Source organism: Battus philenor, unplaced genomic scaffold, assembly GCF_028537555.1.
Source record: "Battus philenor isolate CCGP_79_NKW_IND1 unplaced genomic scaffold, ilBatPhil1.0.hap1 SCAF_3, whole genome shotgun sequence".
Taxonomy (NCBI): domain Eukaryota; kingdom Metazoa; phylum Arthropoda; class Insecta; order Lepidoptera; family Papilionidae; genus Battus; species Battus philenor.
The window spans coordinates 10,109,667-10,181,755 of NW_027181693.1; the positions used below are offsets into that span (position 1 = coordinate 10,109,667).

Here is a 72,089-nt window from a genome sequence, read left to right on the forward strand (position 1 = left end):
TATAATCAGCATTGTTTGGTGTATAAATAGTCGAGCGGGTAGAAAAGTACGCCTTTTCAGTATTTTGTTCGCAGACGAGTAGTTTTGAGTTACATCCTGAAGCCGTAGAAGGTGACACTTGTACGCGGTAGGGGCAATATTGACTCAAGTGCAAGGTTTCTATCCCTGTCTGGTACTTGTTTGCAGAATAAAGCGCTATTAGGGTTCTGCGCAAAGAATGGAAAATTAAAGTTCTTTTATTTACGAATTATACTTTCCGAATATATCATTGATCTTCATTTTGAAGAAGTACTATAAAAATTTAAAATGTTTTAACATTTGTTTTATACATTAATAATATATTTCTTAACATCACCAGACAAATAAAATAGGCAAAAATATAAGAGATATTTTTTTTGTATATATTAATCAATTGAAACTTAATGTAATGATATTTAGTATAATTTAAAAATGTATCAAATATTCCCGGACTACGACGCGAACATTTGGACTAGCTTAATTAAAAATGGTAAGGAAGTTTAAAATATGATGATTAAATATCTTAAATTGTTGTGTGCAATGTGCAAATGCACATCTAACGTAAAAAGTTAACTGTCCCAAATTCTAAAGAATATAGAAAAATAATAAAGTTTTTGACATATATATCGATACGAGATGGAAGTGTATATGGGGTGTAAGCCCCTGATGGATCTCGAACTGTGCTTTCAATACTCCTAGATAGTAACATGAAAGAGAAATGTAAAGAAACTTTTTCAATAGCGACTCGTATTTGATTACTAGTCTCATTCAATAGTCTTGTTAGATCTAATTAAAACGAATCAATGAATTTAACCACTTAACGAGCAGTGGTAGCCCAGCGGTGGACGACTAAGCCTTTCGATCTCGGGTCGTGAGTTCGGTTTCCCAAAGAGAATATTATATAATTCATACTTTGTGCATTGATTATGTAGAATTGCAACCGCTTACAAAAAAATTTCCAGATGATGAACAGCAGCGTCGTGATTGTGGTATATCTCTCCATGGATATCTTTGAGAGAGAACTATGCCTTGCAGTGAGTGGCTATAGGCTGAAACGACGACGACGACTGAATAGGGTGCCAGGTAAAATTGAAATACTTGCCTTTATAAATCTATTTAATTATTTAATCCTAACTGCCCCAACAGACTTCGTATTGCCAAAGGTCCTGTCGCAGTAAAACACAAAAAAAATGTGTGAAAGTGTTATTATTCTATTCATCGTGTCTCAATAATAAAATACAACTACAATCATAAGATTTCTATTTTGTACATTGCAAGACCAATAACATTGTGTTTATAATTTGATCGTAATACTTTAATAAACACAAAATATTGCATGCCATACCTAATATTATTTATTCAATTGTGTTCTTCTGTTTCTCGTCAGTTTTTTCATTGCTAAGGACTTGTTTTTTAATTTACTAATACGTTAATGTTTAAAAAACGTTTTCCTTGCAATTTTGCCACTTTTATAACCATCGTCCTATAAAAAATGTTATTATGTATTGAGCGGGACATTCTCAAGTTTTACACAGTGCAAAAATAGTAGCTGTTCGTTTTTTATAAACAGGTTTATCGATAAATATATGTGGTAAAATTATGATTTATTGCCAATTTAAATTTATATATTCAGAGAGAGATTAGAACCGTAACCAGCTTATTTATTGCTTCTTGTTTTCTAGTGAAAATTTACTTTCCTGACAAGTACTTATAAGGCTTTACGTAATCATATTTTATGAGTAATTTAAAATTTGATTTTTTATTTTAAAACTTGATATTATTGAAAACATTTATTTTCCTGTTTAACCCCTTTTTTATTACAAAATGGTAAATGCAAATTACCCTTGATCAAAGGCTATCCATATCTGTCACCGTGCTATTTGAAATAGATTAGATTTACAGAGTTTTCGGTCTACAATATAAGTCTTACGTGTGATTCAAACTGAATGCAAATATTTTTACTAAATCTGTAATCACACAGTAAATCACATAAAAATTTTTTTTAATGACTTGCATATTGTATTTGAGCCAAAGTGATTATTCTTGTTACAATTTGAAAAAAGTAATTGAATTAGCTTTGAAAAACTTTATTAATATATATGTTGATCGGGTGTCTGTGTATTTGTTTCGCATAGCTTAAAGGATGGTGACGAAATTCATTTGAAATGTGGAGACGAGATTCTTTAAATAATATGTTTATTCAATTCCCATTTTGCTTTGTTTTATTTGCTTAACAAATATTTATATATGTTTGCAGAGTTTACTTAAAATTTTATCGTAAAAAATTATGCAGTGCTACTTTTTACACAATTTATTTCTTGTTTTATACGCAATCGTTTTCTTTATTCGTGTATGTATACTTAAGACACCATTATGAACAGGTTCATTACAATTGTCCGAATGTCTGTAATCGAACCTATGTATTTCAAGGTTCAATCGCATTGATATTGTAATCGGACTATGATTGACTGTTAAGTGTGATCAATCGTTAAGTTGTAGCCTGAACGGTCGTTGTGCGTTGTGACGCATCCTAAGCATTTATATACAATTTTTGTGTTCCTGGTTGTTAAAGGATAAATAATACATATAAAGACTTTTTAGAATTGCTTAGATCATTTTATTAAAATTTTAAGAGTTAACTGTATCATACGATTTGCAAACTTAATAATTGTTTCCAAAAAAATATTGAAATTAATTTATAAAATGTCATCGCTATACGCATTTTGCGGTACACGTAACTTCTTACATAATTTATACAATGCCCAAGTCAATGGCATCCTTAAAACCCACATATGTATCTAAATATTGTTACATAATATTTATGCCGTCAAAACATCACTTTCTCTTTGTTAATATTGTATGTTTGGTTTTATTTAGGTCGTGGTCTGCGTTCATTTGACTCACACCTTTGTTTTATGTATTCTAATTGAATACGTTAAGCAATGTAATAGCACCGTATAAATTACGTCTGTATATACATATTTATTTGAATATTATTTTTCTTCATATTATCTGTCACGGTTCCGCGTATAAACATTAAATAATGTATAAGTAAACGGAAATAATTTAATTAATCAATAATTATTTATTAATGTCTAAATATTTTAGTATAACTTAAATTGACTTTAGAGGGTTGACTAGAACTTACTGTGTGTAACAGCTATCGAACCAGTTGGTGAGAATGAAAAAACGGATCTTGTTTAAAATTGTCGCTTGATTTTTATATTTTTGTAGTATTTAATTTTTGAAAAAATAATATTTAACGTTTGAAACGGAAATGCTGCTATGATTTCATGCTTACATTTAAATTATTTAAAAAAAATGTGCTTTAAAAATAAATTGCTGTGATAGTTATTAAAATAAATGCTATAAACACTGATACAATAATTGAAGGTTGCACGAAACGTACAAAGTATAAAGGTCGACTTACAGCGTTGAAAATCGAACACTGCATTCAATGTCACTTAAAATTATTAGGCCAATGTCCTCACGTACCTCAAGCTCTAAGTTCTGATGTACGAAATATTTTTATTGCACATATGTACGTAATATTTTTGTTCTTATTTTTGATGGCTATTTTGTGTAGTATTTATGCGACCATCATTGTGCAACTTCTTAAAATGTATTAATATATAAAGTCAGATTAATTTTTTAACGGGACAAACTGCTGTCCAAATAGCATTTACATAGTTTTTGAGGGTGAAAGGGGGCAATTGCAAACGCCTGTCAGCCTAAACCTCTTTTAGGTAGCAAAGCACAAGGGCTGTCTGAGCTCGGGCTGTTATATTCTACTATACTACCGAATAGCCACCCAGACTGTGGAACTCGCAGTTCGCTTGTACCGGCTCTCTAGTGACCTGGCGCAAGTGCCCTCTTGAGAAGTCCTCGGTTTAGGCGGTTACTCAAAACGCTTTTAGCATTTTGACTTAAAGACACTTGAGAGAGCTAAACCACGACTAAGTTCAGATTTATATGAAGGTGTACTTTATACAGACATATCATTTATTGTTGAACTACATACCAGAATAAGTAAAAAGGTGACACAATTAACATATTAATTTAATTAACATAATATTAGAAAAGACTAATCCAAAATTTATAATCAATCAATTTATAATCCAAAATATATAATTAAAATTTTGACTAATAATTTTACACGAAAAACAAATCTCCTAATTAGCGATAATCAATGTTAATAACAGACATCTTTACTATATTTTCAATTCCGACTTAAATTTCAAACTTAAAAATAAATAATGTGAAAGTTACGCTTGAGTTTAATGGATTGCAGAAAAGCTATTAATTACGAACCAATTAACTCTTGTTTCCGACAACTTTGTAATTGTTATATCGAGAATAGCTTATAGTTTTATAATTAATGAGTTCCATTACCCACAGAGTAGTCAGAAAATGTCTAAAGTTATGTCTAAAATTAATAGGCTTTACTTACAATTAAAGGAAAAGTGACTCAAATAATGGTATTAACTAAAATTAATCTTTTTACTTTTAATATAAAACTGTTTATGTTTTTTTTGTAATCTAGGATACCATTGTTGTTTTTTATACATGTTAGACGTTACTCATCCGCACAGCGCGAGTATGGAACAATCAGTCGGCTTCCTTATTTCCTGAGAAATATAACCAAAATACTTACAACGTCAAAGAGAACAGGTAATTAGGCTGCGTGCTTCATCTTCGACCACATCGTCGCTTTCCAACAGGCGAGTTGGTGGCTAAAACCGACTAATAATCAATAAAAAAAAATCGATAACAAGATCACAAACGTGCCACGGATTCTAAAGTCTGAAGTGTTGCGTCAAACCTGCCCAGGATTCATAAAGGTTATTTAAACAGTAAAACCAGTTGAAAGCGGAGCCTGCATCATACTTATTTCGGCGACCTTATAAAGATCATCTTTTCATCTTGTGGGTGGATGTGTTACGCTGCGTTTATCGATTCATGATCTTTACCCTAGAACCCAGAGTGTCCTTCCGTTCCATTTTATGTGGCATTTTGGTGGTGGATTTCGATTACTTTAGACAATGGATTTTCCATTTAAAATTTATGAATTTTTATTCACAATTGCACGTTTATTCACAATTAAGTTTAATAATTTATTTATTTAATCACTCGTTTAAATATTTTTATAAAATATTTACTTATTTACCTATTTACCTATTTACCTTTTTCACAAAGTGTGCAATAGCGGAATTAATGTTTTACAGGCATTCTCTACCAGTCAATCCAAGTTAAGTATACAATTAAGTTAAGAAAATTTCTTGTTATAAAATAAATTGTGTTATTATATATTAACACTTAAAGTTATGTCTAAGACAAAGTTACACCCCGCAATCAATACTTCATCAATAATCACAATTGCCTTTTGCACATAGCAATAGTAAACGCAGAATTCATTTCGTATTCTCTACTTCAATCACAGGACTGTAGGATGGCTTTAACTAGTCACTAATTTAATTTCATAAGCCCAAGAGTGTACAATAAAAAAAGTATTTTAAGTTGCAAATTCCATTCGTCACGTAAACGTAAATCTGTAATAAAAAAATGTATTTATTAAACCGTGTACAAACATATTAGCCGTATAGGTTATGTGACACAAACATAACACTTCTTTTTTAAATTAAGTTCAATAATATTTTTTCTTTCTGTTAAACCTTTTTATAATTAAGGAATTAAAGCTGTCAATATCTGTGACACAAACTAATGAGGACATAGTTAACGAACATTAGCTTTGTATTGAATAAATTTGTTTTGAATCGTATTTGGAATATTAATTTCAATGTCTAAAAGTAAGGATTTTAATTCGTTATAGCGAAAATTAAATAATTAATTAAGTATATAATAACTAGGGCTTAAAAGGCAAAAATATTCACATTGTTCTGTTTCCAGTTAATGATTATTTGATTAGCCGTTAAACACCTGATATTCATTTGTTTTATAATAAATGATGGTTCCCGGGCTATACTATGATAAATTCTTAACAGAAACATAGTAATAAAATTTAAAAGGCAGAGTAATTAAAACTACAAGTCTACTAATTATTAGTAAATATAATGAATTTGTTTATTACACCCCACTATGTTAAAAACCATTTCCTCGAACAGAAGGAATGTGACCTGCACTCGAACTTATATTGAAACATGATAGAGAGTTACGTCTAACTAGTTTACGGGCGTGTGAATGTGCGAAGATATTAAGTAACTTTTACATTAGCAGCTTGAGGAACCTTAATTGTTCACTAGATGAATACATAATTATCTATTTATGCTCGTCGCATCTTCCGCTCGGCATCCGTGTTTTTGTTCGCCATTCTTAGCACAAACTATAGCCCATTGTCCTTTGCTAGACACAGTGTGATTAACGAGCGCACTGGCATTATATTTTTTAGATATTCCAATTCGTAAAGAAATAAAAAGTTATCGATTTCTATATCAGCAGAAAAAAAAATTACTAAAAAATTTTCATTGCATATTTCAATAATTGCTATTTAAACATATAAAACTATAGTTATATCCACATTATTTCCAGAGACAACGAAATAAACTGCGAATTATTTTCTCGAACTCGGTCACGAGTTTACACTGTCATTACACATTAATTTGAAATAACAGCATTTACGAATAGCCTGACAAAAATTAAAACCGTACTTAATTATATCGGGTACAGCTTATTTGGCATGAAATACATTGTATTGAAAAAACTTGTTATTTGACTAATAAGATAAGTCTAAGTTTAATTTAATATTTTTATTTCATTTTATATGGAAGTTTTTTAAGCAAATTTATTAATGATTTAGTTATTAGCTAATTTTTTGTACATTTTGATGTCTTTGTTTGTCTTACACATTCAGTCAACTTATGGTTGATAAAAGACGACCTCAGTTCTTGCTTATACACAAGCATCTAAAGGTCGCCCATTTTTAGTCTTGTGGGAAATCCTACCTGGGACACCTTTTCCTTGCAAGAGCAGAGAAAGAGTTATGCCTGATTCTTATCAGCTAAAACCCCACAAACTGTTTTATCGCCTTTTGTTAAAACTACGAGTACGCTTTCACATACTACCGCAGTTTTAACAGCAGTAGCCTAGTCTTAATGCCCTAGGGTAGAGCTGCAGCCCGTTACGTCATCACAAAGTCGCGCGTCACCTCGGGACCAGGACATATATGCAATAAACCGCCTAAAATCCTTCGGCAAGTCGTTGTTATGGGAGCTGGAGAAGTGTAAGTACAATCACCTCCAGCGTTCAGGCTCCGGCTATGGGTGAGAAGCTCAGATGTCCTTTCTCTCTTTCTCTCTCTCCGTAGCCTCCTTCTGAAACATTAAATTTTAACAAAAAGTTATACGGGCAATTAGTGACCTCACCTTTACACTATCGACCTAACGTAAGCAACCAAAAAGAGGTCGGTCTTCACAAAATCAGCGAGTTCTTGATGCGTTTCAACTCAAGCTGTGTACCCCTCAAACGTTTGGGAATCCGTGTCCGCGTTGCAGCAAACGCCGCTAGGCCGGCCTAAGTCAACGTACTAAATACATTAGCGGTATACCTTAGCAAGTGAATTATTTTCCAAGGCCATTTATTTCTATACTCACCGTTCAAACTACACTTGTACGAAATACATTAATGACAAATTTACTACCATTAAAATAAATTATGATTAATATTGATCATTGTAACGCATGTCATCATTACTACACCATATGTTAATATTAAATAATTTAGTCGTAGAATAGAAAATAAAAGAAAAGTTGGCAGTAACTTTCCGTCATCCGTCATTGGGGAATGCTGAATGACAGCACATCCATTAGAGATTTCCTTTTCATTGCTTTCTGAGCCTGGCTGCGGATATCGGAATGCCATATTGGATTTCATTGAACTATCAGTGGCTTTTACTTTGTTTTCAATAAAGTAATTTTCTTCTTAATAGAAATTTATAGCGACTAGAAAAAGCTTAAATTGAATTAAAATTGAAAGTCATATGTAATGATTTATATTTCACATTGCATAATTTATTTAAATATACATTATGGAACAATATTTTTATACGATTTTTTTTATTAAGCTCAATGTAATCCAATATTCAAATTCTTTGTATATCCATGGCTTATAAAGCTACCAATTATTTATCTATAATTACTTTATGACAAATGACTCGATTCTGATCACCTGGACTCTGGTAGACATAGTCGATATCTATTATGTACATGACAATTTAATCTATATCCATAAGAAGATTGGCAAATATAAAAATAATACTATGCACACAAGATAGTACTTGTAATAAATATATTTTTATATTACCTATCTCTTAGCTGCATAAAATTAGTAATCAGTTTGTGTACAACTTTGTACGATATTACAATACTTTCTAATGTAATTACTTTTTTTGTGTTATAAAATTAACAAGCGCATTAAACAAAAAGTTTTAAAAATCTATTTACAGTGTGTAGGATTTACAAAGACATTGTAAAAATTACTACAAAAAAACTCATCTGAGTTTGTTGTTAACTCTTCTCTAATCAAGACGCGATTGGAATTCCCATAACTTTAAGTGAAAGGGCGCCATTATAGAGGATGACAATCTTCTAAATTATATTTTTATTAAATTATGCTCTTCAGGCTTTCTTCTCATAGCGTACACAAGCGGTCAATAAGCGGATAGTAACAAAAACAAATGAATAACCTTAACAACAAGTAGCGCAGAGCTTCCTCTCTCTTTCTCTCTCTCTCTGTTTATGCAATGAATTGGTCCATAATAGCCACCCGAAAGTAAAGCCTTTGAAACTCTCCTTTGGATTTGATCAGTGACTTGTCTTAATAATGACGTATTAATTTGGAACAGCTCTATAGCTCTTGGCTAAAACGGCGATCGAAGCTCTTACATTAACAAAACTTTGTGTCTTATTACACTTTAGGACTTAAAGGAATAAATACTCATACGCTAATGTGTATGTTTGCTTTGTTAAGGTTAATTATTAAAATAATTAGAAAGTAGCTTAAACAGGCATTTACTGAATGTATACGGTGTAGTACCATTGTAGTAATTAATGATAAATAATTGTTCAGCAAATAAGTTATATATTCCCCTTTTAAAACTTTTACTACCTTTTTCAAATCACACTTCTTAAAGTGATTACTACGAAACTTCCGGCAAGACAAAGTCTGCAGGAACATATAGTAAAGAGTAATTAATTTTAACGTCTAGTAATTTTAATTTTTAGACGGTTTTTATTACCTTATCATTACCTTAATTATTTCTGTAATCATTAAATTTTTGGGAGGTTATGAAATACATTAATTGAATGCAAATGAGCTCTTACGATATTACACCTAATTTCAATGAACCGGAGTTGAAAATAATAATTTGGCAAGCCTTATCGAAATTGCACCTAACATTACTCCAAACATAAGCCGTTAATATTAATGCAATTAGCGATTCTCAGGGACTTAAATGCCTAATCATGTGTGCGGCAATAGAGTTAAAACGCGCAATTATAATTATGTACGCATACGCCAAACTAATCCATAACTTATTGTAAACAGTCATGACCTATCTAATGCAGCGTTTGACATAGTGAGATACTCGATAACTAATCTGTCTACGAAGTAGATACTATTACATAACGATAAACAGAGTTATGCGTATATCTAATCTCTGTTTACATTGCCTTTATATTTTATCTGCAGTGTTTCGCAACCTTAGAGACTTTTAAAAAATAATAGCACACGCTTAAAAAAATTCAATTGTTTTTTAAGTAAAACATTTCGAAACTTATTTTATTTATATTTTAACTAATATTTAACAATTAATAATTATGTTTACAAAATGTTTTATTGTTAAAAGTAAAATATTTAATGAAAAACCCTAAATTATTTTGGATTTTTTATTACCGGTACTCCCTTGAAACTATGTACATTTTATAATATAACAAGGTATCTTTAAATTTGTCTTTTAAACATTATGTATTAATTTAATACACAAGTGTTTTAACTTGTTTCTGTAGTAACAAACACAACCGGTGGTGTTCCACAAAAATAATCATATTTACAAATAGCCATTATGAATACATGGCAAAAAAAATCCAACTCCGAATGTGCGTCTCACAATTGAGTTGCATCCAAGCGCACGTGCAAGTTAAGAAAAATACAAGCACCACACGCAACGACGTCTAAATAGTAACAGATGTTAAAAAGGGAGTTCTTAAATAAAATAATAATATGGAACTGTCAATTACATGATAAATGTTTATTTTTGTTTAAAATATCTTAATTTTAATATTTATTTAAACCTCTTAGAGGTTACTATGCTATCTCTACTGATCAACCTACAATACATGTGTATTATTAATAACGAAGATATCATTCAAGTTTAATTCATTAAATTATATTAAATACAGCGACTGCTTATACAAATAATATTACACTTAAACTACGCCCACAGTTTACCAACAATACATCAATAATAAAGAATTATTTCGAAAAAGTAAAGTGTGAAAAAGGGAACCTCGCAGTCATGATATTGTTTGATCAGTTATTATTACAAAACATCATCTATGCGTTCCTATTTTGCTTTCTCGATTGTTCACCGCAGAAATATATAATATTCACGCATATGTTTATTAACGACGAAGTTCCCGGGTGAAGATAATATAAAAATTATTTTTTTTAACCTTAAACCTTTTTTTAACCTTAAAAGTACACATACAACGTTTTAAAAGTACAGAATTCGAAAATAAATTCAATATTTTTATATTAAACTTAGTAGTTACATACCTTTTTCAACTGTTAGTTATTTTTACGATATGATTATTAAAGCTGGTGCTACTAGCTCGGAAAGCTGATCTGCTGCGAAGAGCTGGCTAGAAATTCAACACTTACTCTTATAAAAGTTAGATGATGTTTTAATGTTTGATGACTATATTAAGAGAAGACTTTATAGCTTCAACCTTATAAACGAGGGAAAAAACGGAGGTTCACACATTTCGATGAAAATAAAAATATAATAACTCGAATGTATTCTAAGATGTATTTAACGATATAATTTAAGATTTAAAACAAAAAAAAACTAACAAGAATTAATAAGTAAAGATGACATAAGCAACGATAAATTGTAAAAAAAAATATAACGTAACTGCTTTTTTATATATTATTCTTTTTATTATGAAATTGGAACACCAGTGAAATTGAATATTCATTCTTAAAATCGTTTAAGTGAATTACACAACAATAGCTTTAAAAACTATTATTATTATGGGTAAAGTAATACCATTGACACAGCAAAACCAAAAAGCCTTTACTCTGCGTCCTATAACAGTTTAGAAGCTGCGCATTTGCCGTTTGGGGCTTACACGGGCTTCGCAAACTGACACTACACGCTTGAAACCCGCACTTTACGCCGTCCCCGACATCAGTCGGACACCGACGACCGGTTAATGTTTACGTCTCGTCCGAACGCGCGAACGAAACCCGAAGTTATTCTCTTCGTCACACACTGTGACGTCAAGTGATGTGAAACTTGTGATAGAGACATAAAAATATCTAAAATTTATAACAATACTACGCACAAAAATCAATAAGTGTATACCGCACAGTGGCTGGAACCAAAAACGAGTGAAGTTTGTTTTTACTGGCCCGTTTGCGCCGGTACACTAATTGCTGTTTGCTGTAGGTAAGCAAAGTTCGTTCCTACCAATGTTTTTGCTGTCGTAAACAATTAATTCATCAGCTTTTTAATATAAGCCCACTCTTTCATAAATTATAATTACTCTCGCCTACATCTTGTAATTATTACTATAATATCAATATATTTAATCATGTTAAAAAGACAAAAAGATCTGGCTTATTACGTCTCCCGTATTTTTGCCGCATTTGATGACTCGAAACCAGTTTTCGGATTCTTATAATAGTTTGTTGGTACGTGTTTTTTTTTGTTTTTTTAATTTTATTACATTTCAGTGTTAAAAATATATAAGCATAAGAAATCTTGTGTATAGTAATTTATCAACATTATTTATTTGTGTTTCTTATTTTCAAGAAATATCCAAAATTTAGTCCCATAAGCGTCTCATAAACTACATTTATAATAAATATGTATTTCCGGATACGATCGTCCATATTTCGTTAATAAATTAGACATAAACATTATTCATAATACGAATCACTAATTTAATTTAACATGACACAACATATAAGATCAATATTATTATCATAAGGAATTTTAATTAGTTATGTATTAATAGTCACAAATATTTACTAATACTTTATACATTAAGTAGCCAAAGTTAAAGTACTATCTAAAACGTAAGATAACTTAAATTTTTCAGTGGCACTTCTTTATAACCCCAAAAATAACATAACAGTTGTTCGAAACGGTTTTTGAAATTGCTTATTTATTTATAAAAACAATTTTATTATTACTGCATATAAAGAATAAATATTTAATGCTTTACAGAAATGAACCACATTTAATGGCTTAGATATTTTATATTAAGGCTATTTTGCACCGTAATAAACTTGCGGTAACACTGGACAAAGGCTTCTTATCATCATGCCGTAACCGACAACCGATATACAACACCCGTATATTTTATAATGGGGGTCGGTTATTTTGACGCTTGACTAACTGACTTTACCGTCTAGTCGCTTTTAACGGTAATTGAAATTATGTGTTTATTTATAAGGTTTTGGTAATCATTTTTATTGGTTTATAATACCTAAACTTCATTTTATTGTGCCAAACAATTTAAAATGTCAATTACTTTCCTGTTAAATCCATTTTAAATTTAAACGTTACGTTTAATTTTTAAGACTGACAATTTTCGGCTACACGTTTTAAGTATCATCATCATTATTATAATTTCAGCCGTAGATTGTCCACTGTGGACATAGTTTCCCCCATAGATTTTCAGTAGAACCAACACTTTTCGACGACCTCACCAAGGCTTCGCTGCGCTTGCTGGTTCGTGATTTCTCCCGTGGTCGTCTCGGCTAAAGAACCTTGACGCCCCAGCGGCCATCCAGTCTACTTGCTATGTTACACTAACTTGGAAATCCTCTAGGCTATGTCTATTGCTTTCGTCCGTCTACATAAACGTCTTCACAATCGTATTTTGATCTCGTAAAACTCTCCCTTACTTTATCTTTTCTTGTATTACGGGAGGAAATTGAGTAAATAAAAAACGCTCAACAATTTTCTACAAAGAGGTAAAGTGTAAATCTAGCATTTAGCGCCAAAAGGTACCGGACTGTATATTTGTTTTATTTTTCTTATTAATGTTCAGTAAACATTCGGAAAAGGAATAAAAATACTACTATTATATTTCTAATATGAACATATGCTATAAAAAATCATAGAACTAATGTAGTAGATTTTGATTGATAAATAATTTAATGATGTTTTTCTTTGTAAATACGCAATATTGCTTTTGCTGGCAACTCTAATCTGTATAACGTATCATTATATAGTTTTGGTATTTTGTTATTTACTAGAAGCACTCAGTCAATATACACTTCTGAAGCTGTAATTCACTAGATCTCTTTTTCTTTCATATTATTTACCAAAGAACCTAACTTAGGTAAATAATATGACAATCCAATTAAAAACCGATGAATTTGTAAAAGAAAATTGATAATTTTTTTACCTTAACGTCATAGTTATGTGATTGAACATCTGCGCATTAATTGTAATACGCCATGCTAAAAGCTGGTTTAAGGTTTTGTCCAGAATGGCTAGTTTTCATTTTATATCTTAGGATCACTATGCAAGACCAGAAAAACATATGATTAATCAAAAAAGTCCACTGAAATAAATTAAACAAAAAGGCAAAAATAATGTTTTAATGTAAATACAAGTTCACGATAAAAGTTAATTGAAACCTTTATCGTAGATTTTAAGGGAGTTGTAACATAAATAAAGAATCGTATACAAAATAAATAATTTATGTTTTTAAATTACGATATCGCCCAGTAAAATTGATTTCACATTTGAACGGATGCTGTGAATTAATTAAGAGGCAAGGCGATTCTCCAGTATTAATTAAAATTTTGTCTTCGCTTCGACGGTTGCCTGTGCGATAAATAATGTTTTTCTTAATCAATTCATGAAAAACATCGTCTATGGGTATATCTATATTAATTATTAATAAATTACAATATATTTTTCTAATAAGTATTTAATACATTGAGGAAAAGTGTAAATGAAAGTTGTATAATGTTACAATATTAATGAATGTTAATAATAATCTTGTATAATTAATTTGTTTTATCGAAGCATAAGTCTAATCGTTAAACTAACATTTTAATTAGAGTGATATTTTTTGCAATTTGTCATAATATATGTTAACATAATACGTCCTACATGAATATGATTCCTCCACATTCATACAAAAGCTTATAAAATGTGGCGTAAATCAATTTCTTAATTAACGAGCTTTATAATGCTGTATAGGAAGAAATAGATGCATGAAATCATCGTTGTTGCAGCTATAGGTCCTCTGATGGATCGAATCGGAAGCCGCCCGCATTTGTGCTGTAATTAAAGTAATATCCTGTAATACTTACTAGTAGTTTTTTTTTTTAACAAAACGGGGAAAATGATAAGATACGAACTAAAGAAATGTAATTTCTACAAATATAAGGTAGCTAATAAATATTGAATTATCTCGCATAGCAAACACTGCATGCCGACATCATTCTCTCGTCGATAATGTTTACTTACGATATGTCATCCTGCCGGCCATTTACCTAGACGGCGAAGGAAATAATAAACATAACAAATTACGTACTCCTATCTCCAGAACAGTGCAGATAAGGCAGGGTAATGTCCTGAAGACATCCGCCTCGGATAGCGGGATATCGGGTGACATTAAGTATACTAAATATTAATATGACGTATTTCACACATTTTAAATCTTTTATATGCTGCGTCTACGTGTGATTTTTGTGACGGGTTGTCATTTTTCCTATTAGCGTTTACAGATTGTTCAAGTTTGAACGAACAGGGCGCAGGTGGTGTTTAGCTTAAACCTTGTTTTGTAGCATAGCAATGTCATGAGCTTGGCTTGTGTTTCATAATTATTTATTACCTTCAATAATGATTAAAGTAACAATACATTTGATAATTATTGTTAAATTTCGCAGCGCAGTGGCTAAACATTGGGAGATGAAACGGTGAAGGAAAACATCTTAAAAAATCGATATGCCATTTTTCCAAGTTCAAACATTGTTTAAAATCTGCAACATACATGAATCTCTAATATGCCCGCTTGGCAGATAATCCCAAAGAAGAGACTGAGGACAGTGATAAAATTGAAAGGGCTAAAACAATTAATAGTTTTCAGAGGAAATAAAATTATATTGTTTCTTCCTATTTTTAAGAACATTGAAATGTGTTATACTAACAAAAGTAACTATTATTCGGATAACAAATATATCTTAAGCCCACACAATTTTGATGAAACCTAGTTAGAAAAATTACTAGGACATTTGTATGCGGAAGGAGTGAAGTCTCTTTGGAAAATCATATAACCCGTCAAGAACAACTTCAATTGATTTATGGAACGTGCTTACAAAGCAACATTAGTAGGATAACTAAATATTTAGTTAGGTCTGGAGTTTGGTCGGTGATGGTGAATATAATGCATCGCTAAAGACTTTCTTAAGCTGGCAGGTTGTCAGCCTCGAGCACCATACTGCTCCCCCTACAACGCGATGAACCCAGCACTCGTACAATAAATCCATAGAATGCCGAGAAGTTACGTATCTATCTTTAATACCTTGACGCAGTTTCCGTTCAATACATTAAGGTCCATATAGTATGAATTCAAATTAATACCATGGGTAAGTGCGTTGTATTTAGTAATATTATTTGGGAAGTTGCTTGTTATAGAGTTAAACCAATAACATGTAACAGAAAATACATTTTTTTATGAACGACGGTGAATATTCATCATTTGTTTAACAGTTCATCTGTACCCCTTACTTAATAATTGACAGCGAAGTTCGCTGAATTATTACTTGAAAGAATATAAGGCGACTTAATAAATGAAATGCATTTTTATTGAAAATCGTACTTTCAATACTCAAAAGAATCACTGGGACTTTCAAGAGCGACCATTCATGTAATGTCAAAAAATGATTAGAAATTCCACACTTTTCAAATTAAGATTTTATAAAGCTGAAAGAATTTGTGCAAATTTAAAAGAAAATTTTCTTCGAAAAACAGCTTAATTGAACTAAGTTTATTGCAGCATGTGGCGCAAACCACAAGGCTCCGTTTTGAACAGTCTGTGAAAAGACACAAAGACACTCGGATCACAAACTCTTCTAAAAATGTAATCCGAATTTATATTCGATAATTTAATGTTTTTTTTTAAAACTAGGTGTCAAATGTTTCATTTTTTTGCAGGTTTGAAAACCCATCTGCCGCACAAAACTAGATAACTTCGACTAATAATTATATGTATGGAAAATAAAAGATAAAAGACCACCCATGCGATTACCTATCTGCTATTTTGATCAAAACAAATCAATAACTGGATTCTCCATTACTGGTATATATTTTAGGATGTATATTTGTATATCTTATTTAGTTAAATAATATCTCTCGGAAGTATTTCATTTAAGAATGATTTACATAATAAATTGTATATTCTCCATAATTTCCGTATGTTTCAATTTACTTGTTCGTGACATAAAATGCATTGTCAGAAACAATAATAAAATTTATGCAACTCTTAAAAAGCAGAATTGATAACGCAGCAACAATGGATTTACGATTTGCTCTAATAATATAATTTCTTACCATTTGCTTGCTGAAGTAAAAAAAACGCTTAGTAACCGAACGATACCATTAAGCGAAATATTAAAAAAAACGTGAACACTTTTTGCTGTTATATTGCTAAATACAGTACATTTATATCTTATATTTACTAAGTGAACGAAATGTTTATAAATCAGACAGATATTACTAACTAACGAAGGGGTTGGTCGTTAAAGGTACAGACCTTTTAAACCTTCTGCCATTTGCTGAACGTGTCCTAAACAGCTGCCTCGAGAAAAAACGAAAAGGTTTCGCAAATTTTACCCTAAACTCAATTCAACTAATTACTTTAGTCCTACTGTTGTCAAAAACATAATTATTTATTATATTAATTATTTATTATTAAACATAATGAAACATTTTAATAAACTTTTCAAGTTTAAATATACTATTTTTAGAACAAAAATGTAAATTATTAATACATTCAAAAGGACTCAAATTTATCAGTTATGCGATTATTTATGTCGACGATTATGAGAAATAGTTTTTCGCTTTTGATTTTATATTTTAGGATTATTTATTACATTATTTAAAGTCAGGCGCAATGATATTTGAATAAAAACCATTTAAATTTTATAAGTTGAATAAATAAAAGGTTTGATAAGTAAAGATGATCGTAAATCAATTAGTAACCATCCAATGCTCTTTGTTTCAGTTTCCTTATTAATGAAATAGATAAGAATAAAATTATGTAACTGTACAAACGTATCTTTATAATACAAGAAAGTTACGAAACCAGTTCGTTCATTTCATGGAAAGAAAGATAGCCAAATGAAATGTTATATAATAATATAATGTCGCTTAAATGCACAGCTTATTATGGGTTCTACACAAATTTTATATTAACTACAGTTTAGTAAGTAGCATTTTTAAGCTTTACGGTGCCATAATTCTGACCACTCTTCTAGTAGGAAATAATTTTTTTTATTGTGAGAATGTCCTACACGGTGTACTTCTCTGGTGCTCCGGCAACAAAAGATTTATGATGGACTCCTGGCAGAACACGCTTTCCTAAACGCCTTCAGTCGAAACTAGCAACTATTTTCCACAATATCGTATTTTCAAAGACGCTAATGTTATGTCCAATGAAATCAAGTATAGCTGAAAACCCTACATTCTCATTAAAATACGTGTAAAGGCCATGCAGCTGAGGAACTGAAACCCTGATATCATAAGAAAAAAAACCTAATAAACGTAAAGTACTTTTCTAAATTCGCTTTTCTCTCTCTTTTGCTGTTTATTTCTTAAAGTTTATACATGCACATATAAAAAATCTATACGCATGTTATGATATGTTGTTAATCTTGTAATATCACTCTTAAAACACAGATCTTTCTCAGACAGAAATATTGTGCGTAAAAGTATACATCATGTGAGACCAGTGTAAATAGTGGATATAGAAGATAGATTGTTTTGACATAACTAATGAAATAAAATAATCAGAGCTACGTTACAAATATTTAGCAAATGACCATTTAATGACGTCGTGACCTAGTGGTCAATGAACTCGACGCACACCTTTACATTGACGAACCTCTCAAACATCGCGCTCTTGAACTATATGTTTATATCACTAGGCCGTATGTTTTTAGCACTTTATTGTATAAAACGGTGCTAAATCATTAATAAACAGTTTTAACATCTTTCAAATGTACGTGATATTTAATTTCACAACAAACCTGTTTCCAAATGTTTATAAATGTTATAACAAGATACAAAATAATCAAGACACCAATCGATTCGATTTACAAACAGGTAAATATAGGGAAAAACCTGATGGAACAAGTTATACATACTAACTTGTGAACTTTAAAGGAAAATATTGCTTAAGAGAGTAGTCAAGTATCTTGCATGTACAGTTATCAATATTTAAGCATATATATATATATATATATATATATATATATATATATATATATATATATACAAAATTCTTCTGTATTATTTCTAATTGATTTTGATATTGAATGTAAATTTCTTTTTTGAAATATTGACTGTAAATTTTTATATTTTTACATAACAATCTAAATAAAAACTTGTAATTCAAATTTAGTACTATGTTAAAGGGAACACAGGTTGTCTCTTGTGTCGAGTTGACGTGTGATACCTATCTGGGCAAGAATTAGTTTGGAAAACTCCTAATACATTATAGTTTATCCGTATTTAAATAAGACATGTACTATTCTGTCCACACAAGTTCCCGGGAGGTTAAACATTATTCATGAGTTGTCGATCAACTAACACTGCAAAGATCTATTTAAAGCTTGGAATAACGCCAAACTATATCACCTTAACGCCTACTTACCAATAAAACCCATTAAAATTATCTTAATGTCTTTTCAAAATAACGTACACTGTTTTTAAATTTGAGTTTTTACAGTGTTCTGTAAATTAAAGTCAATCCAGTTATAGATCACGTATTGAATAACCCCCCAAAATTAATTATTGAAAATACATGTTCATTTATTAAAATAATTACTTTGACGTATTTAATTGTTTCAATTAAGTTAATAATATGAAAATAGTACCTATATTGTTCTTTCTATTATAATGGTTAATGATATTTACTTTATCATTTGTTTTTTCGTTTTATAACCCTTCAATAAATGAAAGAAAAAAATGTATACTTCAACTGACTAATTTTGAAATAAATTAGCATTTTTTGTTAATTCATATGACCAAGTTATTACTATATCTAACACATCAAAAAAGAGTAGAAAATGGTCTAATTTTTTTATTATATTTCAGTTAGTACTCTGTCATCCGATTTCAGATTGACGTTGACTTAGGGAACGTCTATATAAAGAATCAAACCGTAGAGATGTGTTACACGAACTATTTTAATATTTTCAATGTCTTAGATGGCACAAATTTACCGGAGATACCTTTTACACAAGACCATCTAAGTGGACGTCAAACCTTTTCACCGCTCAATATTAGAATTACTACGGTTCAGTTTGGGCACAAGCTTAATGGAAATCTTTATTTTAATTTTAGTTTAAAATTTTATAAGTAAATAAAATCATATGTATATACATATATATTTCTTCAACCAGGTGAATTCTTGATTCGTCTCTAAGGTTTGTTGGTGTACAGGTTATCCTATGTATGTTATGAGGTATCCTATGTATGCTATGTATCCTATGAGGAAGTCAGTGATCGCTAAATGAAACGTGATTTACACTCTCAGTTTTATTTATCTCACAAATTAAAAAAAAATCATGGATGATTAATTAAATGGCCGAACTAATTCGTTAATTATCACGACCGGTTCGCGGCAAAGATTGAATTCGTGACGAGTGGAGGCGCGTTGCGCGACGGTCCGTAGCGCCGGTGGACTCAAAATAGTCACTTTACTCCGTCGTAAAAGTCTTAGTAACTTGCTCGAGACGGTCCATTTGTGTAAACATTAAACGGCACTTCTAAGCAATAATGTAATGTTACAACGATACGACCAATATTGTTACTACGCCAATGTACTGCCTTACTAAATATACATTGCGATCGGAAACTCAATTATGTAGGTATCTGTCGTGCTATTACTTCAACGACACTGAACCCTGTTAAACATATATTATTACTCATCTATTACATGTACGTGTAGTGAAGAGTACGGAACAGATTTTAATATCGTCTTTATAATAATCAATTTTTTACATTCATGTAGAATATCTAAGTATATTTCGTGAAGACTTTGTTCATAAAGTATTAATAAAATTGGAAATGTGTGATTGTCATTGTAAAAATCATGTATTTTATATATGTAAAGAGGTAGATTTCGGAGCGAAATGTTTTACGAAAAATATCATTTTTTAAGTGACGCGTGACTCAAAAACACGTGTTAAAAACGTATCTTGAAACTATAAACGGTCCGAACTAATGGCTGTGTAAGTAACCTCAGGTGTGGGGAAGACAACCTCGGCTGACGGCAAAGTTCAGTGCTCCTTCATTCTATGCTCTCATACTTCCATGTTGCGAGGTAAAACACACTTTATTTCACAGCGTTTGAATAACTTTTGAAATAAAACGACCACATTCATTGCGTTCCGATTAACTTCTGAATATTACGGATAAAAATGACACTATAGCTTGTCTACAACAAAAATACAAAATACTTAAATATAATTTCCTTGGCAGAAATGTTAAAAATTGAATTGTGAAATTATGAACAACACAGATACAGAAATTTAATTTACTTTACAATCAATTTAAATGATGCAATGAAATGTCATCATTTAATAAATAGGGCGTTTCATCACACATTACGTGTGCAGTTTCACCAAGAGCTCTATAAAATCGCAAGCATGTATTCAATGTGACAAGTTTTGCAATCAATGACGTTTATTTAAAGCCTCTTATAAGGCTCTCAATACACGTCACATTTTATAATATAGTATTTTTTTACTCTAACTGCAATCTCGGTCTATTTTTAAATAATGAAATATAGCCTATTTTGATTTTTATATCTAAATTACTTATACTTATAAGTAATTTAGATATAAATTATATCAATTATATCTAAATTATATTAATTATATAAATTATATCTTATTTTATTGAAGATGTTACAGGTAACTTTAAGACATTTGAAATCGCTACCAATGTTCAATAAAATTGTAAGAGATATTTTTTTCTTATCGAATAAGTGCGCCTTCATCTAAATTTTAACCTTCACCCAAAGAATGATTGTTTCAAAATTCATTATTGTTTTTATAATTATGTATATTAATGTATATATTATTAGTATATATTCACAGTGTCTGGAGGCAAAATTTGGATTTGAAATAGATATAAAATACACTACAATAAAACATTTATCTCAATAAACATTAAAAAGAAGAATTGTGCGGATTTATTTCTTAAAAATTACGTTGTCCAAATGTAAACCATCACTTTTCCCACCCCCTTATAATCTACCCCCACAAAAACCTAGTGACATACCCATGTCACTAGTGTGTCACTGGGCACCCGCCCAGAAGTTGTCACCAAAACGACTCATAAATTTTTCAGGAAAGAAATCACGAGGAAGCGCCATGGTTTCTCTAGCTGTGAGACACCGTCTTGTCACCTGCGTACAATAGAGTGCATTGCATAAAATAAATAAGTTAAATTCTGTTTTGGTAATTTAATTAACATACTGTTGACCTAATAGTCGTTGTTATAATAGATCATGGCGACATAAAAATGTAAATAAAGCATCTATAAGTTTTGTTACATAATTTTAAGGCAGTGTTTTGATTTATGACATGCTTTTAGATAACCTACTACACACAACGACAAACTGTATTAGAATTTTTTTAAAATTTTCTCATTGTTATGCAATATGAAAGTACTATTACGAGAATGTCAATTAGTGACATGAACTCCTAAAGCGTACAAGCACACTACTAAGCCTTAAAAATTAAATAGGCGTCGTTACGAGACCAGTATCAAAGCGCCATTACTGTGAAGAGGGGACGAACTACACGAGTACATTTAGACCGAGTCCTCGGAGGGCTATTGACAGTCACCGCGACTCTCGTTAAAGGATTTTTTACACTAATTACAGAGCTTTCATTTCCCACGCCTGTACCTCGCTGCGTTAAAAATACATTTGTCATTGAAGCTTATGTGCAAATAAACAAGTTTTTGTAAAGCTTGACCCATAAAAACGCAAATTTTATTTCATAAAACGGGAATATGATTTTTGAAGGTATATAAACATTAATTGCTCCGTGAAGCTTGTGCCATTACAGCGAATCCTGCAGTTTTTGGTTAATACATTTTTTTTTCTTCTCGAATATCTATGCTAAAATATTTTAGTCTTATAAATATTATTAGTATAGCCATAAATATTCGACAAATAACATAGACAAATTTTAAAATTAGTGTTAATATTGAATGTTTAGTTTATTCTTAAAACTCTAATTTTGCATTCGATTATCTTAAAGCTGATAATAGCAACCTCCGGGTAAAATATTATATTATTATATATATATATTAAACAATAGAGGTTTTTCATTACTTTTTTTCAAAATTAATCTCTAGTTATTCACATTACGGATGTATTGAAAAAAAAATTAATATAAACTATCTATTAAAGCTAGTATTGACAATCGTGTATGATGTAAACGTAGTTAATATTAAAGTTATAATGTATTTAAAAACTTTTCGTCCAAAACCTTATTATTGCAAAAAAAGGATTGACAGTTTTTGAGAGTGAGATGTAATACACTGAAAATAACAATAAACGTATACATCTAGTCTCTTTTTATATTCATCGGAATAAAATATACATTGTTGTTTTTATTTTTAGTCAGCAACCCACGTTAAATGTCCATTGATACACCATTGTTTCCTAATTTTTCCGCTTGTTAAGCGAACCTTGAAAATGTTTTAAATACAGTAAACATGATGGTAATGTGGAACTACTTGGCAAGTTGTCACATCGAGTAGTCAAGGCAACAATTTATTAGGCATTCTTATGATGATATCACGCGTGCATTCTCAATACGTAGAATATAAAATTAAATGTTAAACGTCATTTCGTCTTTGTGTGAACAATTCAATAAGTGATATTATCGGTTCTGTATATTTCGATAGATGTTTATTAGAAAAAGGTTAAAAAGAGTAATTGTTTTATAAACAGATATAAGATATAATATGTAAAAACATATATCTCTGTTATGTATGCTGTTCGTTACCACTGGATATACAATATATACTGGTTGTTAATTGGTTATCTGGTTCTTAATTGACTCAAGAGTCAAATAAGTGAATATATAATTTCAAGATTCTAGACATTATTTACTAGTTCCAAAGTCTATTAGGCATAGAATCTTGAATATTTTACAGATAGTATATAGCAAATGTATAAAAGTAGAATACATACTGTGTAAGTTAATGTATGTAGTTATTTTTATGACATGTAATTTAAGTACTAATAGTACAAAATATTTCAATATTTATTTAAATTGAATTTTCAACTCCTTCTACCACTTGATTACCATCCAATGGATGGAATGGACTGTAACAAGTCGATGTTCGCGACAAGACTGAAGTCTCCACTTCTTCTTTCATATGACCTATTTCCTTTTCCTTTATCTTAATGTTATTAAACTGTTGAATACATAAATATATAGCCCATGACCTTTTTGGTAGTTTTATAACAAGGTACGTTTTAAGTTAAATAGGACATACAAATATGGTTTCATATCGACTGAATTCTTCGTTCTAAACATGATGATGAGTGGGTCGACACATCGTCATCATTATTTCAGCTATACCCTATATAGCTGCTGGACACAGGCCTCCCGCATACATTTCTTATAGTACTGGTTGGAAGCGACCTACATCAAGTCTTTAGATGACCTTTTCAAGCACGTCTGTCTACATTGTGGGTCCTACTCTGCGCTTTCTAGTCCGTTGTGTCTACTTCGGAACCTAAGGGTCCTAGCAGCCATCGTTTCTGCGCTCTATGCAGTTGGTTGACTGATCCATGTCGGTACCTTTCGCTCTTCTACAGATATTCTCACTCCTGATTTGATTTCATACGGAATAGGGATTTCTACAATGCTCTGTCTATGGTCGAAGGGTATAACATCAATATAAACCACAAAATCAATATTTTAATAAATTAATTATCTAAAATTCTACACGAAACAATAACATTCCTGATACCATATTGGAAACTATATTTGAATATAATGCAATGCTTTAACTAATGTGCTCACACACGACGGAATACGTTTAAATGCATTTAATATCGTAACCTTGAAAGGTCAAGGACCTCCTATTCACTTTAAAATATTCGTCATATTGACGAGCTGCGGTTTACCCGGAACGTTGCTTGAGTTCGCTTATAAACGATGTAAACCTTAAAGTTGCTGACATATACGGCTCCGTTGCCGACCATTTGTTACAAAATGTAGACAGATGTATATTTCCGTTTCGCAATTTGGCGTGAGTGAGACGTTTTGCTTCAGAATCAATTCGATAAGCATTTCGATTATATACAAAGACTAGAGGTTTTAGACAATAATGGTTCATGATAAACAAAAAGACGTTAAAAAATTCGTATGATCTTAGTTATGAATTCATAAAAAACAAAGACGCAATTGGCTTCAATGACTGGTTTTAAAAACTAATATTTTCAACGTTTGCGATATGTAGAAATAACACTAATATTTATTGAAAATTCTATCAAAGAAGATTGCAAGAGAAATGGTTAAGAAGCGGGGAAGAAGGATTTAATTAATCCTGTTGACAAACAGAAACATGTTTGGCCTTTAATTCAGATCAAGAAAAACTATTGACTTAAAAAAGTTATAAAAGAATGATGAAATGTTATGACTCGGACCATGTCGAAAGAAAGGCATATATATATATACATACAAAAATATCTATTAGACGATTTAGATGCAAAATCCGTTGATGCAGAATCTATTTGAAATAACCAGTTTTGGCGACTACTTAGCGCACCAAACAAATTTATCGAAAAATTCATAAAATCGAATTCATCACACACTTTAATGGCAATATTCTGGTTCAGAATTAAGCTAAATACAAAACATGGAAATATTAACACGAGAAAACTGTCGTTAAATCTTATCCACGTCTCCAAATAATGTCTTATAAAATAATTTTGTATTAACTTATGGAAGAGGCCTTTACATGGAATGATGAAATAAACTAGAAAATAATGGTTACTGTGCGCAAAGTTATTGTAAATATCATAATAGCTTTATTATTTAAGATCATTATAAGCAGTTATAATGGTCAGGTTAGAATTAAGTTTACATTAGTTCGTAACACGCCACCTACTCAGAAGAACTAACAAGAAACTTGTGGGGGTAGTAATTTTTTTTTAGTGATTTTGTTTGTAATTCTTAACTATCCTCTGGAATTAATAACATCTTAATCAAACTAAAATAATTTAATGAAATTTTGAAGTAATGTATATATTATTTGATTTTTTTTATTTATCTAATATCATCAAACACAAATTTTACAAGTTATTTAAAAGCTGGTTTATAGTAGAATTTACAACGCCGTTATTTGTTTTCTGCGATAGTAAATATATATACCTTTTATGTAATATATTAAGTGCCAACTGAAGCGTGGAACAGGTGTCAAAATAAAATTTAGGGCAGATGTTTCAAATTTAACGGCAGAACATTTATTTATGAGATCATTAAAAATGCATTCTGTTCGATCCTCCACGTTGAGTTAAATTAAATATTGTTACCCTATGTATGTACATGATAATGTCTCATATCCAAACTTCAAAAAAAAAACCAACAATGATTTTATGCCCATTACAGTCTTATTTTAATTGCCATGATTATACAAGTGGTTTGAGTTATATTGTTATAGCAAAGTATATATAATTTGCTGTTTGGCTATTAACAGAAACTGAAATGTAATTTACAATGATAAGTAATTTCTTATTGGTCTGTACTGAACAAATTAAATAAAAGAAAAAAGAAAAAAAAATTGTCGTCATGCTAGGTTTTAGGGGTAATTTTTTTTATTATGTAGAATGAAAAATAATGCCGTTTATAATATACAGGAATACGAGTAAAATTTATCGAAGATTATAAATATAAATTATTTTATTAAGATGCACATTTTACAACTAAATTAGTATTAAGTTATTACATGAGTTAAGATAGTGGGGCCAAAGATCCAGTCACTGGGCTATCACTGCTTAATGTACTGCGTATTTCTGTCCCTAAGTTATTATCTAGATAATATTACAAATATATTTATACGAGCTGTCCCGCCTGCTTCGGGAACGTAATAATTACGCCCACGATCTTATTACGGCTAGAATTTCGTAAAGTTTTTACCAGATCTCTTCCCGACAAAAGAGATATTTTTACCAAATTACTAGTCTCTAAGCCTTATGGTTCCAGAGTAATCGTGATATGTCAGTACATGCTATCTTCTGCACCTTTTAATATATCGAGTAATCAAAATATTACTTGATAACATTAGTTTTGAATTGTTGTCAGATTGAAGCTTATAATAAGAAAAATGTTGCACAGATAAAACCGTCACATCTGTAAAGTGGTGTTTTTCGAGTAAACTTCTTCGAAAAAATCGATTTACGTCTGATTTTCTGATAAAATGCGTCTTAGCCGTAAGTCTTTAGAAATAGTTTATATACGCGAAATGTACATTGTTAAAATTATTTGTAAGAGGCATTTCTTTTAGTTAAAAGAATCGTATGTAACAGAAAAGAAATTACCTTTCCTTTTAAAACATTATTACTAACATATAAAAAAAACATAACGGAAAATAGATATGGCCGGTGTTGTAGGTAATCTGATTCCTGGCCATTTCCCTATGTCCCGGAAGTGACCCGCTCACTCGACTAGTAAATGCAATGAACCTTCACCTCGCCTCTTCTCATTCCGTCTATTTTTCTCTCGGAAATAAATCTGAAAAACTCATCGTATGTGATTTAAAACAAAAAGTAAAACCTTATCAATATTATCGCTATTAAACTATTAAAACTAAGTTATTTGTATTTAGTTAGGTGAGTAATTAATAAATTTAAATTTCGATATAAAGGATCTATTCTCATAAAACCTATATTAAGTTAGTTTACGATGAAATAAATTATATTACATCATATTAAAAAAAACATCCCCTTCTAAATTTCTTGCTAATTCTCTTAGTAGGCGATGCGTTACGAAAGTAAACTTAATTTTAAGCTAACCATTATAACGATATAACGATACGATTATAACGATTTATAGCTTATTGTAATGAACCTCTTTAATAAAGCTATACTGGCTTTGACTTTGACTTAATCAACTATTTTAAAGAAAGTAGGATGTTCAATACATAAATTAAGCGTTATGAAGTGTTTTTGTCTACTTTTAATATTACAATAATCCTCGTATTTTTGAAATTTAAAAAAAAATATTATATTTATTACTTCAGATCATTAGTTAAGTTATTGTACAAATGTACTAATAATAAATATATAACTTTAATCTTTCTATTTAGGAGGCCGAGGCGTTTAAAATGTAAATGTAAGCATTTGAAATAATAAGTTTCATTTCATAGAAAGAAAGAGTTATTTTTTTCTATAGCGTTGTCTAAGAACTATATCAATTATCATCTGTCTAATCTAATAGACTTTTATGCCAAAGCACAGTTTACCTTAAGTTAGGGAAATTTTACGAAATCTAATCAGAAATAAAGCCATCCGGAGAAGAACGAAAGTAATCGGCATAGCCCAGCAGATTGGCTAGTTAAAGTGGCAGCTTCGCCCGCAGAACAGATAGCCGCTAGGGTCTTAACCCTTTGGAGCGAAGACCATGGAATAGCAAGCGCGGCGTAAAACCACCCACAACGTTAACAAATGACCTCATTTAGATCGTCGGGACGCTGGATGCAAGCCGCTTCCAATAGATTCTATTGGAGTTTCATGGGAAAGTCTGTGTCCAGTTGTGGACGTCCTGCAGCTGATACGTAAATGATAATGATAGTTTAATTGATCTTGGTCAATCCTTCCTTTGAAGTAATTCCTTTCCGGGCCGTTAATTCCGCGTTACAAAAATAAATACGGGTTGAACATCCGCATTATGTCCCTATAGACTTAAAATCTGAAAACTATTTCTTTTATTTTTAACAATATACCAATGTACTTGGTTAAATATTAATTACACTATTTGCTAATATTACTTATTAATTGCAATAATGAATTTAACCTGTCATATTTAACATATGAGAACAATAGTTTACCTTTGCAATAGTAAAATTATCATAATATTTATGTCAATTCGCAATAAGATGTTATCCAAGCTATTTATATTCTCACAACCTTACAATGCACCTAGGTGTTAAATAAGCCCATATTCTAATGACTTAGCAAGTATATGCGGGTATCAAATTGCAATGAGTAAAATTCAGTTGAAGTTCGATTACTACATGCACAAGCTGGTTTTAGTATCAATATTATAATCAACAGTGACTTATCGTAGATTCTTTTATAATAATATACTTATAATATTAAAATGTATGTTCAATATATAATAATTCATAAAAATGCTTCTCTGAAAATATGCAAATATTCTCACTTACGTCATTCTCAATCAGCAGCTACATGTTATTTATTTTTTAATTCTCTGGTGAATATTGATATGAAAATAATTTCCTACGGCCAACGATGTAAGTATGAGAATTTATATCTTCCACAATTTCACTTAAGTACCTCTTATAATCTCATTCTTAAATCGAATTTGTTCACGTGCGACAAATACTGCCTGACTATGTATCTTAGGCGGCAATACCTACAATATACAATATTTGTAATAACGTTGGAAGTTATATATCATTGTACATTGCTGCTTTGTTGATAATTACCTTTGCATACTACTGAACAAAAAAAGAAATGGATATAGAGGTATTTAAACTTTTCGTTTTTATTGACTCAAAAGCGTGTATCCGTCCAGACTGCTCCGACCACGATGCCGACAAAATAACTAGTTAGTATAGCGCGAGAATCGTTTTGAGGTGGACGTGCAATCGATCGTCCATGTATTTTTGTGAGAAGAACGTTTTGGTTGTGTGAGTGAACTTTGAAGAAACTTCTGAAGTGATATTACTTAAGGTGTGAATTATTAAATAGATTTTGTTTTAAAAAATATATCTTCAAGTCGTACCTATGGCAATTATCTCCATTGTAAGGTATGTGGTTGTTTATTTTTATTTTACAAGGTATTATTGGCATTAATGAACATTTACTACGTTAATGTATATTGTATATGTTTCTTCAAGATTTTATAGTAATACTAAATCGAAATAGTAGGCTCAAAGTTAAATTTTATAAATGTAACTAACATTTTGGCTTATGTAACTATCTTTACTCATATTACATATTACTTACATTTTGAAGGACAAGTTAAACCAACATTCCGTTAAATGATTCATAAATTTAATCATAATGATATTATGCCATGCGGATGTCTGCAAAATAAAACCGCGGCGAAGCTTTGACGTAGAATTTTTTTAAATGCGTTCTTGTGTACTGTTACAGATTTTAATTAATTATTTTAGAATTAAACCATTTACTTTAAAATGCCTTTTTAACGCTTACATACTATGTTCTGATAATTCCAGTAAATTATTAAGCTGATATTTATAAACGTTGCTGCCGTTAACTAAATAAATATTTAAAGTCGATTTCACAGAATAAGTAATCGGTATATACGGCATTGATTATATAAATAAAGAAACGAAATTCTGCTAAAAAATCTGCCTTTTAATAACAAAATAGTATCCTATATTCTGACTGTTATGCTATTTCGTAGCCGAATTTTAGTCCCTTTTTAGTGATGTTCCGGTCTATGCAAATATATCGGTGAATCGATAATATTTTTAACAAATTTGTATATGTGTTTAATAAACATACTACGTATTTATAGTAATATGCACATATAGAATGGTCAACAATAATATCAGTTCACAGTAGCATCTTCGTGTGCTGAGAAATATTTGCTTCTGGAACGATTAGCTCATATATAAATTGATACATACCGGACAACCTAGAAATTTATGAAAAATAACAGAACTGCTATTACTCTATTTTTACAAACTATTAATCTATTTTTATTCTAATACTATCGTAATTATTGTCGTAATAAATTAATGAAAAGTATTAAAAATATTATGTAAGGCTAAGCAAAATTTCTAATTTATTTAAAATTTAAAATGGAGCATTGAAGAATTAGGAAAACATATGGTTTATTTTCAATGAACCCTCAAGTGAGATTAAAATTGAAAGTAGGTTTTTATTTTAAGAAGTGGTTATTTTATTCTTCTTCTGCTGTTCTTTTTAGCCGATAGACGCCCACTGTAAGTGGTAGGCCCGAAAGATGGTGAAAAAAGAAAATAAGTGAAGTGATTAAATGAACAACCTTTAATAATAATTGTTATTTTAAGTAAACGCAATAACTGTGTGTTGTGTGATCTTTGCTTTGAAAAACAAATATCAGATCGTACCATTAATTAGCCTTTACATGGACGATATCGCTGTTCTTGTTATTATAACAATGTCATTGCATAAGTAATCACGAGTTCTCATCAATATTATGTCAACTCTTTGTTTATAATTTTTTTATATCGACCACGTTTTGGTATCATAAATTATTATTAGTCTTAAGGACATCAAATAATATTTATTTTGAAAAGGAAAACGCAATTTGCACAAAAATGTAACGACTGCTAGTTGAATAAAATTTTTGGTAATGGAAAGAAAAAGTTAAAAAATGTGAGGAAAATAGTAAATTGAAACAGCTGTCTGATACGCTCCTGCTGTCAAACATTAGGAGTCAAAATCAATAAAAAAACGTTTTAGAAACCTAAAATAATGTGTATAAATATCTTGAATATATTATCTTATAATTATGAAATACATTTTATTTTAATACATTAATTTAACAGTGCGAAGTTTGTAATAGTACGAGGCAGTCAGTTTTAAATATAGAAAAACATTTTTGACAGAATTTCATATAATGTACATGAATGGAAATACCCTAATTTTTGTTATCATTATCATGAAAGAGATACTCAGGATATATAGACGTCACTATAATCCGACATTTACGGTTGAGCCATAACTTTCGCTGAGTACGTTCGGATCACGACTAATGTACAGGAACTAGGCGTCCGTGTCTAATCGTCTTAGATTAATCGTGCGCAACTATTCGTAAGAAAGTAGAAATTGAAAGATTATCTCCTGAAAATTAAACCAAATAATTACCGCAAATTTCTATATACACTTCAACGCTTTATCTACTTTCTGAGAAAGAATTCAAATTGCTAAAAAAATGTATCAACACGTTTCGTACCGAATATAAAATAATCGTAGAAAAGTTATATAATGAATTTATCAATACTGACATAAAAATAAGAAACCGTTATACATGTGATGTTTATTATTTTGGTTTAAATATTAAATGAACGAATGACGTATGTAAATGTATATAGTGTGTCCGACGTTGGGGTGGAATGGAGAAATAGCTCAGGTTTTGCAGATTAAGGCAAATGGGTACACAGGTAACCGTTGTTTTATTCAAAGTGCTTTTGACACTGCTGCATTTTGTACATATGTTATATAAAAATTTGCGTAGTTCATGTTGTTTGTTAATCATTTTTTTTGTGTATTTTACGTTGCATTCTTGGGTATTTAATTTAGTACGAAAATAGTAAATAATATTATTTTCAGAGAATCCCAAAATTCAGACGGTATTGAGAATTACATACAAACTGATGCAAATAAATATGTACTGCCAAATGTAATGCTAATCGTAAACCTTGACAATGTTTTGGCTAATTCAGCTATTTTTTCATATTAATAAAACAATTTTCATATTTGAAAACGTCAAGTTTTTTTCTTAGGTATTTTCCATCTTTTATGAAAGATATGACAATTTATTCTCATAATTTTTATGCAACTTGCACATATTTGCAATAAGAAAGAAATAATTTTAATATACCGTTACAAGATTAAGATTACCGTTTTGGTCGAAGTAATGTACATCGTTTTTATGTATTGTATTTTCTTCGTAGTTGTTTGACATAATCTAACCATATAAGATTTATGTTACTTGAATTGATACGTGACCGAAGCTTCAATATGCTCCTTGTTATTTTTGCACTCCTAGTTTTTACTAAGAAACCAGTTGAGACACTATCCTATAAATAATTCTAATTTAAACGTTTTTCCAGTGGACCTTTTACAATTACAGATGTAATTATACAACTATTTAACTACGCCTGTTCCATTTATTCATTTAAAGAGCAGGTGTTGAAATATTAGTTCCCAAACTTGTTATATACGACGAATTATTTATAACTTTGAATTATTTTATTGTATTTCTGTTCTAAAAGTGTTAGAAAGATTAATTACCATCACCAAGCACATATCTGGAAACCTAAGAAATTGTTTGACTTTTTATAACTTGCACTACTCTAAAACAACTTTAATAATTTTAATAAACAAATCTGTCATTTAGTCAAGTATTATTTATGACCATAAATGAATATCTGTTTTATTTAATTTAAATTGTATGTCTTCATGTCTTGGTACGCTTTTTTAGCCCATAGATAGTGGGCAAGGCATAGGCCGCTCTCAAAGACATCTATGCGGAGATATACCATAATCACCACGCTTAGCAGGCGGATTGACGGTCGCTGTGTCGTGTTATGGTACGCAGATGATGCTGCTGCCCATCCTTTGGAAACTGTACCAAATGTGAATTATACCCAAGAATATATCACCGCGAATTGATTCCGCGATCACAAATCCCGACCCCCGCGTTACGACTACTCAATATACATACAATACATATGTAAACCATAAGATGTAATTAAATAAAAAAGGTTTTTGTATTTTTTTATCTGCGATTTGCGGCCTCCACCCTAACAACCACAGAATCTGTTAACGCCATCCGAAGCAAAAATAAATCTAGACGTAAAAAAATAATAGAAATTTTTTATAACATTAATATTTGTGTAATAAAAGATGTCTCAAGATATTATTTATAATAGCGCAAATATCCTTTAAAAATTTATAAATCAACATAATACGGTATTTTGCATAGACCTAACATTTTTGAAGCACTAGAATGCAGGTTAATATAATTACACCTGACTATACAATGTTTAAAATGTACTATTTTCTTGTTTACGAATTAATTTTCACCTTTGTGGAAGTGGCCCACACAGTTGTTCAGTTAAAATAATCTTAACAGTCTTCCTGTAAACATAGAAAACTAAATCAAATTATAAATGCAAACATAAGACGACTCTTTTCGCCCCAAGTGACCGAACGTATATCGAAAAAGTAATCTAGATTCTATAATCGACTAAATAAATTATTCTATTACATAATACCCCTCGCACACTGCATATAGGCGCATCGCATACTACTGAGAAACGACCAGACTACGTAATAAACACGTCTCGCGGATTTGCGTTCATACAATTGATTAAACAAATATAAACGTCCTTGGGTCGGGACGTTGTTAACGCATTTTGAAGTTTTTATCTTCATTTAATTATTATTAGTAATCATTAGGAAAAAAAATATCTTTGTTTGCTTGGCATATTTGCTTAAGCATTCGTCAGCGATGCATCTTGTATAAAAACGGTCTCTTGATCTATTACAATACAGATTGGCAGAAAATAGATTTACGAATTGGTACATCGCGTGGTCTTGATCTGATTCAGTGCAGTGTAAGGTTATAATAATATTCTTATAGCATGAGTTCGTTGAACTTTCTTCGATACGTAATAAAAGATAAGAGTGTAGCCTACAGTGGAATAACATACACTTATTTATTAGTATTCATTGGTCGAGTCCTTAACTATCTTCACTAAAATTTAGTGATAGTATTTTTAATGTGTGGCTACGAAAAGGCATATATCAACTAGTAAATTTTTATTGTCATATACCGACACATTTAAACAAAACTTCTAGATACTATTATTAGTAGTAAGTAACCTCACAAAAGTAGCTCATTGTTATACTTAATAAACAAATTAAAATGACTTGAAATATTTAGGCGCCATCTTTGAAGGAGTTTTGAAGTCTGTACACACGTCCTATTATCTTGTTAATGACCACGTTTCCGTAAAGTTTCACAACTAAAAGTAAAAAAGGAGTCTCGTTAATATTTCATGATTTTAGTTGTTAAGACAAAGTTTCCAAGCGGCACAGGAGTTATTTGCTAAACAAAAACCTTACGTTATAATGAATATTCAACAGCACTGAACACTTGGAGAGCGCAAACAGAAGACTATGACTAATGCCTTGCTAAGGAAACATAAGTACTGGCCGGTATAAGGCACACGTTGCAAGGCATCTAGCATCGTTTAAAAACTTTAAGAATATATATAAAAATAATTTTACCCTAAAAAGTATTTTCTAGTACGCACTACATTTTTTTCATCAATGATAATGACACTAAAAGTATTGTGATAATGACAAACAATTTTTAAAATCGAGTTTTGTTACGCTTATTATCCCTTCGAATGTTGAAAAATGTTCCCACGCTTTCTTTGTTATGTTAGAACGAACGAGTACATTCAACGCTTTTTTAATCTCTTTGATCATTACTTATTATTTTGAAATAAGAAATATATTATATTCTTAATTTAACTTCTGCATAATAATAAATATATAAATAACAGCGTCAAATTCTTCTGATAGGAAAAATTATAATATAATGAGTTTATGAAAAATAAAGAGTGGTGTACCGTATTTTTCGATTCGTCTTTATTAACTGGCAGTCCATTGAGGTTGCACAATGTGCGTTCAAAACTCAATAGAATTGCTCGCGCTTGAAACGAAAGGTAAGAAAAAGCCCTTTACTTCGCGTGAAAGCCTAAGCCGGTTTAGGTCAAAGAATGTGCAACCCACAGTTCAGCTATAAAACGCTTCGTCTGCGTTTAAACTATAATGAATAAAATGATCCTATTTTTAATACGTACTATGTGAATGAAATGCTTTATGCATGGTGAGGTTTTTTTACGTTAAAACTTCTGCGGTTGTAGTGCATTGCAATAAACGTTATTTCTTTTATATTCGACACCGTGGAATTAGTGGGATATTATGTCATTTGTGTTATGAAATGTATGCCTACGGTAGGGTTTAATGTAAATAGACGTATAGACGTATAGACGTTATAGGACAAAAATAAATATAGATTCATTTTCGAAGTAAATTGACATATTTAAACAACACTATCTGAGGACAATATTTGCGTACTAGCTATCAACGTATTATACGATCTACAAAATTATTACAATACACGCCGCATCGTATTCTGTAGTAAGCTAAAATTATCTACGATCAACTTTTTTTTCTGCATATGAAATAATTGGTTTCAAAATAAATCTTATTAATAAATTTTATTTTTGAATATTATATAAGATTAAGTTATAATCGAAGAAGTAACAAAGCATACAATAAATCCATTCTCTTTCAAATTCTAACTCAGTTGTTTTATTGGGATTGTTTGATTTTCGATATACTTTTATTATCTTCTCTTTTAATATAATCTTATATATCTTTGTTTTGCGCGTATATTAAATGAAGTCCTATTTGTTTTTGGAATTTAGAAGGAAGCAGTGGATCTTTGCATGATTTAAAGTAAATAAATAATAATGTGTCTATAGTTTAATGAAATAATGCCTAAAGTAAACAAAGTTAAATAGTATTTGTTAAACTAAATGTACATTCGTGATAAACAAAAACAATGCATTATTTACAAATGAGTACTTACGAAAATTAATACATATTTAATTTCTGCAAATACACAATATGTTTTTAAAAATTACTTCGTCAGCTATTTTTGTGTATTAACTAAACAAATTCTTATTAGCACAACCCTTAATACCAGTCCCGTAAACTTTTCGCGTGACTAAATACTTGCAGTATCTAAATTTAAAACATTTATTTTGTCTTGAAGGGCGTTTGTAAATTTCCGCGTCAATGTTGTCAGTCATATATACGTGTCGGAAAATAACCACGGCCAGATCCTAACGCTCTGGTAGTTCAAGTGACAACTCTTTTTTCGTCACGTTTTTAGTGCGTCGTATTTATACCCCAATAAGGACTTAGGAGTATTCGCACTACCTCATTACTTATTTTTTAACTACCAGGTGTTTACAAAATGCACTTATTCCACATTACAATATTCTGCGTCGTAATATTAGCAAAAAAGTAACAGTGGTGTTTCCTCTGGAACAAACGTGTTTTGATTTCAAAATGAATTATAAAATAATCAGATTTAAAATTCGTTACCATTACAGCCCTGGCACTTAATAGTATGCGGCTCTGGTAATCTTATCCAATAAGGACGATCCGCATTACGCACCCTTGACCCCTGCTAATGATTCGATTAATCTATGTTAATCAATGTTATATTAAAACTTAATTTATTGAATCACGTCGACGAGGAATCGTAATTAACATATAATTATATTAATAAATATATACTAAATGTTACATGGAAAAGTATGTATTTATGTACATTGTATATCACAGTTTGTAGTGTGAGTACACGACCTCATGAACTTCAGATAAACCTACAAGGTTTTCGATATGCGAGTTGTTTTATATTATAATTTCTCTTTTGCTATGAAATGTAAAATCAGAACGCCACTAAAAGATATCTTAAAATATAAAATAAGTATAATATATAATCTGCTAGACATAGACATTCTTCTTAGGGTATTCTCACTAACTTAACCAAGTGGTCAGTCACTTCGTTAGTGGAAGTTCAACGCTACCTTACCGCCACTGTCATCTGTTCTGATTAAGTGGTCTGCCTACTGATACTTCAACTTCCCATTCTCAAATTAAGTCATTAAAAAATTTTGAAATACTCTTAAGATTATTTCAAAATTAAAACAGTATCTTAAATACTTGTCCGAATCCCGCTACATGTACATAAACACAAAAGCATTAATTCTCCCGGGATAGTAGATAAACAGCAGAGATTCACATTGATGTAATATTTATACAGTTTTAGAACAACGCGTATATTAAACTAGTCAAGATGAACGCGTTTCAAACAGGATACTCTAGTAAGTTGTTATTCATAAAAATGTAACATAATATAAATTTAGAATGTTCAGAAATTACATACAAAATATTTTACCAACAAGAAATAATGTATTTTAATATATCCGCATGCGACCTTGTATTGTATTGTGTCTGAGATAACTATAAAAACATTTGCAACCACTATTTAATTAAATCTTCAAAAACATCCCAATACTCGTAAAGTGTGATAAGCTTCAGAATATAATAATATAGATCGTGTCCAAGTTCATGGTCAATTATGTGTAAAAATTTCAATTGACTAAGGCGAAAGTGTTTCCGCATTCCGTCGGTGCGCGAATAGACTTCGACTAAGTTTTGCTAAGAAGCTAGGATTAACCCTGCTGGTAACGGATCATGCGACCTGGTTACACAGCATGTCCTTTCTATACAGTTAACTTACTCTATTTAGATGATCGGTGAAAGCCTTCTATTTTCACGTTTTAATATTACTTTGTGACAAAGTTAATACATCAACAATCCTTTTATATTTATCTAATTTTGCAATTTAATTAAACGTTTAAAAATAATATTCCGTCAGAAAGTTTAACATATTAAATACGTTGATAATTACCACTGATCATAGTCTGAATGTGATATCACCACCTCTAACCTTATGAAATCTGAAAAAAATTGTTCGAATATTGATTTATTTGTAAATGAACTTTTTTCCAGATGCGGTCATTAATGACTGCTTTTAATTTTGTTATTAACTATGTCTCTGTGATCTGGGAATGTTAGGAAATTCTGCTCGTTGTGTTTTTGTTTATCTTTAATTAATCCTTCAAAATTTAAATATTACGCCAAAAATCATATTTATATAAATAAATGGTTATGTTAAAAAAATAATAAACACATGATTTATTCAATTTATCAAATCCACATTTCATCACATTTAAAGATTATTATAGATCACAACCTAAAGATTATTTTTTAAATGTCTCTCCACGCCGATAAATTCCTAAAAATAATTTTTCCTCTGAAGTAAAAACCTAAAAAAAACATCTTGTAATATAAGAACAAATATCTTATCAAAATCATGCTGAAGAACCCAGCTGTCTATCGCCGGTCTTTGTGATTTTGTTATTACATAAATATTAGAGATACTTGAGAGTGTTGATTATCGCATGTTACAATATTTCTACTCGTAATTTTCTCTCGTTCACATTCCTTTCGAAAGATCTTTCATACGACAGCTTTCACGTTATAAAACAATCTCGAAAATGCCTTTAGTCTGCTTATCCATGATAAATATTCATAAATGTAATATTTTATTTATAATTAAAAACCTCTCCATTTATAATATCTTACAGCAGATATAAAAGCCTCGTGCGCAAATATTTATATAATAAAAATAATATTAGGAATTTCAATTAAAATTAATTTGAAATGTTTGCTTATGAGGTGCAACGTTTATAAAAATAGCAATTATTTTGAACTAAGTTTAAAAAGAAGAGATAAAGTTTTTTTTGTATTTTTTTAAATAGTAATTCGCTATAAAAAGGTTCTATTTTTAAACCTTTAAACATGTAAATTAGCTCTTGATTGTAGCTTTACTAGCACAGGCAACGGGACCGAACGCCGAGTCACTGCCTCCGAGGCACGCCTAAGGTAATGAATAGCACTATAACAATACGTAGTTCAAATTTTATTAATTACATGTTTCGATCGTTTGTTTGAAGACGCGTCCATTTCTCGTTAAGTGCACTCACATAAAACCATTTTTCCATGTCCGTTGTTTTAAGAGAGTAACCTACAACGTCTACACATCCGTATTGTTTCAATGTTAGCATTCGAAACGTCTCCTCCGCTCGCGGCATCAATACTGATAAGTTTGATACGTGATACATGATTCCGAATATACTGATTTCACTCAAAGTGACACAACCCGCTGCATTACGTCACGAACGATCGTCAAATTTTATTTTATAGTCTATAAAAGGCGAGTATAAAAAGAACGTATTGTTGTGGATATGATTTAGTGTTAGTTTTACGTCTTGTTATTAAGTTTTTGTGTAACATACACAGACAAAAATGTTACTTTTTTTTATAACATTTGTTATTTATCACAGGATGCTTAGTTCTTTTACACGGATTAATAATGAATAAATTCATGTAACTATTATTACAGTTTTGATCATTATTACTTTTATTAATCTTATTTTTTTTCATTAAATTGACTTTAAGAATCTTCAGAGATCTTTCTTTTAGGCAGAAGGTTTACTTAGGAAGAATTTCGTTCATCAAAATAATTTCAGAAATTAATTGAATATTAATTTGTTTCATTATTAATTAAAACTGAGCTTAAGTTAATTCTATAGAATCGTGATCTATGATTAAATTAAATGACGTTAACATTTGCTTTGTAATAAGCAAATGTCCTCGTTTTCGTATACGTGTTTTAATATTTTTTATGTACACGCGTTTTATTTTCTAAGTTAGTTAATATTCCGTAGAGAAGTTTCGAGGTATTTTACCTTATTTATAATTATTAATAGCAAAAAATAAATAACACATTAATTTCTTAAAATGATTTGTCATGGTTGGGATTACGTCTCTGGTATTTAGAAAGTGAATAACATGTCTATAATTTATTTCAGAATATTTACGTAATATTTAAATATTATTATAAGCAACTGAAAAAAAACATATGATATATGTTTAACGACTGTCACGCCAATAAGAATTCCAATAATTTGTGAAATATATTTACTATATTGGATATGATTTCGGTGACAAAAGTGTTAACAATATGTAATCATATTTTAAGTAACAAATGTTCAATGACACCACGAATCTTTAACAACTGCCACACCTTATCACGTGATACAAGAATTTTGTGACTAGGCAGGCGTTAAGCTATTTTTAATCTATGAAGGTTTAAATAAAAGTCGTGATCGTCAGATCTTTGCTTGTTTATATGAATAATAACGTAATATTTTATTTTTTATTGCTATATTAAAGTTATATCTTATGTATTTATTGTGTTGGTATATTTTTGTCTATAGTATGTTATAGACCTAAACGCGGAAGCGGAAATTTTGAAAACAACGAGAGATTTTTATTTAACTATTAGGCATTTGGTGAAAATAATTTAAACAATAGTAATAAGTAGGAGGAAGTGACTAAAGTTTTAGACGTTGCTGTATAAATAAATGTAACTTGCAAACTCTTGCAATAGGTGACAATGATTAAGAGAATATTGTAAGGGTCTTTTATGATGTCATTGCAGATTGCATCATTACATTGCACATACTTCCAATCGATGGACGTAATCCTACGCGCTTCTTAAGACATACTACTAACTAGAAACTAAGTCATGCAATTTGTATCTTTAACGAATTGTCTATAAAAACGAGATTTGAATAAATCTTATTTCTTTTAACGTAATCTCGACTAAACATTAAGAATATTGATAGTAAAAAATATTTCCACGGAAAACATATAAAATATTAATAAACCACTTCTCGGAAATACCTTTATTGTCGGGTACGTAAAAGAATTAATGATGGCATAAAAATAGCTAGAAGCGAGGGGAATGGCAGGCTATCATACCGGGTAACAGTATTAACAACTAATCTAAAGCCATTGTTAGCTACGATCGCGGGCATTTCCTTGGTAATAAAATTGCCGCGCAGTCAAGCAAAAACTTTTTACAGTCCATTGATTGTAAGATCAAATCTGAGCTATTAAAGATTGCGGATAATGTGTACAAAACAATCAAAACTGTTTTATCTTTTTATAATTCATATTTTTCGTTTCTGACCATAATTTGTGCGTTCAAATATCCTCATCTATTAGTTACAGGTGTAAAAGTGCTGTGTGCTGTAAGTGTGTTCATGTGCTGACAATTAATATATGGTGCACTTTATCTAAAAATTAATGATTTTACAAATAATAAATAATGTAAGGATAATAAAGTTTTAATTTTTTTTTGTAAAGCCAGTTATTGACTCTTCGGATTGCAATAGAAAAAAAATGTGACATATTATTATATATTATAGAGTGGTCATATAAAGATACCTATGTATTGCTTCGCCACAATATCTCTAGAATCATAAGGCTACCAAAGATGAAATATTGTAGAAATATTCCTTCCGCCGAGTAGAGGAATTGAGAGGGGTTAATTACGAATGCATATTTTACAACTATAGCTCTAACAGGTATAAAACTTTGTTTCTTCGAATGTATTTTATAAAATTATACCCACCAAAAGCAGTGCGGGCCACGCCAAGCGGGCGGGAGACAACTGCTTTTTATATAAAGGGAGTGGCCAGTTTGATACCGAAGTATATAAACTTTATAGCGAAATTTGTGAGTTGATGAAACTTGTTATCCTTTGGGTCAAGGTAAACCAGCACCAACGAGACTCTGGATGGATTTGTTTTACATTATCTTTAAAATATTCTTAGTGGCATTGCATTGTCAATTATTTCTATTACGGAAAAAAAATCACAAGTAATTGTGATTGTTTATCAGTCGCCGTCATTCAATATTTTCTTAAAAAAATAAACTAATTTTACAATTTATAAAGACATAACTGAACAAACCTCTTACACAATTATTAAAAGTAGGATGAGAAACTTTCACGTTTTAATATGAGTTCATTGCGTAATAACGACAGATAATGAAATGTTATTCAAATTATGGTATAAATTCCTTTTTCTATTTTTTAACATTTTTAAAAAGTATTCACATAACAGTTAAGACAAGTCGAATAAATTAAGCATCGGCAACAACAGAATGACTAATTTCATTCTTTGTGATAAAAGCGCTGATGTCACATAGGAAGCCATTGGGTTACCTTCCGTACGCGTTAATGTTTTCCGTTGTCTTGTGCAATTTTCGGTTCCGTAACAAACATTGAATCATTTCGCATTATTCAGACTGTGCGAAGTGTCACTAAATAAGAAGATAGCTATTGTGCAGAACAGCACGAGTTATATAAATAATTCTCTATTTCCCTTGGACACACCTTAATTTATGAACGTACTTTACCGGTTTAATTCATGTTTTTTGTAAGTTTCTTAAGACTTTGTAGGTTTTAATAAAAAAAAAAAAAAACAAGTTCTAGTGTGGCTTGCATTCGCATTGTCGATAAATAAATTTCAAGGACGTTGAGTGGCTTGTGACAAAAAGCGTAAATATTATTTAATTACACACCAGAAAATATAACTAACAATGTCGTGAATCAAAAATAATTACAATAAAGACTATATTACATAAATTATTTATTATTTATTAATAAAATGTGTTGATTATTCATAGTTATGTCCTAAATATAATTATCAACGTATTTATCAAGATCAAACATTTATCAGTGCATCTTCTTCATCAAACAAGATGCAGAGGATCGAACCAGAGGCTAATGAAATTTAATCGTAGTTTTAAAAAGCTGTGCCTTAAATGAATTCGATATTTAAATAGAATTTTTAACAATTTTTTTCAATCAAAAAAAGTGTTTGAATCGTTACTTGTTTATTAATATTTAAGCATTGTTGGGGTCACCGTAAGACATTTTTAAATACATATGTGTTTTAAAATTTATAATGACATATAGTGGATTAGCTATTTGAAGTGATAGCAGGTCACATAGCGCGCAGTACAGTTGGCCGATCAGGCTTTCAGATTCATGAGTGGGGATCATGGAAGGGTAAACGCAGCGTTGGACGTCCATCGACAAGGTGAACGGATCATATTAATAAAGTCGTCGGAAGACGCAGGCCGCTTAAAACCGGACCTATTGTAATTCTATGCGAGAGGCCTGTAAATAATATAAAATCGTAATAATAACCGAAATAGTTATATGACTTTCAAGAGAAAAATTTTAGAACAGTTGATAAATAATTAATTTTTCCCAAAAAATTTTTATAAATCCCATCAATGTTCGATTATCTCCTTATTTTTATATATATGAATGTATCTTTTGTATCTTATTTCAATGAATTATGTGTTGAGTTTTTTTTTTGTTTGTTCCCTAATCTAATAAGTATCACAAATGGTGTCTGTTGTGACTGCCTGTAATAAGTGGTACTAAATTATTTCTTGACATTTAGTAATTGTTATATGATAATGACTGTAACTACTACGGGCTGTTCTTCAATAAATACATAATTAGTTTTAGCATTTTAAATTGAACGTTACAATAGCATTTATTGCTATTTTGTAACGTGAACAACAATTACATCACTGTAATACAAAATTCTAGACAACACTTTAGTGATTTCCTGCTTATAGCTACATACGTAGTCCACGTAAAGACATAGTTTGCATTGCGAATAGTCGAATAAAATTAGATCGAGTAAACCTTTTGCCAAGATTTTATGAACAGTTTAGCTCATACATGTTAACTAGTCTTACCATTATATAAAAGTTACACCGAGACATTTATGGAAATGCTCTGTAGCTTCCTCATTGAACTGCCGCACATTCTTTATTGTATCTTTTCTAGTTTATTTCCTATATATACATAGTCTACTACAATCCTAAACTGTATGGTTAATACTGCCGCAAAACACTACAGTCAATATTTTTTTACAATTGATACACATACAATATTTACAACATTTCTATTAATAATGTTTATTTTAAATAAGATAATACCAAAATCTCAACAAAATTAATTAATTTATAACCGAGGTACACGTGCAAGTACAGTAAAGAAAAAAAATATCTTTTTCTTTTTGAACGGAACCTCATATTTTTAGCAAAGATGTAATTTTTTTAGATGTTTTTGAGTTCTTCATAGCTATACTATTAGGTACTCCATGTTGATTTCCTTACGGGATATCCTGTATTTACGTAAAAAAGATGAATCGCTAAATATATTGCTTAGTACAAAATACGAGAACTGCTCGATTAATTCAGCTATTTTTTATTTATATAAGATGCGATCTAGGTTGCCACGGTAAGAAAAATTTAAAAACTGGAAAGAAAGTAGTAAAAAGGACCCCTGACTTTTCCTAAAGAAACCACAAATAATTGAAATATATTAACATTATTATTGAAGTCCGAAAAATGCTGTTTATTATTAACACATGAATCTTAATTAATTATATCTGCTATAAACATATTACCTCCAGGCAGTCCAATAACTTTTGACAGTAAAAATTTGGTCGAGGAAACCAGTAGATAAATAGTTATAAATCAACTAAATAATTCGATCTTTTGCGGTTTACTCCCTATCAATATTCTCAGTAACCGTTGCGAATCGTCAAAACAAGTCACACGAACACTGATGAATACAGCGTGACAATTTCTGAAATATTTTTACCTATGTATAATTAAATACTTATATCCTTTTTATTGCATTTGTTATTGCTTTACCTTTTCCTGAAAGACAAACTCCTTGCGTTACGAATATGCTAAATACTGAACCTTAAAGTGTTACAATAATTTAAAGCTTTACTGTAAACACTCTAGTAAGTTTTAAGTTGCCACCACGAGCTGTCAAATGCGGCATGAATAGGTCAACCACTTGGTTGACTGTTATCGTAGCGATCTTTGGGCGAAGGGGACGTCTTTCGGCTGAAAATATGAAGTTTGTTATACTTATCGAAGGACAGGTTTTAATTTGGCAACGTCTTTCTTATATAATACTGATTTTCCTAAACCTTCATGTAGATTCATTCAAAAGACTGTAACAATGTTCCTACGATAATAAATTAAACTTTTGTATCGTCTTACTACGCTATAAGCCTAATGCATGAAGTAGAAATGACCTTAATTTTGTTTCTAAAAGTGGTTAGTGTATAGATGTTATACCTATTGGTTGGGGTACTAATTTAAAATCCACGACTTGTTTAAATAATCTGACCTTGTAGTACAACACTTCAGATGTATAAAGACTATTTTGCAAACACTTTATGAACGTCATTTATGTCTAAGATTTTAGCACGAGTCGTGGTGATACGAAGTAATTTTATTAAAACAAGTATGACGAACTTGCAAAAGTAATGTATTTCTTGCATGCGCTGTTTACACTTATTATTAAACACAGTATAAAACTCTTTGAAATAGGACACTGAAAGTAAACGTTTCTTACGTTGTCTCTTTGAGATCTTAGCTTTTATAAAACTTTTAACATAAAAGAGATTTATTAACCTATTATTTTACTGGCACGAAATTAGTTCTATCCATATTGCCCAAGATATTGTCTGGAATATTTTAATATACGTTTCCTTGCAACACTTCGATTATTTGTAGGCGATGAAGTACAACTTGGGAATAGAATACTTTTAAATCGAACTCTGTTTATGCATACTTTCTAAGATTTATTATAATAAAATAAATAACATGATTTACAATAAAATAGAAACTTCAATGGCGTATAAGTTAAATATAAACAAAGATCGTGCATTCAGTAAAATTTATCGAAAATACAACGTTCAAGTAATAATGTAAAACGTCTCCTGACACAAATTTAAAATTAAATGAAATTAACCTGAATATTAGTAACGTCGCTACTTTATTTATTTAAAAAAAAAAGGTTACGATCATATTTTTATCAGAGTTCAGACGACAGGATGTGTATAGATTCCACTGGTTGCATGGCAAGTTGAGATTCTGTTGGGATTTTTCTTTTTACCGCTTGCACTGCGTCGGGTTATACATTGCCAGTATAAACTTCCATAATATTTTTAACCTTTATAAGACTTAAGAATTTATTTACTTCACAAGACGCCCGTGTTTATTAGTAAAGCTAGGATAAAATAATCAGATTAATAAATATTCTTTGATTACCGGATTTATTAACTTCATGTTTTATCGATTTATTTATTTATTCAAAAATCAACAGGCAACATATATATTAATAATTAATAAAACAGAAGCAGGTTACCATTTACAGGTTTTCATATTTATACATTTATAAGTGTTTAATGTGGTCTTACTAGGTGTCACCGCCGGCTTCGCGAACTTAATGAAGCTACCTTAACCTCTGCAGAAAGAACTCCATAGAATACATTCTTAACTGATGTCTACTCGGCAAAAGGATTATTCTTACCGAATTTTAAGTCTCTAAACCTTATGGTTCCAGATATATGGTGATGAGTCAGTACATAAGAGGAAATTTATTTCTTAATAATTAAACTATTTTCTAAAGAAAGAGAGAGTTATATATCTGTTACATGGAAATAATTAAGTAGTCAAGTGGTTAACGAAAATGGGTTTATTAAAATATTAACAATGTTTACTATATAATATTTCAACTTTCGGTTCCTTACTTAAGCAATACGAATTTCGAATTATTGTAAGAAAATAAAAATCGATAACAATGCAATCGACTTTATAACAAAAAAGGTGATGTAAAAACAAATAACTACTACAAACAAACATAAGTGCAACAAACTGTATCAAACCGATTACCCAACGCATGGTTGCCACAGGCAAGGTTAGGTTACGTGATCATAATCAAATCGGTTGTCAATTCTTACGACAGCCCTCGTCTGTGATGGATGTCGCATGAGTATACTAATTAGTTATTATGTTCGCTGTTTTCGCTGTGGGTATAACACAGCGTGATTGATATTGATTATGGAACGATTTGAATTGGTTTCGTCTAGGTATCGAATACAAATCGAAATAAGTCGACATAATGTTGCGTAAAATTTAGATTAAAACTACTGGATGGGTTACCAAAGCTTATGTCTATAGCTTTGTATAATGTACGAGCAAACGCTAGTCATTTTCTAAGGCATATGAATGGCACATGGGTAGACAAGGCAAGTAGGGGACTGTCTGTTCTCAAATATCTCATGTGTGTTTTATCAATCGTGTACTTCTCCGTCTCACCGCTCACATACCACAGTCGATGACTGGCACTTCTTTTCTTTTTTTTATTGGTTTGGATATACACTTACGTTTTTGGCATTTACTGTTTAAGTGGGCTTAAAAGGGCAGTGCGCAAAAGGTGCTCAGCCTAAATCTCGTTTACATAACTTACCTTAAGAGCTCCACGGAAACCTCTGCTTGGAAAGCCATCGTGCCGGCTTGGACTGTTAGAGCTCGAGAGGGCGGAACCTCGATTTGGTGGCTTGTTATTACCTATCTAACAATACTGCCACTTAGTCATACTGCCATACTAGAAAACGGCTTGTTTTTATTTGCTGCAAATTCCTAAGTAAGATATCTATTTTATTGACGTTGCATCGTCCGAACAGTTGTGTGTGTCTCGGCGCTACGTTTGAATGTCCCTCTTATTACCGTCTATTGGCATCATTATTCGCATATAGCTAGAAAAGTAATTTGATTTGCCACGTTTAAAATATTTTTCATCGGAATTATTTTTATTTTATTATTTAATGAAGTTCCTCCAGTACACGAAGACTTATTAGTTGTGAACAAATATTACTATGGAACTTATTAAAGGCACACAGAATATGTTATAATAAAAACTATAACAAAAACTGAAATAATTCTTTTTAATTTTTACTTCATACTTTTATAGTAGTTGAATAAATAGTTAATAATTTCAACCGAGTCGTATTTTATCGGTTTACTGAAATATTTGAAAACATATACAATAATGTTAATGAAAAACAAATTGTGTACATAATGGATGATCTTTTCCCGCCTTGTTTTTATAGTTTATTGTCATTGACATTGTTTCCAGTTAATTAAAGATCACCGCGTCGGCTTTCTCTCGCCTTTCCCAAAGATCTAAGTAAAGTAAGTAATCGATTCTTGATAGATGCGACAGGAGGTAAATATTGTAATTTAGTTAAACTTAACATAAAAGATTAATGTATGCAATAAACTTTCCTTCAATTTACATTTTATTCTACTTATGCGTATATGTATTCTCAAGTTTACAGTGCCTTTTATCGTTATCTGGACAATAAACGAAAGTAAGACATAACAGATTCGTTTTAGAAATCAAAAATTTATATTTACAATTGTTTATCAAGAAGTAAAATAAGAATCGTAAAAACTTTATTTTATTATCAAATGTATTCATGTATAAAAGATACATCCATAGCATACAATAGAAGTTAAGAAAGCTTGTTTAAAGTACTAATACGTTAAAAGTTAGTTGATGTATTGATGTATTGCTTTGCAAGATTGAAACATGAATGAATACATCCGTAGACGAACGCCAGTAACTGAAAGAGCCCAAATAGTGACAACTAAAAGTGGCAGTAGGCAAGTTGCACAGCGCGTAAAGTAGATTACCTCTGGGGTCCTAAAATTCTGGAGTAGTGACCACGGATTGGCAAGCGCAGCGGAGACCCTCCAACCATAAGATGGACAGAACCTGCTAAGGTACCCGTAAAACGCTTGATACAGGCAGGAAATTTATTCCATTTGGTCCTATTGGATATCTAACGGCGAAGCCTTTGTCCAGTGGACTTCCTAGGGTTGAAATGATGATGATGATAATTAAAATAAAATCTACGAAATTAAAATTATAATTTCGTTACTGTCAAGCATTCATTATCGTATATCAAAATAAGGTTAGTTTTCAGTTGACTTACTGCGCAATTTCAACATATATAAAGACGCGCGGGAAATGGCCAGCCTTGTTCTTGGGAATTCTGTCATTATGGAGCGTTTCTCCGTAGCGCATTGCGTGTTGTATGTGCAAGAATATTAGGAAATGGTAATTCTGAGATTGTACGGTGAACCAAGAGGTTTTTGCTACTGGCACTTCTAAATTGCCTTGTCTGTATTGACGTAACTGCAATCCTTTATTAATGTGTCCATACAGTACAGTATCGGAATATATTTAAAACTACTAGAAACCGTAAAATTGTACACCGTATAATTTAGAGTATTTAGGAATTCAAGATTGTAATAGACTTTATAAGATTTTATTTGCCAAACCCATATTTTTAAAATGTAGCAATAAGTATTTATTCAAAATGCAGTGCAACGATAACAAAATATATATAAGAAAATAAACAAATTATCAACTTAATTTATAATCACACTAATCAAATCAGAAAATACAACAGAAATAATAAATTTTAACATTCTAAATTATAAGCTTCAGAGAAAGTTATACCAATTAAGTTGCTAGATGATAATGCACGTATATTTACTTAGACTTGAATTTCGATTCTCGGAATGCAAACCTTTGTAATTCACACTTTGTGTATTAATTACATAGAAATACCACTACTCACAAACGATTTTCCAGAGGATGGGCACCAGCGTCCTCTGCGTACCATAATACTACACTGCGATTCGATCGGGTATATCCTCCTCAAAGACACCTTTTGGAAGAAGCCTTGAACGGCTGAAACGACGACATATATTTATGATGATTTATTGCTATACACAGAGCATTAGATGCGAGTGTGAACGCTATAAAAATTCAACAATTTGGTTGAGCTATTCTTGTTTTTTTTTTGTATTTAGCAACACATTTGGCGATTCATTTTATTTATACAGGTTGATTAGTTATACCTGTATAAGTTTTAAAGGCTTTAAATGTGTATTTCTTCACGTGGTAAACTGGTATTAATAAATTATAAACTAATGCTCAGATATAGGCATCGAATACTATGTTATTTTGTAGATACAATTTTCTTGTTTCTTGTTTCAGTGAGGCAATGGAGTGAACCACGTGCATAATGCGGTGGTTTAGGAAGGGCGAGCCGCCGCGGCTTCTAGCCGTATCGCAGGACACTGAGGCACACTCGCCACGAAGATCCAGAATTGGTAAAGATATATTACGCATCATTTAATATTTAGTCTCGTCAAAATAAAATATCTTCGAAAGTTGTTCTCCACGAAGTTTTGGTACTGACAGTTTCACTATACTCGGGGTGTAATAAACTAAACGGGGCTCTAATAAACTAAGAAATCTATAAAATGAGAGCCAGATAGCAAAGCAATAAGAATTAACTAAGTTGAGGTTCGTGGGCGCTATTGTGCGCAATTGTGTAGGAAAGCTAACCAGGAGAATCCTTGGAACTAGTCACACCATGGAGCCTCCGAACCGAAGCGATCCAAGAACTCTGCGCCCTTCCAATTTGGTAAAATAGTAGTGCTTACCACCCCGAACCGAACTCTCGTGCTTCAATACCTTGAAAGATGTCTTAGTCCAGGACTCGTGGAATCTGCGAATGTCAATTGGGGAGCAGTGAAAGGTCGGTCCCATCAAAATAACACATGTATAGATATTTGGAGATAAGTTTAGTGAAAATATTATGATGATATATAGTCGATATAGTGTGAGTATAGTCAGTATAGTAGTCGATATAGTAAACGATAATCTGGTCTATGTGCATTAGAATAGATATGATAAAAATAACGATGTACATATGGTCAACACGAGAAATAAATATAAGCCTGCTACACATTTGTCTGGGCTTCATAATATTTGTAACTTTTTTTGGCGACTATATTCTGCAATACATATACTCCCTGGTCTTAGATACTTACTCTCTGGGACATCGTGTAATTATTTTAAGAAGTATTAAAAATACTTAGTAAAATCATAGTCAAGGATTTTTAAGTACTAATAAAGCTTGGGAATAAAAAACTACGTATTAAGAACATCGAGAAAGTGACCACAAAAGAAAATTTTTATAAGTTTATTGTTGACTTATCTCATTCTCTGCTCTCTTCTGGCACTCTTCATAGGGCACCCTGTACTGTAAATATGTAGATAAAAATAATAAATTAATAAATAAACTTAACAACTGTCTAACTAAAACCACAATATAACGAAACGAGAAATTATCGTAACAATTATTATTGTTGTCTCTAGGTTTGAATACCTTATGGTATGTCGTTGTCGAATAACTACTTTTAAAAATTAATAAACTGTACAACCTTAGAAGACTTAGTTAATTCCATTGCTGACTGTGGTTTCAACTGCTAATAACATTTGAAACCACCAATACACTAAATACATGAATGAGTTATGGTTAGAGAATATATTTTCCTGCATGTGAATCCTACTAATTGACAAGCATTGTAATTTGTAGTGAATTGTAATCTATCCACATCTTTTAAAGAATGTCGAAAAACAAGTGAGTGATTGCGAATCCGGAAGTAGGAGCACAATTGAGATGTATCCATACTAAAATTATGAAGCACCAAATAACCTCAATCCATTTAATTTACCGCTACAAACATTAACATCATATAATTAAAATAACATTAGTTATGAATAGAAAGTGATTGAAAGAGTTACAATTTTATTTTAAATTTCTGTCAATTATTATTAAAACGTATATCTTATTATAATATAATTTAACGTCTTCAATTATATGCAGAATCATTGCATCTGAAAAAAACTTATATAATACGAGTGAAATTAATTCTTGTTGAGTATAATATTAAAAACGACTTATCAAACATTGATGAAAATCGAAACGCGCAAGAACCTACTCGCAGAAGATATATTTATAATATTATCCTTTTTTTCATTTAAAATCAATCATGACATAATATATTTTAGATTAAAGGTGTTTACTATTAATTGACACAAATGTAATCTCATTTTCAGATATGTCCCCAGTGCGCTATTCGGCTCGAAAAAGTAGCAGCAGCTCGGTAGAAACAAATTTTTACAATCTAAATGATCAAATTATTATTGTAGAAAAGTCTCCACATTTATGTCGCGAGAGAGAAACTCCAGTTACTCGGCGTATATCATTACAAAATAGCCCCACTTCACCACAAGAAAACTACAACATTTGTCGCAAAAACCGCGGAGGTTCTTTAGAGAAAGAATATATGGTTTACCGAGAAAAGCGTAATCCGTTACTCGATAAAGTGAAAAATACGAAATTGTCATGTTTCAAATCAAACGGACCTTTGCGGCATGGCGATGATGCAGCGTCTACTTCAGGAAGTGATTGTAGTGGTTTCGGGCATGTGGAGGAACTTACTCAAAGTCATTACGCCAGAATGTACGTTACGTCAGAGGCTAGCAATGAATTTGAAAATCAAAATCCATGGGTAAAAATGTCGAATTACGACGACGATGTTTTTTACGCCAAAAATTTGACTAGTCCAGAAGAATGTAAATGGAGGGAAGGCAAGTCACTCAATACAAGAGGCACCAGATGTTACAGTTCTGGTTCTGAATGTGATCGCTACCATGCAATTCCTAAAGCTGGTGCAAACCTGTCGAAATCTAGTGACCAAATCTTTAATGATGATTACGAACCTTACGAAGAAAATTTGCCAATCTCACTGAAACCTGATAAAAAGACTGATAAATATAAGATTAAGGATGAAAAAGATACAATAGGTCCCAGTTCTTGCTTGTCAGCGAAATTACGAGCTATGTCAGATAGATATCTCAAATCATCGACGAATAGATTTTTTTCAAAACTGTATAAGCAAAGCGGAGAAGAAGAGGCAATAAACACGAGTTGCGATAACGTTATAAAATCAACAAATGCTCTGAGTAAAAGTCGTAAGAAGCGAGGAGGTGTAAAGGCGAAACTACGAAGCTTCTCATACGGAGCATTACCTGGTTTAGACGAATTCCAAAAAAGTCAAAGCGCTATATTTCATGACGACATCTATCACGTATCGTGTGACGATGAAAACATTTTAATACAAGACTGTGAAGACACAGATTCCGGTATTCTTGTTAACGAATCAGCAGCTTCTTCCATTTTCGACAGTGACAGAATATCTTCACGATGTGAAAGTTCTGCTTCTCATTCAAATACTCATGTAACTTGTCACGGACGAAGTGTTTCCGGCGATCAAACATATATAAAATCACGAGTTTCGGGAAGAAGAAGTAGAGATAGGAATGAATATAGCAAGACAAAGATGCGCCACAATCAAAGAGCGTTATCATTGGACCGTAAAGAAATACTACGACGCATGCCTAAAAATGAAATTGATTGCTGTGAACCGCAATATTTACAATTGACAGAAAAACAGAAGATGAGACAAAGAGATGCCAGTCGAGGAGATTGCGGTATCCCACCAATCCCGCCATGTCGTAAACAAAGCAAGGGAAGCAGTTCCGATAAAGTACAATCAGAATTTAAAGTGGTCAGGATTATAAGAAGGAATCCTTGCGATGAATTAGGGATATTTATCGCTAAAACTAAATTGTCGGATGAAGGCCACGTAGGATATTTAGTAGCCCACGTGGTACCTGGAGGGTTAGCAGCAAAGTAAGTGAACGACATGTTTCGTGATCAAACGTATTATTATGGAAATTATGTCTTCTGTCATTTTTTTGTTTCTTAAGATTACATAATTACGCTATTTTAATCACAATAAAAAGATATGCTTAATTGAATTCTTGTGTACTTTGTAACAGATAAAAACTCAGTACCTAAAAAAAGAATAATGACAACTATAGTATAGTTTAATTTTGATATATTCGGTACAGTTGTAAACTTTAAAGGTACTTTAATAGTAAATTGTGCTTGTAATAGTAATTAGTATCATTTTTAAACATTAATTAATTATTATTGTATTAAAATGCTAAATATTTGTTTTGGATAAATTTTACGACGGTTCCAAGTACTCTTTTTGCATAAAACATTAATAATTTAGTAAGGGATCATGACATAAGACATTGACCTATTAAAAATGAGTACTGCACTTCTATTAAAACTAATTAAACTGTACTGTTTCCAGGGAAGGAACACTACGAATAGGTGATGAGCTACTAAATGTTAATGGCCGAAGACTTCGTGATCTGACCATGGCCGAAGCCAAAGAAGCATTAAGATCCGGTACGTCGGAAATAGATATCGTTATTTGTAGACAAAAAGAAAAGTCATATGCAGAAATGAGACAGCGTGAACCACCGCAAAGAAATCATGTACTAATGCGAGAGAGTTCCGTTGACTACGAGAACGCTGTTATTATAGGAAAGGAAAGAACTATCGATAAATATGACGTCAGAATAGACCGACGGCAGCTACAGGACGAATCCGCCTGTAATCGCGACGCGCTATCAGCTGCGGACGAAGCGGTCGACGGTACGACTGGCACGCACTCGCATTTCCTGAAGGGACAGAACGCAAGCTACAGCAGTATGAATAATAAATTATTAAGACGACAAGTCGTCAGCTACGGCGGTGCGAACAAGGACGTGCTTACTCTCAGTTGTGTCAGCAACGTGGTTGATGTGGATACCCCGGACAGTTCAACGGATCGGGCCGCAGACAAACACGACAGTGAGAGTGAAATACAAACACCGAATACGGCTAACTTTTGCACACTACCAAGGCGACCTCGGGCACCTACGCATACTTACCACACGATTACGTTTGAGAAAGGACACGGCAAGAAACCTCTCGGCTTTACTATAGTAGGAGGACGTGATTCTCCACGAGGACCTCTCGGTATATTTATAAAGAGCATTCTTCCTCAAGGGCAAGCAGTCGACGACGGCAGATTAAAAGCAGGTAACTTATTTATTAACCTTGTATTATGTGTCAGTTATTAAATTCGGAGAATGTAATTTGATAAGGCTAGGACGGTGCATTGTGCAGTCGTTCGTTGAAACTGTAAGCGCGTAATAACTGATAGAGCTATTGTTCGCAAATATGTTGTGTTGAGTATGTCCATTTGTTTAATATATAATGCAATTTATATTACAGAAATATATACCATTATCAGTCCGTTAAATATGTTTCATAGATAGATTTAAAGACATTATATTGGTTAAACCCATGATCTAAAAATCTTTAGACTTAAATTTGTACTCAGACTTATTATTAAGAGATATTAATATTTCATATTTATACCAATACTATTACTATTACTGCACTGTCTGTAATGTTGGCACTTTTTTTAAGTTTTGTTAATCATATAAGGCATTAGATCACCGATTCGAAGATCATAAACAAAAGTGAGTCATAATTTTACTCATAGTTTTAAACATTCGACGTCATGACTTCCTGAATCAATTCTAAACAATATATATATATATATATATATATATATATATATATATATATATATATATATATATATATATATATATATATACATTATAACTGGGCATACATAGGTTGAGTTTTTAGAATATGTGGCTTATACAGCTAAGTTCAAAACATTTTAGTTTGCTTTAATATCGAATGCAGAACTGGAGCTAAAATTAAAAAATAAAAAAAAAAACGCTCGTGTCTAATAGAGAAGATGTTAAAAAAATAATAATTAAAAATGATTAATATCAATAGGTTCTTTAATACAATGTTGAGAGTGTCATACATTGAAAAGTAACTGTCGTGTCTGTCTAACATATCGACCGTGTTTTCCAGGTGATGAAGTCCTAGCGGTAAATGGACAAGCTTGTCACGAATTGGCACACGTTGAAGCATTAGCTCTCTTCAAAGCTGTGAGGAGCGGACCTATTGAACTTAGAATCTGCAGGAGAATCAAAAATGCACAGTAAAGTTTTTTTATGTTTTTATTTAGTGTTAATTTCTTACAATAAGGTATATAGTTAAATACACGTTATATTCCTTAAATTAATAAATTCAATTTGGTATATTTTTTCACTCAAAATATACTTTTACTTCTTTTAAGTAAAAAATATCCATATTTCAAATAAACGTATTAATTTTCTCCAAATGAAAATTTCCTTTCATTATCGTCTTTATTAATTATACACGTTAAAGACGAAACGTAGTATATGATTTTTATACATCAGAATGAAAATTTTAAATTCTGCATCTAATAATTTTAATAACTTTGAATATTGTTCAAATAATATACATCGAATTACAATTTTTAACAAAATTTTCTTTTTTCAGAACCAAAGCAAAATCCTGTACAGATCTACTAAACGACGACGATTGAAAAATTCACGACCACCGCACTGAGAAAATAAAATATACATAGGTTGCGCTTGTTGCCCAGTTGTGGTCTGGGAGTTTTTGCCTTTTTATATGTAACTCAGGAATCGCAAGTTTGTATAGTTCTTAATATTGATTGACTTGTGATGAATTGCTTATTATTTGAAAGTCAGACTTAAATTATTCATTCAATGATTAACTGTTGTGTTGAAATTATTTATTACGAAGTAATTTATTCATTAATTATTTTTTTCTCGAATCCAATTAAGTTGTCCTTATTAAATTTAAACTGGAATTCGTCATTACTTCAAGGCAAGTGACTTCCATAGACCAGATGTTAAATTAAGACCGTGACACAATTTAGCTATTTAAATTATTTAATTAACGCGCAGGTCTGGTAATTGTACATTTAAGTAAATATCACTTAGATAACCTTAATAAACACATATTTGCTTATTTAAAGTAAAAAAATAACAACGTGCCATTTTATGATTATCTCTCAACCTACTCAAATTATTCTCAAAATTATTGATTAAAAGAAAAATATTTTTACCTGTACCTGAGTATAACGTCTTCTTTTTTATTATGCAGCTCATAAAATAGGTTAGAAATTCTCCCAAAGATAAGAATTAGGTAATGTTTGATAGTATTGTTAGCGAATAATTAAAAAAGAGGATGTGGTAGCATTTTGTATGTCACTTTCATTAGATAGTACTTCGATAGTTGATTATCTAAAAAATATTTCTGGCACAAAACATTAGCTATAAAGTCTTGTATTTCAATTCCGATTCTGTTAGAAACATATTTGAAAGTAAGCGGAGTAAATTTTGAAAATATTTTTTGACCTCGGAACCCTACTTTCAGTGTTTGTATTCCCATTTAAATAATACATTAAAATTTCAGAAAAATAATGACAAGAGGAAATGTATTCAATAAATTTTAGTTGTTCCATATTAAATAAACTTTAAGTAATGATTCTAAAATACAATTATATTTTTTATTCTGTGATAATACGCAATTTGTAAAACATGATTATAATTAGTAGACCTGGAGGACTACAAATGACGATTAAAACAAAACAAATTTAGGTAATAGTGGTTACCGCGCACTGTAATAACTATTTTTAATATTGACAAATTTATACAAAAAAATGGGAGGTGATTTTTGAAAGAACTTGTTTAATATTAATCACACGTGTAGGTACATAGTTAGGCTGACAGCTATTGTAAATGCAATTTTGTCTTCGATGCTTATATATGTCGCATTGTTTAAATTGCTTATTTTATTGTACATATCAATACTGAATGTTTATAAATATTTCAAAATTGTAACGATTAATTTTATTTTATCCTAACCATAACCATCAAGAACCTAACGTTGTCGTCTAAGTAAATCCAAACCTGTATTATAACAGTAAATATGTGAGTAGTCATGACACGCATAAATCCATGTTTATAAACACTTATTAATTTATGAACACAAAAAGATTTCTACGTACCATCTAAAGTATGTAGACTTTAGATTAATTTAATTACAATAAATCAAACGACAAATGCTAAATTTCGATGTTAAAAAAATAAGTATTTAACAAATAAAAACAGGTTAGTCAAACATTACAGAAATTTTGAAACTGGATATTTAACAGCGCCATCTGTTCCCATAAGTATGCACTACTATGATTTAACTTTGTTCTGTAACAACTAGACATTTGGTTTATTTCAGTTCTACTTTAGATCAATAGATGGCAGAGTAGTCGTTTGAGTAATAGATTTATTTGTATCATTAAAATCAATAATTATTACTTCTTTGATTTATAATTTTAATAATTGTACTTCTCATACCTAATAATATGTTATATCACCGTATAAGTAATTTCGTTATAAAATTTGCATAAGATCATTGGCATGAAAATAGCAATGTTTATAAAAACTGAACTTTTAACCAATATTTTATTATTTATTTAATATCATGTAAGTTTTGACAGTGATAATAAAACTCTTTAAGGTATCATTAACAATGTACCTAGGCGTTAAGGAGAAAAGACAGGAAATTTTTAGAAGAAAGTCTAAGTTCTTAAAGTTTGCTTTAGTTCCCGCAGAGTTTGTTTGGCTTAAATGTAACTCGAGGGTTAATATTTTATATATTATTCCCGTTAAAACGTACGAAACCGGTCATTCCTTTTACCGTCTTCTTAGGTGAAATATTGTCCACGAAAACTCTTCTATATTTCAAAAATATTATTTCCACATAAGATTATCAATAGTTTCCTTTTTTCAATTCCCTAACAGGAAATCGATTGCGCTTATAATGTATTGTAATGCATTGAGAGACTTTCTCCACCATTTTACTGAGAACGAAATAAAAAAAATAATTAACAGACAATCGGTCGGCATGCAAGACGTCAATCGCTATATTCTTAGGACCGGAAAAGAAATGGAGATATCGCGTGACAGTCTTTTACATCACGGTTTTTTTATTTAATGATTGTGGGTAAACAAAATTTGAGACTATATTTATTAAACATATTTTTTTTTTCATTTCATAGAGCTCTATGTAATAAAAAAAATTGTTACTTAGAACACCTGCAAATATTTAATCTTATAAAGGATGATTGATTTTAGGTGTAATAGCTTCAAACCTTTGTCAGCAAAAACCTTTAAATCTTTTACACCCATTTCCAATCAATTTACACAGTATCTATGGAGTGATAACTCTGAAATATATTGCATTATTTTTTGTTTTGGAAATCAACACGTCAATAACTTCTGCAGAGATAGATGAACATTAGGATCCTCATTTCTGCCGTAAGATGTCCACGATTGGACATAAGTCTCCCATCGAAATTTACAGAATTACCGGTTGGGAGCGGCCTACACATAGCGACAGTTAATAAACAATAATTAAATCATGTCCGAATCTTGAAAAAGCTTTTTATCATTACGTCATTTATTATTTCTCAAGCCATTGTTTTTTTGATAGAATTCCATACGTTATATGACAACAAATGAGCTAAACATTCACCCCTTTGAAGCTTTTACACTTGTTACCGCCCTTTATATTAGATAGAATAATCCTATTGTAATTTTCATAAGGTTAGAATATAAGTAATTTTGCTACTTTTATTATAGGGTAAGAATTAAGCCTAAAGTTTTTTTTTTGTACACCGGCTAGACAACTGTACTTTCTACATCAGAAGCTTTGCCTTAATGATAGCGAGGCGTTTTATCACCAAGACAAATTACGTTTTGTTTACATGATAAGCTTAAGGTGTCAACGACTCACCGCTCCGGTGTTTCATTAAGCTTTTTGATAACCCGGTGTACTCGGTGTGGTAACAAGGTAATTAAAACCTTTCTTCTGTGTTGACAGAAATGCTCGAGGTTACGAAATGGTTTTTCGTTTTATGAGCTATTATAAATTTCTAATTCCATTTTTAACACTAACCATACCAACACTTGTTAAGTACTTATTCCTACCATAATAGGTCAAATGACCCGACTTTGTTTCCTGCTTGAATGTTTCATACATTAGTATAAGTTTTTAGGAAGGAAATAAAAATTAAATTTAATCAGTGTAATAGCTGTAGATTGATTAGTAACAAAAATCATGATATCAAAATTTGCAAAATTAATAAGAAGAACCCAAATGGGTCATTTTGACCCATATAATATACCGTATATTTAGTGTTAAGAGTCCCCACGAAGGATACACGACATATACATTCATCTGAATAAGTCAACCTCAAAGCGTCATATATAGGTAACGAGATATAAATACTTAACAACAATTAATACTATAACACCATTCCTACAGTTCACGCTGCGACGTTTTCCTCGCACAGAAGACCACAACACAATAACCCAAATACTAAGAACAAAAAAGAAAAAAAATCAAAGCAATTCATCATTGAAGGTATACTTTTCACCATCTCGACTTATCAGTCCGCTAGGCATATTCTATTAGTTTCGTTCATGTATGGATCTCCTCTTTACTGATTCGTAGAGAAATCTCCGTGGTCTTCATTCCAGAACCTTAAAAGACATTATATACAAACAATTAATGCTTTAATATTACGTATAGATAAACAACGGCTAAGATATATCATAATGCCTGTTTTATTTATTATTTAATCAACGTTTTGGTTAAAACATTCTAGTTCCCCAATGAAATATAAACAAGTTAATTTGCACAAAGTGGCTACGGTTATATTTAAACACGGAAACCCTTTTCCTCGTATTAACCCTTAGAGAACGGGCTTTGTTACGTAAGCCATGTTTTATTAGTATTTTTTTATGGATGTTGATAATTAACACTTTTATACAGATGTAAATATCGTAATTTTATTATCTACATAAATACAAAATGAATCACCAATGCGGTGATATGCGCAAAATTCTAGAACGGCTCTACCGTTTCGGCAAACCTACTTAATTTTTTTTTTAATAGGATTATAAAATAAAGTTGCATTTTTCTGATATTTTTTTTTCTCGTGTGTGACTGTTGGCATTCTTAGCTCCTCTGGGTATGAGGTAGCGAAGCAGTAAAAGGTTTTGAAATTGTGCCAGCCTTCGGGAACGTTGGCTTGGGCCGCTTCATTTATTTAATTATATTATAAACCTACTGAATACGTCTTGAGAAGAATACAAAGAAAGGCCAATTTGAAGTGTAGAAATTAAAATTTGATTCAGCCCCCGTTTTAATAGCACCCTTAAACTTAAAAATAAAAGGTTCCTAACGGAAAATTATTGTCTATGTCACATGCTCCTAGACGGAACTATTGCTCGGTCGGCACGAGAATCACGTTGAGCATTCTGGTTCGGGTATTTAAAAAGTTTATATGTACCTCGACACAATCCGTTATTATTACCGAATTATCGAGAGAATTGTTATAGTTGTAGTAACAGCTAGTGATACAGAATCCGCTGTACCTGAGGATACTCCACTCGGCTCGCCCCGCGCATACCTATGACGGGGTAAGCGCAACTGCCATGACAAGATGAGGCAGCAAAAACTTTTAAGTCACCCTATGTCGGAAACTCACGCCTTAACCATCCTGATAAATTTAAAAAAAATGTTTATATAATTATGAAACAAGATGTCGATACTTCTAAAATTAAATAAACGTATTTTTATTACTCAACTAGTATTTGTCAATATCTTTTTTATTTCTCGACTGTTATTTTTAATAATCAATTCCAATTATATGCATCATAAAGAACATCGAAGCAAAATCGCAAACATGGCTCGTGTTAGATAAATCGCTGTTTTTCCAATACGTGCGTGCACTATCACAGATCCTCTTCGCTTCAACTTAATGGCTCGTGACCAAATTTTGATGACGAATCCTGCATGCCTTCAGGATATCAATCATTAGCTTATTTTAAAAAAATAGACGCACAGTTAAATAATCGACTCTATAGTTTTTTTATTCTTCTGTTGATTCGTTGTTTATTTCGTATTCTATCACGATAAATTGTGAAAAATTATTTTGAGCGATGACGTACTGAACAATCCTATGTTAAATCAAAAATAAGTACTTGCCTTGACACAGTTATTTGCAAATTCATAACATTAAATAAATGTCGACGAAATGTGTTATCGTAAGAGTTCAGAGGAAATGCTATTTCGTAAGACAATATGAACTGTAAACAATGAAAGAAAATTTAAGGGGTCTATTCTGTGATATTTTTAATGTGATTTAGATAAATTATTTTATAATAAATTATTAACCATAATTATTTCATACATTGTTTTCAGATAACATTATTTCTACAAAAATATACATTGGTATGGCATGCTGACTTATTAATTTTGGTATCAGTTTGCTGTAAAGATCAACGATGTGTGACCGCAATGTTACTTTATATTAATTTCTGAGTCACTGATGCTACGTTATTTTCTTCGATCTTATCGCATTGGTGTCATATCAGATGAGTACCTCTATCTATACTCATGAAATCGTATCAGTTGACAGTCATAAATAAAATTTACATTCCATTTATTCTGACAAAAATGTCTTGTCTTACAAAAAAACATTATTTAAAACTTAACCACCTTAGTTCCATAATAATAATGAAAAGAAAGTCTTAGAAAAACAGGCAAATTGTTTAGTTAGTTTTTATTTATATCTTTTGTAGTGTAAGTTTCCACTTTGTAATAATATATATAAAAATAAATATTAGATAATTATTAATTTTTACGCACTGTAATTGATTACAATTTTATTAATAAGCTTCCGATACTAAGCAAGCATACTTGCAAGTAAAATTTAACAACTTTTTACGCCAGATTACTAAGTAATGACCTGATAAATAACAACTAAAACATCAATTATTACAGAATAGACCTCCGCATCGCGTGTCGTAAGGCAAGTGACAACAAAGGGTCGATTTGTCGCTGCATTGTCGCAACACAATAGCAACCAGGTCGAGTGGTGACTGCGGAACTATAATAGGCCACGAAGACGCGCCTCGCTGGCCTCACCTGCCATAAAGATAACCTGTCCAATTAACATACGGAACTTATTTTTTAAAATCCTTCAAAACAATACAACGGTGCGCCCTTTTGACATAAGAGAAATGTCTCAGCCGTCAAGACATTCAAAACCAGGATTGGGTTATATTTAACAATTGTATTATGTTTCTAAGTAAGCATTTTATTTAAAACAAGCTACCGAGAAACTTCGTGTTATCAAAAGATATCACTATATTTTTGCTTCATTACATCCTAACATGTCTTTTTGGTTAGATGTCAAATGCTTGACTCTAAAAGACAGGTGTTTTAAATTATTTTGTAATTTATGTTGGAAATATGTTGTTTTTGGTATTCTTCTTGGATTTTTTTCCGTAAGAATCTTCTTCGTGCTTTGACAAATACGTATTACCGCTTAGCATTCCTACATAACATGTAGGAATTTTTTAAATAACGTTTAATTTAGTGACTACTATGACTATATTATAACGTAACATGCTGCAAAATTAGAAAAAAACGCATTGACGCATAACCATTTCGGTGCTTGTTACAAGGTAATAAAATTGTTGTAGCAACATTGTAATAATCGTATAGGCTACGGTATTCTTTAAAGCAAAACATATTAACATTAAATGATGGAAATGTGCGCTTTCTTCATATTCAGTGATGTTCAGCGCTGTCAACCTTTATAGCTTTTACAGGGTCGTTGAACTTAAGTATCTAAGAGAGAGAACGAGGTTCGCGAGTTAAAAGATATAGACTTTCTAATAAAGTGTTTAATACGTGTTTAAGAGGCCCTGTATTCACTTGTCAACAACTTTTCGCTATTGGGAACTATTTGCTAAAAACTTTTATTTATTCACGTTAACCGATTTTAATTTAAAAAGAAACAAATAAATAATTTAATTTATTCTATCATTACCATTACACAGATAGGATCATTTACAAAAATTACTTATCTACGTTATGAGAAGAATACCAGGGGAACTCAAATTCATAGATACTTGAGTCAAATTGTGCTTTTTTATCAGAGTACCTTTCAATTTAAGTCAACGAGGCTTTCAAACGGTCCCTGATCTGACAAAAGTCCACGACCAACTTGACAGTCTTTTTTTCACTTTTATTCCCTAATATATAGAGCAATTCACCCAAATTTCCAAAGCTTTATTGTCACTTATAAATCGACATACTACAGCAAGATTTTTTTTAAGTTTTTGTTTAATGATAAAATTACTTTATTAATAAATCTTCGTGTCTTCGAGCAACGTTTTTATACCCAGAGAGAGTTGTGTAGTAAAAACGATCAAACTATCACCACACTTAGCCTTTTGATTAGACGCCATACAGAGTTTTTACTTAAGACGAGTAGATTATCGTAATTAGGACGCCACAAAAAGCCTCGCTTCCTACATACCACGTCGTTAGCCATACATTTCTAAACATACTCGATAGCTGAAATTATTTCCGTTTCTCTACAGGTTGATTGATTGGTGCAAAAGTTTTAAAGTGGTAAATGCACAGTTCTTTTGATGTCATTTAACGAATAGTACACCCCATCAGTAAAAAATCAATGGTTCAAAAAACAACATAATGATAATATAGTGAGTGACCAGAGATTTGTTACTTAGACTGTGCGGTCAGATGTTGGCCCGTCACATTTCAATAGGGTTTTAAGAGTGAACACTTAGAAAAACTTACAATAAACACAAAAAGAAGCCCACGAAATAAATAAATAAAATTAATCAAACAAAATTAAAAAATATAGAAAATAAATCCTTGAATGATTAAAACTAGTTAAGTTTCTTTCTTCTGCTATTAAATATACTAACATGAGAAAATTAATTAAATAATTATAATAGAGTATAAATGACATAAAATAAAAACTTTCTAATAAAAGGTAAGGAGATTGGTTCAGTCAGAAAGCTATTTATAATAATAAAGCAAATTAAAATAATAAATTAACTTACAACCTAAGAAACTACCAATACGTACTACTCTACAGGCCTTTTTGTTAATTAAGCTTGATTAATTTAATAAAACATTCGAAGCATACTAGAGAGTCATCAAAATAAATAGAAAGTTTCTTGTGAATGATTTAAACACCAAAGTTGCTCTTCTGTTGTTAAATAAAAAATCAGGAAAATATTAGAAACAATAATACAATGAATCGTGAAGAATACAGATGAAATAGATTAAAAACTATCACATGGAAAGAAGATAGATTTAGTCTGAAATTTACTTAATACTAATATAATAATAAGACGAATAAATTTTCTAAATTGTCGTACCTATATGTACCATCTGTAACAAAATTTTGTACTTTTTTTAGAACTAAATACATCGCAATAGAATATATTAATTAAGCTTGATATATTGTTTTAAATATAAAGCTTAATTAATTATAATAAAACATGCGAAACGTTTTTAAAGAAAAAAAAAACAAAAAGATTTATAAACTTTAACTGATAAATTTTAAAATGTCTAAAACAAGTAAAGTTTTAAAGTTTTAAATTGTAATAATGATAAAATTTAAAAATGAAATAGTTTAAATCACTCATATGAAAGGAGATAGGTTTAGTCAGAAAGCTATTTATAAGCCGTAAATGTATGCAAAGTCACACTTCTAGTGATGTTTTTGCAAACACTAATGCGCCTGATATCAGAGGAAGTCGTCAGGGCTTTGCCGACGGAAATTGTCTCGCATTAAGAAGGACATTAACCGTTATGATATAAAAGGGACTCTTCGCCCCTCGCCTCTGAGATTCATTAAAATATTCTCGTATGTCTCGTGTCAGCCGAGTTAGTTTTTATTGTAATATAATTTACGTAATCATATTAGAATAACAATTTTAGAACGATTATTATTATATAGTTATATATTTTTTAAGGTATGAAGTAGAGAATGCTGCTCGTCATGTTGTGCCAGATAACATTAATTTCTTCCAAATTGCAACTTAAATATTTTTATGGTCTTTTCTTAAAGATAGTTCACTACACAATTACATGTCAACAAAGGAAATCTTCGTCCTGTTATAATACTCTAAAGTTGTTTAAGAGAGTTATTGTCAGAAAATGTACAACTTATTTCATAAGAAATAAGAAACTAACATGGGAGCTAAATGGCAGTGTATATCTGTCACATATTTCTTCTATCTGTTATTTATATTTACTCTGGTTTTTGGTATTATTTTTGTTTTAAAGTAGTTATTAACCTATTGCGGCAATGGTGCCAAGAATCACCATGGGTAAGATTAACTTAATTATTAATGTAAGAAACTAAGTTATAGAATGAGTTTTTGGATTAAGATAATTATGGATTTAATAAAGTGAACATGTGTGAGCATGATCGAGGTATAAATGCCTCTTTAAATTTCTTTACAGTTGCATAACAATCATCTGTCTCTTGCGCTTGCTTGCAAAATAATTAAAAATTTCGGTTGAAAAAGGACTATACTATCCCTATCCGGCGAATATAGTATGGTAGTCATACAATAGTCTTATGATAGAGTATCGAACCTTTTATCATTAAATGTATAGGACTAAATGAAATATTATATTTGTACTTTAAATTCTTATTGGTTGCTTATGATCAGATGTAGAATGATAGTAATCACAAATGACAAAAACCACTAAACGTATACAATTTTTTAAGAGTAGTTATTTTTACAGCGTGACCTTGAGATTCGAGGGCAAGTCAATCATTGCGTCTGAAATGACCAGGTCAGGTGAGGCAGACCGGAAAATTACAATTGTTTCTCTTTTTTCAAATCATTATTTATTTATTAACTAAAAAAATAAATTATAACAATTTTAATAGCTATTTACATTATTGCTACACAAAACTTAATTCTTTCTCAATACACTATACAACCATTTAGCATCTATGCTTTAAAATGTTTTCAAGATTCCATCTTTCAAACGTAATACGCAAATTAATAAGCAAATCTTATTAATAAATTCATCGAGTTCTCACTAGTTGTTCAATTTAAAAATCTCAAGTTCAGAGTATTTTTTTTACATTTTGACTTATTTTAACAAAATTCAATTTTGGCTACACAAAAAGATCGAGGACACGGTCTTTGACAAGGAAAGCATTCTAATTAAATGTATAGTTTATGTTAACTGAGATCTCAGGTCTACTTCACTGAGGAAATATTATACCAGAGATAAGAAAGTAATATATCAAATAACGTATTAGGTTTCTGCGAGTATACAAAAAGAAATCCTAAGTGAATGTAATTTATTTTTAACGAAGTCGATAGTTTTGAGTTTTTTTATGTAATATAAACATAGTTATATAATATTTTTTTACGTAATATAAATATAGTTAAACCTATATTATATCGCTAATGTAAAAATGTGGTCTTGTCGTGAAAATAATTATTGAAATTGATTTTTTTTTCGATTAATATAAATCAATATATTTACAATAAAAAATTTCCTAATCCAAAATTTGATTCTTCGAGGATAACAGTCGAGTTTGCCTTGTTTTTTGCCCAAATTCTTAACTAGCTGCAACAACAACTTGCATTATCTCGTACCACCAGCACCAGCTTCCATACCATGAACCTTTGCCATGGCACCTTTCTGGCGGTACAGATGCTAGACAAACCTGTGTGTTTATACCAGTGATCGTCCACGAGTTGCGTCGTTGTCTGATCTCGGTCGGATCTCTGTGGACGCTGAAATTTCCGCGGCTTTGACAAACACTGCGGCAGCACCCAAAACTCAGCGCGCGGCAGCAGCTAAGAAGTGATGTGTATTCCACTTTAGCCACCTAAGGTAGGTGTAACGCATGTTGTAACGTTATATTGTTTATTACACAGACACACATCAAACTTTTTATAATATTTTCTTTCAGTTTAAACAACCGGCAAATTACACGGATATGCTGGCCTATTTTGACAGCACACATTACTTTGCGAAATACTATATCACCCTATTGCGGATAAACTTTATCGTAGGTGTATTAGGTTAACACCTTATTTGACGTCTCAATTCCTGTTATATAAATGTTTTTTTTTAATTGCTATGATTTTATTAATTTTCTCTCTCTTTTCAGCTGATAGACTCCGAATGCAAGGCAAGGCAAGGCAAATGAATGATTTTATTTATCATTCATTAAATATTTTTCGCATAAACTTTCATCGAATTAAGTAAATTATTTTTAAGATATATACGATATGAGAATTTGAACAAATCTTTATTACAGCTTTGTTAGCATGCAATTTAATATCCATCTTTACTCCTATTCACATTAATAAATGGGATGGGAAATAAACTAGATACCAGGAAACTAATAATTACTATAATTTATGGCTTCGTGCCGTAGCGTTATTGCAATGTCATTATAATTTAGCATCATTCGATTTAATTCTCAATTTCTATTAGACTACGCGATTAGATAAATTGGCAGTCTAAATTGAGCTTCTATTAGTCAACAGTACGTTTTATAACCAAACGTAAGGTGCCATCACCACCCACGTATTTATATTCTATTTCTTAGTAAATTAATAATAATATGAGAAATAAAGATTAATCGCTTTGTAGGTAAAAGATTGGAAAAACATACCACTTTTTATGCGTACTTTCCCCAAAAGTATGTATATAAAACAGAGTTATTAGACATAATCAAAATCCAGTGATTACGCACAAAAAATTAATATGCGAATTAATATTCTAGAATCTAAATGATCCAAAAAATCTAATTCTTTTTTAATCATAGTGTAGCGTTGCCAATTTCAATTACTGAGAGTATGTAGTAATTATGAGAGTATGTTAATTTTTTTAATCATGTAAGAACAAGCACATAACTCATTGCAGCTGGTTTGCACTGATTTGCGTATAACAAGTAGTCCTGTTATGTGCAACCATGTTTCTTTTTGTTCGCTTTAGTTATGAAACTGAACATATAATTGTTTTATTTTGCTAACATTACAAAAGGCGTTCATCGCATTACCGTAAACGATATTATCTTTGCAATATTCTCTACGTAGAACGCACACGTCGGCTTTGCAATAGTTTCCGCCACCAGCGGCATGACGAAATCATACGTAATTTCGACTGGAATGCAGTATCGATATCAACAATAAACACCGTACCGTGTCCTATGTCGAAAGTGTAACGCAAACTTTATATTTACCTTCTTTTAAGCCCCTACTTTCAAGCAAGCCGACATTCCTTAAGTTTTAATCAGTGTATTAAGTACACATTACAGTAAAATTAAGGTCAAGAACATAACCCCTTACTTGAATAAAAGACTTGCAGCTAAACATGCCGAGAAGCTATCGCAATTGCCGCAAACAGATAAAACAATTTCTATAAACTTTTAAAGTGATGGCTTGTAAAGGATTATATTAAGTGACCTTTCACCGATGGCACTGTACCATGACTACTTCATAAATAATTTGCTAAATGGTTTTAGTACTCGAACGTGACTCCCGGAGTCGATTTACACGATTTTACTTATTTTACTTAGGTAATCTCGGTCGTAGAACTCTCAAGCATTTAATACACGATCCATAACATTCAAAAGAATTTTTCCTCGTGTTGGACACATAAACAGATAAAAATGTCTTTTTACTGATTTTCTTGTTATTGTTTTATTTTTACAATGACGCTAGAGTGTTGTATGTTTAATTTTTCTTTAGAGCGGACGATTGATCGACGTGGTGTTGAACCACCGTGATAGCACAATGAAGGTTGCAGGTATAGAGTGAACAATGCACGTACACTGCGACAGGCTATCCAAGATAGCAAAGCACGATAGATTGCGGCAAAGGAAAAAAACTCCCAAGGGAGTTACCGGTGTCCTTCACACCGCGTTGTGAGCAGCCAACGAGGGAGTTTTAGTGGGTAAATACGTCCACAAAATTACTCTGTTTTCTCCCAAACGTATGGTGTATTAAACATCAAAAATGCTTCACCCCTAAAACAAAAAAATATTGACATTTATTAGGCGCAGTGACAAAAGGTTCATGACGTCAGGTTTTCACAACATTTATGATCTTAGGTTTAATCACTATTTATAAAAGTCAGTATTTCACAATGTTTTACGCTCTCTATCGGCGAAATATCGTTGTAAGTCATAGATAATTTTCTATCTAATTTTTACTAAACTTTTAACACTAACAATACGCGCTTCTCGCTTTGCTTCTGGTTGGCTGACTAATTTTACTAATTGCAAAGTTATTGAAGCCGGAACACATAAATGTTTGCATATTTTGACTTGGCGCCAAAAATAGACGCCGTGTTGGTACCCACCTGGTCTTCTGCAACATAAATAACTGCCGAGCTCGGGTAAAGAACTCACAACACACGCCGCACTATGGCGAGAAGTTTAATCGAATAACCAAGGCATTATTCATGCAACAACGCTATTTTCAAATTGTTTTATGAACAAAATAAATAAACAAACTAACATAGAGAGTTTTGCCACCAATACACTTCTGCAAGAAGATGTCATGTTATCTGATCTTTTATTGCTCAAATCAAATATAAAAATGATTGTATTATTACATAATGGATTAAATCTTTTAGCGACGTCTATTGTCTTTTCGGGTAATAAATATCTCAATCTGTGAAGAACAGGCGAAAGAAACTCAGCGTAACTATATATTTTTAATAAACATTGAAATAGGGTACAAGTTATTTCCCAAGTATGTTAAATTCTATGAAGTCATGAACAGTGTAGTAAGAGTTACCCTTAGTATACAAAGCGACTTTTTTGAAGTCGAACAATAGAAGCTTTCCTAACATTATCTGGAATTATATAAACACATAATATCTTTTGGTAAACATGTTAAATAACAATAAAAACTTTGTGATAAACTCTAATAAATATTGAACTTAAGTCGAAACATTTAAGACCCGGAAATATTAAACTTTACAAAATTATTTAAACTAATCTTGTATTCATAGCGATATAAAATGTCAGTACAAAATATTTAAAATGCCATATCGAATATTACCGCTCCCTTCTAGTGTTCCACCAATATCTGATTACAAAATCTAACGTAGCCTTCGAATTGCGTGCTCAAGAAAGGTAATTGAGAGGAATATTATTACGCTCTTAGATGTTTTCACGGAAGCAATGGTGATTAATTTCAAATGGGACATTATAGACATCTTTTAATAATTTTTATACGATGTTTCCAATTAATTTAATAAATTTACATTTGGCTTAATATCCTTATTATTGAATATCTAATTCATTTTAGAAAATAATAAGAATGAAATGACGAATGAAAACGGGGCATCTTCAGGATGGGTCAGGGGTGAAACACGTGTTGAGTGATTTGACGGTGGCAGTTGTGTAATTTGCATTGTTTGCCGCATACGCATTTATCAGCGGGCTGGCGGGCGGTGTACTTTGTTGCACGACTACCACTGCATGTGCGGAAGTGGCTAAATATTGGCCCTTTTCTTACTTAGGATGGACTTCCGCCAGGTAACGCCTGATTCCATTAAATGTAATTTACGTTCTCTTAAATGATATGAAAACTGTTTCGAAACACCAAATATAAAATGCTTTTTATGTCTATGATTATACCAATTTGACGTATATAGACCTTATCATTATGTTTATCATATTACCTGGATAAATCGATAACATTTTTGTGGACGCGAGAAACACCTTAATATTATGTTACAGATGGTATATTCACAGAATCTTCAATAAAGGATAAGACTGTAGCCTTGATCTACGGTTTCAAAGTTTGTACCAGCGTAAATATGTGCATAAACCACCAAATCACACCAATTTTTAAAAAAATAATTTAATATATATTTAATGTTATCATTATATAATATTTTCATATATTAAGACGATAGCTCTGATGTATTTTTTTTAGTTTAGACTAATACGTTAAACGGATGCGATATGAAAAACTGTCGAAAATATTATAATTTTATAATGTATATATTAGCAATTAACATCGTTCAAAATTAGTTATTATTTGGTCTCATTACTAGAGTATTCATTGCCGGGATAACTCATAGTTATTGAACTAATTTATATTTAAATTATAAGCGTAAATTGATTTTGTTACTATTTTAAGAAAAATCATTACAATGTTACGTGATTCTAAATTTATAACGATGTCCTATGTTTATTCATTCTGTACTTATGTATAAACAAGAAATGTCTCTTAATGAGGCAAAATCCTTTTTAAGTTCTCTACGTTCCATTTATCACTATAAGGCTTGATGTAAGTATGGTGGTGTTATAAAGTGTAGAAGTTTTTCTTGCTACTTCATATTCCCTTTAAGGCATTTCTAGTAAATAAAACTCACAGACACGATATAGATATAAAGATTTCAATGTGAACATCTAACATCGGCTATCTTTTACTAACTACGTTTCTGATGTATAAAAAAAGTAGCTGCAGTGTATAATATATTTTGCAACGTTGAA

The 72,089-nt window shown here is 31.0% G+C and overlaps 1 protein-coding gene across 3 annotated transcripts; it reads left to right on the forward strand.

Annotated features, from left to right (window-relative positions):
* Positions 1-11,460: 11,460 nt before the first annotated feature.
* Positions 11,461-57,496, forward strand: LOC137926558 (uncharacterized). Of its 3 annotated transcripts, none has more exons than XM_068770202.1 (6): positions 11,461-11,701; positions 50,008-50,123; positions 51,922-53,560; positions 54,033-54,808; positions 55,667-55,796; positions 56,162-57,496. In XM_068770202.1, exons 2-6 carry the CDS (start codon positions 50,036-50,038, stop codon positions 56,205-56,207), a joined length of 2,679 nt encoding a protein of 892 aa, XP_068626303.1. In that variant the 5' UTR covers positions 11,461-11,701; positions 50,008-50,035; the 3' UTR covers positions 56,208-57,496. The 3 variants fall into 3 exon arrangements, with proteins under 3 accessions (XP_068626303.1, XP_068626305.1, XP_068626302.1); XM_068770204.1 differs by lacking the exon at positions 11,461-11,701 and adding an exon at positions 13,048-13,096; XM_068770201.1 differs by lacking the exon at positions 11,461-11,701 and adding an exon at positions 29,361-29,536.
* Positions 57,497-72,089: the final 14,593 nt, after the last annotated feature.

What these genes read in the sequence shown, in the direction of transcription:
- LOC137926558 (XM_068770202.1), top strand. Translation starts at nt 50,036, where the DNA reads ATGCGGTGGTTTAGGAAGGGCGAGCCGCCGCGGCTTCTAGCCGTATCG. An exon ending in CGACGGCAGATTAAAAGCAG is followed by an intron (nt 54,809 to 55,666) that starts GTAACTTATTTA and finishes CGTGTTTTCCAG; the next exon opens with GTGATGAAGTCCTAGCGGTA. An exon ending in AGGAGAATCAAAAATGCACA is followed by an intron (nt 55,797 to 56,161) that starts GTAAAGTTTTTT and finishes TTCTTTTTTCAG; the next exon opens with AACCAAAGCAAAATCCTGTA.